Genomic DNA, 72,089 nt, shown 5'->3' on the forward strand with positions numbered 1-72,089 from the left:
AAGAAGATCCCGTGTGCTGCAGTTAAGACCCGGCGCAGCCAAAATAAATTACATAAATATTTTTTAAAAAGATAGCTTCTAGGGCTTCCCTGGTGGTGCAGTGGTTGAGAGTCCGCCTGCCGATGCAGGGGACACGGGTTCGTGCCCTGGTCCGGGAAGATCCCACATGCTGCAGAGCGGCTGGGCCCGTGAGCCATGGCCGCTGATCCTGTGCGTCCGGAGCCTGTGCTCCGCAACGGGAGAGGCCACAACAGTGAGAGGCCCGTGTATCGCAAAAAAAAAAAAAAAAAAAAAAAAGATAGCTTCTACCTTCCACAGCACTCTCAAGCCATAGGAAACTCAAACATCCTTTCCATGCCAGACGATGACAAGGTGGGCTACTACCCACTCATTTTGCTCTGTCATTATAGGTGCTCCATCTGCTGTCCTACCTTCAAAGTTCCCCAGGTAAGAAGTAGGTCCCAGTCTCCATACATCAAGGAGCACCTTGATCTCTCTCTCCCAGGGAAGGCATAAGGGCTTCCATGTTTCAACAAGTCTCTAGTGGAGGAGAGAGCTGCCAGTTTCCTCATATTCTAGGGACCCGCAATATCACCTTGTAGCTTCCCTGCACCCTCCCAGTTGGTTTGAAAGAGGTGTTACCTTCTTTTACCTGAAGTGAGTGGGAAAATGCCACAGTCCTCCCCAGTTAAGCCAACTGCTCTCTACCTTTGTGTATTCCTTGCTTCCCTCCATGGGAATGAGGTAAGGAGTAAAAGGGTGATGATCCCAGGACAAGTCCGGTCACAGGTTACTAAGTTCACAAAGTTATCTCCTGGCTTATATTACCTTTGTGCCAGGCATGGAATTGGGGCAACATCCCAAAATCAGCAAGGAAAGTATCTGAAATGCTCTATAAAGGAAAAGTAAAAGGGAAGGAGGGCATTTCTTTTCTGAGGTCATTAATACAATATGAAAGATAGGCCAAAAACTCATATGGTAAATAGGAATGAAAATGTCTGTGAACCCTACTTTTATCTACAGCAGATGTCAGCCTACCAAGAACAAATATTTGGGAAAATACTAAAGCAGTAAGTTATTTTATCTTGATATTAAAAATGCAGATGCAGTGAATAATTGATTAAAATTGTGTTTGATAGACTGAGCATTCTTTACTATATTATGAACATTCAGTTATATGCACTGTTAGTTCTGGAATTTTAGAAAAGGGTCAACTCTTTAAATAGTTACTTTTCTCTTCATTAAGTTAAATTAATGTACAATTCTTGGATTTCATCCTTGGCCCTCAAGGCAAAAGTTCTTCATTATTAAAGCATTTTAATTTAGAGTTTATATATTCACCACTTAAACTTTGCTATTCTCTACTTAATTGTGAAATTTCAAAACATTCATTGATAAGAGTTTTTGTTAGGTTGACCAGATATCATAATGATTTATAAGCAGCTTCTGATTTATACAAGCTTAACATGTGATATATATATATGGGGGAGAGACAGAAAGAGAGAGAGAGAGGTGCTTGTGGCCGGGAGAGAATTGTGAAGCCAAGTGCCATGTGACCAGAGAACTCTTCTTTCATCTGGAAATTCCATTCTCCTGTCTCTTCAACCTCTTACTGCCCAGAAACGCTCCTAACTATATCTTTATTCTGTTTTCACCTAGGAACTGTATCAATGAGATTCACAACGGGTTCAAGATACCATCGTTTTTCTGTCAAGAGGCATTCAGAGAGGTAAATTTCCACTGCTGTAATTTATTCTTCTGCAGTAGCGACACTCTCCTGCCCTTACAGAGTATCTCTATCCCTGATCCCACCCACTCATCACTCCTTTTTAATTTCTGTTACAAAAATGTGGTCACAAGTATTCCTGCAGCTCAATATGAATCATATTTGAATTTTTCCATGGAAACATTGGTTTAGTTCAGTGCTGTTGGGACACCCAGAGACTAATGAGTCATTGGAGGGTTGGCCTGTGGATCCCACCACCTGCAATTGTTTCTATAGGAAATCGTGTCTGGAGTTTCAAACAATGGACGTGAAATGCTAAGTTAGAGATACCCTGCGTTCTTTACAAATAACAGAAAGATCAAAGAGGGAAAAGCTCCTTATCAAGTTCAACCTTTTCAAATGAACAACATTGACATCTTGTGTCACATAGAAGTTATCTTCAGAATTCCCTCTTTTATATAAAGCAGCAAACTTCCCCTTGAAATTAGTTCTTGGTCCAATGAAGAATAAGATCTTCCTTCATGTCTTCTCCATGATCTAATAAGTTAATCTGCTCTACACTCATCTGTTCTTAACATCTTTACTTTTTCCATCTCCCCTAACATTTTCTGTTATATTTCTGCCTCAAATTCTAAAGTTCTGGTAACAGGCTAGTTGATAGTAGAACCACCTTCCTATTGTCTTTATCCCCCAGCTTGACCAAATTTAGTTATGCTTAACCCTGCTACAGGCTAATGTTACCTGGATAGTCTTACTTTTCCACCATTCACCAGCAGGCTTCAGATGGAAGCCATGCTTAAAACTGCCCTAAGGTCTAGGAATCCGAGAGCAAAGAGCTTAGTGTCAGCATCCGTGGTTTCATGACAATTTGGGGAGGAATGGTAGAGGTTCTTGAAGTTTTCACCAGAGTGAGTAGAAATTTCTTGAGGTTGGAAACTCTTGAACAGAAGACATTTTTTTTTTTACAAGTTTTGTTTATCAAAGTGATGCATGCATATGGTCCAAGATGATACCACTTCTATAAGATTTGTTAAGTCTCAAAATATCCCTACTCCTCATTTCCCCGTCCATAAAATGCTCACTTTCAGCTCTTTTAGTGACTCTTGTTTTTTACCCCAAGAACATGCTTGCACAGCTATTGCTAGATTTTTTTTGTTCAGTTTTAGGCATTAACTATGGAAGACAGGAATTTAGCTTTTTTTTCTCCTTCTAGCCCCCAAAAAGCAGCACACTCTCCATGCCCCAGTAGTCTTAAAACAAAATTTTGATATTCAGTGGTTATATTATCATACCTATGTATGTAATTCAGGACTATGCCATGTAATAAGCTATGACTGAAATTCCTTCCCTGCTCAAAATTTTACCTACCCTGAAGTAGGGTAGGTAAAACAATTATTTGGAGTTTTTCCCATTTGTTTAACTTTCTATGTACTTACCCCTAAGTCAACCTCAAATCCTTCCTTACCTGTCTAAACACCCTCCCATTGCATTTATTTACATTAGCTATTCTATCAGCTTCATTTTCTTAAAGAATTGTCTTCCTAAAATTCCAACCTGTTCTAACCTCTGCCAGTTACCCTTGTTGCCTGATGAAGAGTTTTTACCTGGAGATTCCGTTTACTATCCAATGAATGGACCTTGCTTCTCTCCTGAGTTGAATCTCCTGTTTCTTAGATACAATGTCTCTCTTTTTCTTGGTCCACGCCTTTGTTTTAATGGAATACATCCTTCAGCAGCCTCCCAAGAAATGGAGTAAATGTTTTAAGAAGGTCCTTATACTTCACTGGCAATTAATCTGTCCTTACACTTCACTGGCAATTTGGCTGAGTATAGGTTTCTCGGTTGGAAGTGATTTTCCCTTAGAATGTAGAAGTTACTGCTCCATTGTTCTTTGTCAGCATTGTTTTTCTGAAATCTGCAGCCATTCTAATTCCTGTTCCTTTTTATAAGATTGGTTCCCTGCCCGCACCCGCCAAAGGCTTGTGGGATCTTCTCTTTATCCCCAGTGTTCTGAAATATTGTGATGGACCTTGGTGGAGATCAATTTTTAACAGCTTTGCAGATTCCTCCCTCTGACTCCTTGATCCTATATGCCTGCTTCCTCTCCCCACAGACATAATCCTGTAGGTTTATTCCTTGGAGAGGGTAATATAGGGGGTCTCTGGACTGGGGGACATCTTTTACCTAGTATAAGCCTATTCACCTTTTAATCTCAGCTCAAGGGTCTTCCCCTTTGAGAGCATCCCTGGTTCAACCAGCCTGAGTCAGTCACTCCCTTTTTTGTGCCACTGTTGTGTCTCATATTTACCTCTATTATGGACCTTATAACACTATATTGCATTGTCTGTTTCATTTACAAAAAATCAAAGTCAAGGATAATGTTTTATTTCACTATGAAATATTCTTCTGATCCACAAAAGGAAGTAAATTGATTTCTTATATATGCTAAGTCCTTTATATACTCCCATTGAATCCTTAAAATCCAGTGAGAAATGCATTATAATTTCTACTTTACAGTTGAGGAAACCAAACCTTAGAGAGGTTAAATTACTTCTACAGGACACGCAGATAAGCAGCGGAGCTGGGATTCAACCCCAGGCCCACTTGTTTCCTAAGTTAGCAGCCTTTCTTCTTTGCTCTTAAATGAATCAGTGTGTCCATCCTCCTTGCAGGTTCCTCCCCGTACCTCCTGTAGTGGTTTCTAGGGCTGCTGTAACAAATTACAACAAGTTTGGCAGCTGAAAACAAGAAATTCATTCTCTCATAGTTCTGGATGCTAGAAGTCTGAAATCAAAGTGTCCCGCCATAGGCTCTAGGGACAATCTGTTCCTTGCTTCGTCCAGCTTCTGGTGGCTGGCTGTCAGCATTGCTCATGGCTGTACCGCTCTAATCTCTGCTCTACTTTCACATGGCCTTCTCCTCTCCATCAGTATCTCCCATATGTGTCTCGTATAAGGACACTTGTTGTTGGGTTTAGGACCCCTCCAGATAATCCAGGATGATCTCATCTCGAAATCCTTAATTACATCTGCAAAGACCCTTTTTCCAAATAAGGTCACATTTACAGGTTCTATTATTGGGGGGACCACCATTCAATCCACCATACCTCCATCCTCTCTTACCCCTTTGAAAAGAAACAGCATTGTTTGGAAGAAAGGCCTTGGCTTTGAAACAGATGGACTTGGATTCTAATTCTAGCTCTGCCTCCTACTGGCTGTGTGATGTTTGGTCAGTAACTGAAAACCATGAGCCTTTCCCTCTTCTTTAAAATGGAAATATTTGTTTCACAGACTGATTTGAAGATTAAATGAAGTAAATCACCTAACACACAGTGGATAGGAGTAACTGTTGATTCTCTCGCTACCTTTATACATAACCCCTCTCAAAGGCCAAATCACAAACTCAGTGATACATACTAGATTTTATTAAAAAAGCACTGAAAATAAGTTCAGTTTTTAAACACAGCCATCGTTTGAACTCTGCACTTTTTGCTCTTAGCTAGTTTCCGTTTTCAATTTCCTTGGATCTGGTTCTGATCTTAATATAGGTAAAAGTTGCATGGCTGCATAGTCAAGATATGAGTTTTAAAAGATTTTTGCATTTTTCTCAAAACTGACAAATATTTAAGGGATGTGTATTACGTGCCAGTTTATAAGTCTCAAAAATGTGTTATTTTATGAGACATACCTCATCCTTTTAATCCAAAATAGCATTGTCTAACCAACTCTATTCACCACATTTAATACTAGACTACTTTTGGCTATTTCCAAAACCAGAATTTATCCTCAAGGAATGAATATTTGATACTCCTGAGTACATTTTTTTTTAATGTGATAAGTAGCATAGTTGGGTGGAAAGAATAACAAAACATAAATCAGAAGAACTTGCTTCAAAATCCAGTGTGTTGGGCTTCCCTGGTGGTGCAGTGGTTAAGAACGCCTGCCAATGCCGGGGACACGGGTTCGAGCCCTCATCCGGGAAGATCCCACATGCCACAGAGCAACTAAGCCCGCGCGCCTAGAGCCCATGCTCTGCAACAAGAGAAGCCACCATGATGAGAAGCCCCTGCACTGCAACTAGAGAAAGCCACGCACAGCAACGAAGATACAACACAGCCAAAAAAAATTAAAAATAAAATAAATTTATATTTTAAAAAATTCATTGTGTTATTACCAACTATGTGACCTAAGGGAAGTCATATAATCTGGCTGAAACCATTTTTTCTTCTACAAAGAATGATGCAGATACCTGCCTTGTTAACTTTTAGAGCTGTTGTTAATACATGCTCCACGTAAAAAATATACAAACCCTGGACTGGGCTAGAAATACGAAGTTGAATGTGAGGAACATAGACCCTGACCCTCCCTAGTGGACAGAATCAAACTAAAATTATATCTGCGAAAGCATCTAAAAATTTTTTTAAAGTTATATGTGTTACTGGACCCCTCATGTTCCCAGTAATGATGGTCACCCTACAATCATGGGATAATACAGAACCCAGTCTTAAGCCTCTTTATTTATGATTAATCATGGGCGTAGGTAATACAACAGCACCTGCCCAGATTAAAGGGGTAAAAGCTCCTAAGAGTTAATAAGGGCTAAATCTCACAGTCCATTGCAACAGCTTTCAGAATTCTCTTCCAGTCCTGCAATTCGCTCTCCTATTACGTGCCCTGTACGACCCTTAAAAATTCTTATCATAGATTGTAAGGGACCATCTAGAGCATCAGACTGAAGATGTCACCCTCCTACCAGACCCCAGAGTTATCTGGTGGTCTGGAGGGCCCCTGCAGCATGCAGTGCTGGCCCAAGAGCATGTGAAACCCTCCTCCGGGTCAGACTACAGCCTTGTGTATACTTATTAGCCGAGTGTCCTCTGTATCCTCCTTCTTTAATACTATAAATAGATTACACAGTCTTACGGAGCAATTAAAGGAAAGGTAAGTGTAACTATAACCTTTCCATTAGCACAAAGGCAAACTACAACACATGTTAAGAAAGGCAGGACACTAAAAGAAAGTGGGATACACCCAAATAAGACAACTGGAGTACTGAAAAGAGAGAAATGCAGACCAAACAATGAGACAGCTTTGAGATTATGCCCTGCTAACCTTAAATATATTTGCTCCATTTTAAGATCTCTTCAATCCCATGAAAATATAAAGCACAGTCAATGTATCATGAGCAAGACTCACTCAGCACGCAGCTAATTCCATTTCCCAGCATTCCTTGTGGTCAGGAACAGCCCCGTGATGGGTTTCTGGTCAATGGAAGGTACGTGCGTCACTTCCAGGCCTGGTCCACGGGCATCCCGCTGGCTGGCTGGAGGGAAGATACCCTTGGATGCCTCGTGGGGAAGATGGTAGAGTCTCCATCAGTCTGTCCGAGTTACCCAATGGAAGAGGGACACTCGACTCATTTGTCTACCCTTCCAGTACCATCGTGGGAACAGGAAAAAAGACTTCTACTACATGTGAGACTTCATAACATTTTGGAAATTAAGACACTCTAAATAATAGATTCCAACAGAAATTCCTTTAAAAAAAAAACAGAGCATGTGTTTTGAAAATATTGTGAATCACACTACCGTCAGTGAAGTTCTTGGGAGGACACAGAGTCGTAGTTACCAGTGTGGGCTTTGCAATCAGATGGGCCTCAGTTTGAGTCCACGTTTACCACTAGGTAGATTCATGGCATTGATTGGGTTACACTAAGTCTCAGTACTTTTTTAATGTACAATATTTGGGATATTAATTGGGTCTATTTCATAGTATTGCTGTTTATCACAGTGCCTGGCACATAATAAGTGTTCAAGAAAAGTTGTCTTGGGGCTTCCCTGGTGGCGCAGTGGTTGAGAGTCCGCCTGCCGATGCAGGGGACACGGGTTCGTGACCCAGTCCGGGAAGATCCCACATGCCGCGGAGCGGCTGGGCCCGTGAGCCATGGCCGCTGGGCCTGTGCGTCCGGAGCCTGTGCTCCACAACGGGAGAGGCCACAACAGTGAGAGGCCCACGTATCGCAAAAAAAAAAACAAAAAGAAAAGTTGTCTTATTATTGAGTGTATATCGTTCCAGGTAGTTTTAAAAATTAAACCATTAATAGTCATTAGGGCTGTTATGGAGTCATTCAGGTTCTCCTTCCAGACAAAGGGTAGGTTATACTTCCCTTCCCGCCTCTCGGAGTTATATGTATTCATATGGTAAATTCTGACCAGTGAAATATGAGTGGAATTGACATATATCACTTCTAGGTGGAAGGTTTTTTCATAAATTTATTTATTTATTTGGCTGCGTTGGGTCTTCATTGCTGCGTGCGGGCTTTCTCTAGTTGCAGCGAGTGGGGGCCACTCCTCGCCACGGTGCGCAGGCTTCTCATTGCAGTGGCTTCTCTTGCTGCGGAGCACAGGCTCTAGGCACGCGGGCTTCAGCAGTTGTGGCACACGGCCTCACTAGTTGTGGCTCGCAGGCTCTAGAGCGCAGGCTCAGTAGTTGTGGCGCACGGGCTTACTTGCTCTGCAGCATGTGGGATCTTCCTGGACCAGGGCTCCAACCCATGTCCCCTGCATTGGCGGGTGGATTCTTAACCACTGCGCCACCAGGGAAGTCCCAGGTGGAAGTTTTAAGAGTCAGCATTTAAAATGCTACCTCTGTTTTCTGCCGCACCACTGGCAATTACCCAGCTAGTGGCTGCTCTGTCAGCTTGGGTCCTAGAGCCAGCCCGTAATGTAGCATGGCCAAGAAATAAATCCTTGTTATTTTAAGCAACTAGAGTTGCTGGAGTTTTTTTATTACTAGCCCCTTCTGACCTATATAGGAACAAATGTTCATATGGGTAAGTTAGTTTTAAAAATAGTTTCATTGTTTTATAGCAACCTCTAATAATAATACCTGCCAATTGCAGAGTGCTCACAGTATTCCAGGAACTGCTATATGCTTTACATGTGTTTACTCATCCATTTCCACAATAACCCAGTGAGCCCTCTACACTGTTCTTACCACCCCCCCTTAGTAGGGGCAGAGTAAGTTCCTTGCCCAAGGTGACATATCCGGTATAGACTAGAAACCAGTTTCAAGCCAGCCCATCTGACTCTCGATGCTCTGCAGTTCACCTTGCGTCCCATTACCTCCTGCAGGGAATGCTGTGGTGACCTCCCAGGTCCCTGCTTCAGGACCGAGGCTCTGGTTTCATCAGTTGTCAGAAGCACTGACCGCTGGTGGGCTGGCTCTGAACACCCTGGAAACCTCCCTCAGGCAGAGAGCTGCCTCCCCCAAGTGGGCCCCTCCCTGAAGGACCGGCAGAAACTGCTGCCTCGGCATTGAAGTACAACTTCTCCCTTTGCCTTTTTCTGCTTCCCTCACTTCCACTGTTCCCCAAAGCATTCCCAAATACATTTCCTTCACACAAATCTCATCATCTCAGAGTATGTTTCCCAGGAAACCAGAACAACAATACCTCCCTATCTAGCCCTACATGTGTCCTGAAACATACACAGACTACATTTTAACTCCATGCACAACTAATTGCCAAATGACTGTCACAGACCATGTGAGTTCAGGGAAAATAAAGACAGTCAGGCTGTCTGGAGAGAACTGGAATGATGAAACTTCTCACAAGTTAACGGAGACATAAGACTTTCCTACTTTCTCCATTGAATTCAGTACACTGCCTTTCTCAGAAATGTCACCTGTAGTTATTAGATCCAGAAAAATGTCAAAAAAAACCCCCACATATTTGTATATAACAAATGATAGTTGGTCTGTATTATGACATTTATTCGTACCTGCAAGCAGACATGGGAAATTGTCTCAAGGTTACGTAACTCATGAGCTGGTGCTCTTCGTCTCTTTCATGAAGACAGATGTCTCAGGAGACTAGAAGCCATGGATCTCTGTTGTACCAGATATTACGTATCGCTGTTTTACTTATACATAAGAATACTATGGAAAACTGATGTCTTAAATTGATTTTGATTTCTAAGAAATGATCAGTAGAACCTAAAATTTACTCCATACCCCATCACATCAGCTCTCTCTTGCACATCTTATCTTACTTGACATCTAATTCCAATAAAATTTAAAGACAGCCAAAGTATTACTTCTGGTGTATTTCTTTTACCATAATTGAGTATTTCTCACAATTTAAGCTCTATCCCATTATAAACTGTCTACATTTACATGTTGTAAAACTTGAAATACACATGAAGTTCACAGGTGTAGTAACAAACAGGCCAAATTATAAAACCAAGAGTCTGAATGAATCTATGTAATTTAAGGTAAATATTATTACCTATTTTACCTTGGTATAAGCATATCTTGTGCACTGTACATTCTGCTTATATATCTTCACTACATATTAATATAGGTCAACAGCTAATGTTATATAGAGTTCAGGAGAAGTTAGATTATTATATTTCCTTCTTTATGGACTGATTATCTTAGTCTGCTCAGGCTGCTATAACAAATACCATAGACTGGGTGGCTTAAACAATAGAAATTTATTTCTCACAATTCTGGAGGCTGGAAGTCCAAGATCAGGGTGCCAGCATGGTTGGATTCCTGGTTTGCAGACAGCCATCTTCTCCTTGGACCCTTACATGGTGGACAGAGAGAGAAAAAGAAAAAAGCAAACTCTTTAGTGTCCCATCTAAAAAAGTGTTAATCCCATCATGAGGGCTCTACCCGCATGACCTAACTTCTTCCCAGAGGCTCCATCTCCAAATACCATTACGTTGGTATTAGGGCTTCAACCCAGGAATTTAGGGGGGGAAACAAATATTCAATTCCTATTTTTCACCTAACCAAAGAACTATGATTTCAGCAATAAAAACTTACAATTGAGTAGCTTCTATTGCCCACATTGTTTAAATCAATGTGGAGTTTGCATTTACAAAACAGGTAACAAAGCACTGTGCTACCATCATTTCGAAATGTAAATAAGAATTATATTCCTTATTGGCTGCTTTAGTTTTACTGAATGTACCTTAAATTATGTTAATGCTTCAAGGGGAAAAAAATTTTGCATTCTTATTACTACTCATTGAACAATTGCTTCATTTTCACAGAATTACGGATAGGAATACAAAATATGCACCCTGTAAATTAGGGCACTACTTGAGAGTAGCCTCTTGGAGTAACCAAGGAAAGAACAGCCAGGAAGGGTGGAAATGTTAAATTATAGGATATTTTCAGAGAAATACAATCTTTGAAAAAATTACAAGTGCCTGAGAAAATTCAAACTAATCAAAGAACTACCCTCATACTAGTGGTTCTCATGAGATTTGGTTTAATGCCTAGAAAAGAATTATCTAAAATTAGCATATCAATTATTTGGAGGTAAACAGTTGCTTTTTCTCCATTTTGAGGGTGTTCAAAACAATCTGTTTACTGAAATAATTTATAAATCTCCTCCCAGCAATTTTATTTTATAAATTAACTTGGACATATGAAAGCAAAGTTTGCTATATACTCCCCTCCCAAGTGCCTTCCATTTAGCTAAGCCACAGTCCCGTACATTTGTGGTATCAACTGCTAGCCTTCCACCTCATCTTGGTTATCTGAAAAACATACAGTACGCTTTTTCATTCAGTGAATGCTTCTTTCATCAAAATAAATTTTGGCATTAAAATACCTAAACATCAATATCAAAATATTTAATTTAAAGCAAGGTCTGAAAAGGCCATCTGTCTAAATATAATGAGATATTTTCCTGACTATACATCTTATGAATAATTCTTTGATCCAATCTTGGCATTGATGGGATAGAGTCATTCAAATGCGGTGTAGACTCCTAAGAGGGAGAACATCTTAAAACTTGTCCTTGACTCTCAACCAGGCACATCCACCAGCAACAATCCCTGAGACAGAACTAGTGAAAGAAAGAATAACCATCATGACTATAGAAAGTATTTTTGGTTAAGAGGATATATTAAACAGAAACATGATTTCTATTTTCAAAAGAGTTACAAAATAGTTTCTTCTCCAAATAGTTATTAATAGTATTAAACTTCATTAAATTTCTTTGCAAATGATTACAAATTCTCAATAAAAAATGGGCAAATCTTAAAGATTTTATTGAAGTACATAGTTTAGAAAACAAGCCAATTATCAGCTGGGTATATATTACTTCATATGAATAAATGACTGAATAATTTTCTTTTTGGTCGTGCTGCGCAGCATGAGAGATCTTAGCTCCCCGACCAGGGATCAAACCCATGCCCCCTGCAGTGGAAGCACGGAGTCCTAACCACTGCACCGCCAGGCAAGTCCCTACATAATTATTAAAGAGAATGATATGGCATACTGGTTCTGAACGTGGGCTCTGGAGCCAGAGTATCTGAGATCAAATCTTGACTTCAGCACTTCCTAGCTGTGTGACGTTGCCATTAGGTAAACGAGCCATTAACCTAACTTCCTGTGCCTCAGTTGCCTCACCTAATAAATGGGGAAGATCGTAATTATACCTACCTCGTAGAATTATTATGAGGATTAAATGTATTAATACATATAAAGCAGTTAGAACAATGCTTAGCACATGGTAATTTCCCAAAAAGCATTGCTACCCAGTGTTGCCAGTTAGTTTTTCCAGGCAGAAATTGACTTATAAATTCCCCCAATTTTTTTTTTTTTTTTTTTGCTGTACGCGGGCCTCTCACTGTTGTGGCCTCTCCCGTTGCAGAGCACAGGCTCCGGACGCACAGGCTCAGCAGCCATGGCTCACGGGCCCAGCCGCTCCGCGGCATGTGGGATCTTCCCGGACCGGGACACGAACCCGTGTCCCCTGCATCGGCAGGTGGACTCTCAACCACTGCGCGACCAGGGAAGCCAAATTCCCCCAATTTTGTGTCCTAATTTAGATACTCATGTAATCCATCATGTGTACGTATAATGTTTTTTAAGCTTCCTGCCATTGAAAAATGTGTATATAACATCTGGACCTCAAAAAAAATGAGGTGACTTTGTTAAACGCTTGGAATTGTAAAGAATTGTGACCTACTTACTTCTGGTCTGTCATACCTGAAGTTTAGAACATAAGAAACACCACACTGAGCTGCACCCCCTGCTTTGGCTGCTCATCTTTCTCTCTTTGACAGTGGTACCCAGAAGAAGTCTCCAGGGTTATATTGGCTGCCCTCCAATATAACCAAACGAAAGCATTCAGGAATGTACACCAACAACCTTGTATACCTTCCCTGGGACCCATCAAGAATCTGTCATTCCTGGGACTTCCCTGGTGGCACAGTGGTTAAGAATCCTCCTGCCAATGCAGGGGACACGGGTTTGATCTGTGGTCCAGAAAGATCCCGCATGCCACGGAGCAACTGAGCCTGTGCGCCACAACTACTGAGCCTGCGTGCCACAACTACTGAAAGCCCGTGTGCCTAGAGCCCGTGCTCCACAACAAGACAAGCCACCGCAGTGAGAAGGCTGCGCACCGCCACCAAGAGTAGCCCCCGCTCGCCGCAACTAGAGAAAGCCCGCGCGCAGCAACGAAGACCCAACGCAGCCAAAACTAAAATAAATAAATTAATTAAATTAAAAAAAAAAAAGAATCCCCGTCATTCCTTAATTTATGCCAATCCTTCTTAAATCATGTGCCATTTTTAATCTATTCCACTCTAGGAGGATGGCAAGCTAAATACATGTCTACTTTCTTTTTTATATTCATCCTGAAAACTACACTTTTAATCCTCACTAAAAGATTTTGTTCTAGAATTCCACACATAAGTAAATAAATGTTAGAGTGATAAGAAGTGTCATATACCCAGCATATGAGTTGAAAGCCATTCTGGATATTTTGAACTTAATTTCTAGAGAACTTTATTAATATGATAAAACCTGTAGGGTGTTTTGTTTTTGTTTTCATTTTTCTGAAAACCCAGTTATGCTCATGATTCTCCTTATTCAGATCAATGAATTGTTCACCTGGCCAATGAAGATGCGAAGACAATTGCAGTTCATTATAAGAAAAGCAATGGATCTTTCCTGAGCATAGTTTCTTATTTGCTATCAATTGTCTATTTGTACATCAGTACACGATGATTAGTTTTATGTTTCTGCTCTTGAGAGATGTTATATAATTAAGCATATAAAATGACTTCTTATTTTTACTTCCTTAAGGTGTATGATAATTAGATCCATAAACTTTAATTTTAAAGACTTAGTTTCATTTAACATGGGTTCAAGTATTCCTGTAAGTAAATCATGTTGGGAGTCATTAAGTGTTCAATACCTAGAGCTGTACTTTATACAGCGATGGAGGAGAGTTGGTAATACATGTCCCTTAAATTTAAAGGTGTGCTTTTCTTTTATATTTGCAATATTCCTTATTATATAAAATAAAATAAGCAACCCATCCTACACATTTTTTTCTTTAAACACACAAATCAAATAAATAGAGCTTTAATAAATACTATTTATGAAGAGCATTGTCAGGCCCTAAAATTTTTTTTTCAAAATCTTGTCCTGAAGTTAACATGACAAAAGTTATGACCCTGAAATTATACCCCTAGGAATTTACCCAAGATAAATAAAAATATATTTCCACACAAACACTTGCATGTGAATATTCATGGCAGCATTATTTTTATTAAGCAGAAAGTGGAAACAATCCAGTCCATCAACTAGTGAACTGTCAAACAAAATGGGATCTATCCACACAAAAACATGTTACTCAGCAATAAAGAGGAATGAAGTGCTGATATATGCTACAACGTGGATAAGCCTCAAAAATATTATGCTAAGTGAAAAAAGCCATGAGCAAAAGACCATATATTACCTGATTCTATTTACAAGAAATGCACAGAAAAGGGAAATCTATGAGACAGGAAGTAGATCAGTGAGTGGCTGTCTGGAGCAGAAGGTGAGAATGACAAGGGTTGAGTGCAAATGGGCACAAGGGATCTTTACAGGGCGTTGGAAATAATCTGAAAGGGAATTATAATGATGGTTGTTTAAGTCTATACATTTACTAAAAAAATCATTAAATTATGCAGTTTAAACAAGTAAATTTATGCTATATAAATTACACCTCAAGAAAGCTGTTTAAAGAAATCAAGATAACATGGAACATCTGAAAATCTAAAAGGGTCTGGCTGACTTTTGTTTCCAACAACATATGCACAGGTAGGCTTCAAAACTGCCCCCAAGGGCAGTGCATAGGTTACTTTCAGTTACACACTTGATTGAGCAGGAAAAAATGCACATGGACTTCAAGTCCGTGATGTCCCAGTACTGCTGTGTTCTCTAATACTGTGATAAGAATCACTTATAGAAGTGCAATCTCAGGAAATAGCTCTACCAGTTCTCACCTCTGAATTTATCAAACTGCCCAAATACCAACATACCAATCTCTCAAGTTAGTATAATAAACCAAGTTAGTCTGACACAGGTACAAACCAACCTTCCTTCCTTTGTTCTTTTAATCTTTCCTTCCTTCCTTTCTTACTTCCTATCATTCTTCCTTTCTTCTTTACTTCTGTGAATATTTATTGAACACTCTATAGATTTCAGACACTTTCTATACCATGCTCCTCAAAAATTTTCCAGGCTCTACCCACTGTTCAGTTCCAAAGTCACTCTTACATTTTTAGGTATTTGTTGTGGCAACAAATATATAATGTATATATACATTATTATATACATATATACATATATATATGTATATAATGTATATTCCTGGTACCAAAGTCACTCTTACATTTTTAGGTATTTGTTGTGGCAACAAATATATAATGTATATATACATTATTATATACATATATACATATATATATGTATATAATGTATATTCCTGGTACCAAAATCAGTATTCATCATTTACTTATCTATTACCATAAACTTAGTACCTTAAAAAACCACTTTTATTATCTCACAGTTTCCGTGGGTCAGGACTCTGAGCACAGCTTAGCTGGGTAGTCTGCAAGGCTACAGCCAGGAGTCAGCCTGGTAGCCTCATCTGGAGTTTGCATGGAGAAGGATCCACTTCCCCGCTCACATGACTGTTAGTGGTATTCAGTACCTTGCGGGTTGCCAGACTGGGGGCCGACGGTTCTTGCCATGTGGACTTCTTACAACATAGCAGCTTGCTCCTTCAAAGTGAACAGGACGGAGAGTGAGTCTCCTCACGAGAGAGGCATCACAATTTTGTGTTGCAAACGCACATGCACATTATCACATACATTCCATCACCTTTGCCATATTCTATTGGTTAGAAACAAGTCATGGGTTGTGCCCACACTCAAAGGGGAGGAGAGTTGGTACACCTGGTGAATATCAAGAGTTGGAAATCATGGGATGACCCTAGAATGTGTCCTCCATATATGAGAACAAGGCTATCCTATGAACAGATGAAACTTTAACCAGAATCTACTCTCTGTTTTTTCTCAACCCTCAATCCTAGGGTAGTTTAGCATGTTACTTAAAGTTTCTCAAATCAGGTTCCATTTTTGTGAGGTAACTCTTCCTCCCATTTTCACCTCACAGATGCCTCAAGGAGGGTGATAAGAGGAGTAGAAAATGCAATAAATTTTGGAGATTCAGAATGACCAAAAAATCACAGACTATAATTCAGGGATTTGAGCCCAATAAAAATGGGGAAGAAATTCACCAGGATGAAGCAGGTATAAAAAAAAAACTGGGTTAATGACATGTATAGGCAAAAAGTGCCCTATTGGTTTTCCTTATTGTTAAAATGAATTCAACTGAAGAGAAAATTCTTAAGATTGGCAATAAGGATAAATATATTTAATTATCTTAGAAATTTGTTTTTTAAAAAAGGCTTAGAATTAGTAAAATTATAAACAATAAAATAGATGCTATGATAATGATGCCTATATACTTATACGTTCAGGATTTTATTATTCATATCTTTTTATACTGCCCGAGGAAAAATGTTTTAATTAAACAATTTCCTACAACAATTGGGATAATGCAGCAACATCAAGTATGATTTAAATCTACATACCACTGCATTAAATAGAGATGACTTTAGCATGATATTTTGCTGTTAACTATTAAGTTAAATTGCTTCTTAGTGTCCTTTCTAATGTCAAAAATATTAAATACCATGGGATAAATTTGCTTGAGTTTGGTTTTAAAACTTATTTGCCAAACTTAAATAGTAACGGTGTCCCATGCACCATTCTAATTGCTCTACATGTATCAGCTCATTTAATTCTCACAAGAACGAGAAAAGGGACATGCTATTTAATTGCCATTTTTCAGATGAGGTTACCACACACTGAGAGATTAAGGAACTTGATCAGTTTCACACAGCTGGTAAGTGATGGAGCTTGGATCCAAACCCAGGCATTCATCTCAAAGTCCATGCTCTTATCCGTGACACAGCTGTCTCTTAATGGAGGTATGTAAGGATATATTAATATTTGACTTACATTAAGAAGATTAAAAGTCTAAATATTCAAATAGTTTTGTATATCACATCAGTTTTTAATGAATGGGTGGACAAGGGAACAACTGCAGTAATTTACTTAAATAAGCCAGAAAAACAATATAAAGTATTATGTACTGAAGTTGCAGACATTGAGAAAAGGTTGCTTAAATTGAGAATCATAAATGACAGTCCCAGAGGAGACTTTATGAAGGAAAAATAATAGCTAAGATGACTTTGTTCTTGGGAAGAGGAGAGACTCCTTCCACACAAAGGAAAGGTAATTATCTAGTTAAAAAATTTTAATACCAGGACTTGACTTAAGGAGGCTCAAAGAAATAGACAACTGAAGCATTACATTTAAAAAATGGACATTTTAAATTACCTCTCTTAAAATGGGGTTGTATTGGGACTCCCCTGGTGGCATAGTGGTTAAGAATCCGCCTGCCAATGCAGGGGACACGGGTTCAATCCCTGATCCAGGAAGGTCCCACACGCCGCAGAGCAACTAAGCCCATGCGCCACAACTACTGAGCCTGCGCTCTAGAGCCCATGAGCCACAACTACTGAAGCCTGCGTGCTCTAGGGCCCGTGCTCCAGAGCCCGTGCTCCACAGCAAGAGAAGCCACCGCAATGGGAAGCCCGTGCACCATAACGAAGAGTAGCCCGGCTCGCCACAACTAGAGAAAGCCTGCACACACCAATGAAGACCCAATGCAGCCAAAAATAAATAAAATAAATAAATAAATTTATTAAAAAAAACAAAAAATGGGTTAGTATTATTTGAATTTAACTAAGAGTAAAATAAAAATTTTCTTTAATCTTGTTATGTTCTCCCCATTTCCATCAGTAACTTCAGAAAAAAATTACATGGAAGCAATGCCAATGACAGCTTCTATAACCTATAAAAATATCACAGGTCACTTTACCTCGTGCTGTTGTGGATATGCTCCATATTCTGCTACAACACGTTACTCGCCTTGTGCCTCAATTTCTCAGTCTTCTTATATCCATGAGATTGTTTCAAAAACCTACAACATGTTCAGTGTGAACTTTAAACACCTGAGAGAAAGCCACTTGCTATGTGTAAGGAATTCAACCCATCTGCACACATAACCCCCCACATATAAAAAAGGAAAAGAAGAAAGAGAGAAAGAAAACCAAGGAAAGGAAACCAAGAAAGCAACCCAGCAGCAGTTTCTTTCTCTGTAAGGACACAAATTGTCAACTTGACAATGTAGTCAGTTATCACTTCAGAGATATTGAGAGTAACTTCAGGAATATTTTTGTGAGGCAACTTATAACTGCCCCAAATGGCAAAACAAGAAAGCCCAACAAGGATGAAAGTCATTTAAATCAAATGTCCCTGGTTGGGAGGAGGGACAAATTGCGAGTTTGGGACTGACATACACACACTACTATACTTAAAATGGATAACCAACGGGGACCTACTGCAGAGCACAGGGAACTCTGCTCAATATTCTGTAACAAGCTAAATGGGAAAAGATACATGTATATGTATAACTGAGTCACTTTGCCCGGACACCTGAAACTAACACAACATTGTTAATCAACTTTACTCCAATATAAAATAAAAATTAAAAATAAATAAGTGTCCCTAAATTTTCTAGCCTCCTTCACAGAATCTGCTTTAGGTTCCTTTAGGTTCAATCCCTATTTCAGGGGATTGAAAATGGTGAAATCCCCATTTCACCCACTACGGTTAAGTCCAGTGTCCTACTGTTGCTGACGATTCTCAGGGCAGAGCAGAATGGAAGCTGGAGGAGAAGCAAAATCTCTCCCACCTCCCCCTTTAAACTACAGCTGCTGCATACTTGGGATGCTACTCACCGTCTAACCTTCTGTGGTTGCTACCTCCCCTTTCCTCACTATTTTACCCCACCTGAGACATCACCCCTTCCCTCATTACCCATGTTAGAACCAATCCAAGGAAATTACATGTAAAATTTTACCTGAAGACTTACTGATAAAAAATAATAATTATAACATAGAACAGGGAACAACTTCAAATTTTACGTCAGACTTTACTGTTCCAAACAATTCACCTCCAGTCCCGACCACAGAAATCTCTTCATAACAAATCCATCCTCACTTAGACTTTGCTTCCATTCTGCTAAGACCCTCCTCTCATGAGAACTTTATTCTCTTTTTTTCCAGTTCCAGTGACAACCAACCAAAGAGCACACATTTTTAAAATGTGGTTGTCTCTAAGTCGTCAAAGGTCAAATTCTTAGTCAGGCCTCCAACCCCCATCAATTTTTGCAAATAGAGTATTTGGAGAGTACAAAGTAGTGGGCTCACGCTCACATGAAAATGCATTTCCTTTCCTCTTCAAAACAAATGCAGGCTATGCGGATTTTTTTCTTTATGTTAGGATGTAGGTGTTTGTGAATCTTGGAGCAACTCTCCAGACATGCACATGTGCGCACATGCACACACATACATACGCACACAATACCCTACAGTGGGAAAAACCTTCCTTCTGGAGAAATAAGCACAGGATTTGGCAAAAGGTAGATCTGGGTTCAAATCCTGACTTTGTCACTTAATAGCTTATATGGCCTTGTTCAAACTCCTAATATCACTGAATCTCAGGTCGAATAACAGCTCCCTCACACTGTTGTTCTGAAGATTATAGTAGACAGTGTATGACAGGTGACTCATCTAAGAAATTTGAGCAATAAATATTAGTCGTCCCTCCTTTCTGCCTGGAGGAAAATGGGGAGCCCACAGATGTCTGTGATTCCTTCCCTAATCTTTCTTCCGTGACTACAGTGACATATAACCTGATGATATCTAAGGAAGCAGCTTTAGCTTTTAGGAGAAAAAGTATTAAACGTGTGGCACATTTGTATTATTTTCAAGGTGATCTTCCTTTCTTCTATATTTCTTTTTTCAAAAAGTTTCTTTCATCAATCTTGTTGCAAAATAGTATCAGAAATTTCTTAGTAATCCTAAACCTTGCTTTTGAAACTGTTTTGCCTCATTTCACAGGCTAGATATCAATTTTCAAAAATCCTGAAATTCATAAATGTTTGCAAATATGAATCCAAAATTTTTTGTAATGTATGATCATCAGACCAGGACCTGTTTGTGTTATTCATTTTTGCCAAACTACTAACTCTCACATTCCAAATATGAGTTACAGCGTTCTTCTGCAACACCTACAGAAAGGGTACTGACACCTCGTGGCCTCTGTTGGCTTGGTTCTGCTCTGTGCTTTGCCAAGAGAAGCTGCTCTAGAGGCTGCTTTCATGGACATTTTAAAGCGTTCACACTTTGTCTTAGCCAAAAATTATGATCTAAATGTGCCAACTGGAATGGTCCAAAGATTCCAGAAAATTCAGTAAATAAAATACAAACCCAAAAGGGTTCACAGATGTTTACTATCCAATATGAAATAATTATAGCTGATACTAATACTTTTAGTTAAACAAAGAATTCTATTTAAAACTTCAATAGAGCACTGGTTATATAAATTATAATACATGCAAATAAAATAATATTTTGCAGCAATTTAAAAAAGAGAAATGTAAAAGCTAACAAAGAAATACCTTCAAGATATGCTTATGAAAAAAGAAAGGTCAAAACAGTGGGTATAATACTCTTCTGTAAATTTTCCAAAAGTTAGATAGATATATAAATGCAAAGGGATAATTTTATATTGTTTGAAATTTAACCTTGTGCCAATATTTTTAAAGAAAATAAAAATTTGTCAGAACTGAACCATTAGAGTTACAAATATTGTAACACCGTAAATCGAATGGGATTTCTCATACTGACAACTAAGAGTAATGAGGAATCGGATACTTTGTGAAAATTATTGATTCAGTAATTCTCAAAAAGAGTTTTTATAGTTAACATAAGGAAGAATTGCCAAAAAAAGAAAGAAACATCAAGAGTTTAGATTTAAATTATATAATTCTCATAATTATCACCAATCAAACTACACAGGAACAAACTAAAATTTTTCTTATTTAAATATTTAATATTTTCCAGAAAGAAAAGCTTCAATATTTTCATTGATTTTACAATGTAAACAAAATTTTCTTGACACTTCAAAACAAAAGTTTAAAGTGTTCTACCTTCTCTTCTGCTAAGGAGAAAGAACCCTTCCCATATCACTAGAAATCATGAACAACGACCAATAAAAAACTTCCAGATCTCTACAAAAGAGCTGCTGATAATGAACATGGAACAATTATAAATCAAGATAACTTGATAGGTGATTATAGAAAGCTTTAAGATTTCCATGTTTATTGTAATCATCCCCTTTCGATCATACCCTTTATTTATTTATTTACTCATGTTCAACAAAAAGTAAACTAGAGTACCTGACCTCTGGTGAGACAGAAAATAAACATCTATCTAAACTAAACCCAGGGACTGAGAAATGAAGTCAAAAAATTAAAAAGGGTGCAATACATACAAATATCAAATCATTGTGTTCTACACTTGAAACTAATATGTTGCATGTCAATTGTATCTCTATGAAAAATACCAAAAAATGGAAAAGAGTAAGGGAATTGCTTCTACTTCTAGTAAGAGGGGACCAGATTTACCCTTCAATCTCCAACTTGAAATAACAACAACAACAACAAAAGACAAAATACACAGAACAATGGTTTTCCAGCTACTAGACATCAGGCAATGACAGACAGTGATCTTAGAGAGATAAGAAGCAAACCAGTTAATCCATCTGATTGTCCCAGATATACTGCCTTGTAGGAACTTCCAGGCCACAGAACAGAGAGGAGGAACACAAGCAGAGCCTGGTTGACAACCTGTGTAGAGATGGAGCTGAGGATCTAAGGATATGAAGATGGCTCGAGTTTGCAGGAAAGAGTACTGGAGAACAAAATGCTGAACAGAGGGAGAGAGCCAGGAGGTCTGCAGAGGGTGCTCCCTGAGTACTGATCAGCATACCTGGAAGGAAACTGCTGAGTCCAGAGAAAAGAGCCAACCAAATGGATTAGAGAAAATAGGGCCCACATGCATGACAGTGCCGGCACTAGTGCTTGCGCCCACCAGCCACACTTGAAAACCTCTTAATTCATGGAGCACTGGGGAGAGTTCACAGAAGGATTCTGCCTCATTGGTGAGAAATAAATAGCCCTAGATTAAATGCTATGCTGGTCCTGCATTACAAATCTTCAAAGCAAGTTACAAAAAGATCAGACTCTTTCCAAGTAATTTAACTCCATGCCACAACAAAGGTCAACAATACTGACGAATATAAAAATGTTCAGTACCCAACAATATAAAATTACAATGTCTAACATCCAATCAAAGACTACTAGTTATGCAAAGAATCAGGAAAATATGAATCATGATGATAAGAAAATCTCTCAAAGTCAACCCAGAACTGTCCCAGATGTTAGAATTAGCAGACAAGAATATTAAAATTGGTACTGTAACTATATTTCACACATATCGTATCAAAAGTAGAGACAAAGAGGATATAAAAATAACCCAAATCAAACTTCTAAATGAAAAATAGTGTCTAAGATGAAATAAACACTAGATGGGATTCATAGCATATTAGACATTGCAGAAGAAAAACTTAGTGAACTTAAATATATCACAGTAGAAACTATCCAAAATGGAAAATACAGAGAAGAAAATAATTTTTTAAAAAAGTTGCAAGACAACTTAAGTGGCCTAATATGCATATGACTGAATTGTCTAAAGGTGTGAAGAGAATGCACAGGACACAAAAAATAATGACTGAAAATTTTTTCAAGTTAATGAAAATCATAATCCTACAAATTCAAGAGCCTCAATGAACTATAAGTGCAAGAAACATGAAGAAAATACAAAAGCACATTGTAATCAAATTCCTCAAAACCAGTGATAAAGAAAAAATCTTAAAGCAGCAGGAAGAACACATTATATTACTAGGAACAATAATAATGCTGATAGCAGATCTCCTTTAGCAAACAATGCAAGTGAGCATACAATGGAGTAACCAGTAAAGTAATGAAAGACAAAAATCAGATTGTCAGCTTAGAAATCTATGCCCAGAAAAAACACATTTTAATAACGATGACAAAATAAAGACATTTACAGACATACAAAAGCAGAAAGAATGCATCACCAGAAGATCCACAGAGTAAGATGTGTTAAAGGAAGTCCTTCAGGAAGAAGGAAGATAATGCCTGATGGAAATGAGAGTCTACACAAAGGAAGGAATACTGGAAATGGTAACATATAGTGTGTGAGACAGTCTTCTTATTCTTTACCTCTCTTTAAAAGATAAATATATTTAAACCAAAATAATAACAATGTATTATGGTATTTATAACCCATGTATAATAAAATGCATGACATTAATAATATAAAGAATGGAAGACATGGAAGTAATACTATTACACAATACATTAAATGGTATAATATCACTTAGACTGTGATAATTTAAAAATGCATAAAATATACACTAAAGTAGCCATTAAAAAAATAAAACATAAGAGTTATAGCCAATAAGCTAAGAATACAAAATGACATCATAAGAACTGTTCAATAAATCCAAGAAAAAGGCAGAAGATGTACAAAAGGGGAATAAAGAACAGACAGAACCAGAAAACAAATGTAAAAAGACTAATACCTAACAATATCAATAATCACATTAAATGTAAGGTCTCTAAACATCCCAATTAAAAGGTAGAGGCTGTCAAATTGGATTAAAAATGATGACCCAGCTATATTCTACCCACAAGAAACATACTTTAAATATACAGACACAAGCAGATTAAAAGTAAAAGGATGGTAATAAAAAAATACTGGAGTGTCTATATGAAAATAAGACAAAGTATATTTTAGAGAAAAGAATATTACTGAGGATAAAGAGGTCATTTCATGACGTTAAAGAGTTCAATATTGCAGGAAGTCATAATAATCCTAAAAGTTTTTGCACGTCATAACAGCTTATAAATACATGAGGAAAAACTGATAGAAATGTAAAGAGAAATAAATTCACAATTATAGTTGGATACCATTCTCTTTTAAATTGATAGAAAAACAGCCAAACAAAAAAGACTTCAACAACATTATCAATCAACTTGACCTAACTGAAATTGACAAAACACTCCACTCAACAGAGGTGGAATATACATTTTTCTCAAGTGCACATGGAATATTTTAACAAAATAAACAAGTCTGGGTGATAAAACAAATCCCAGTAAATTTGAAAAGATTCAAATTATACAATGTTCTCTGACAAAAATAGAATTAAATTAAAAATAAATAATGGAAAGATGTTTGGGAAATTCTCAAATATCTGGAGAATAAATAACATACTTCTAAATAACCCATGACTTAAAGAAGAATTTTTTCATTAGAAAATGTTTTAACTGAATAAAAATCAAACACAACATATCAAAATTTGTGGGATGCCACTAAAGCAATAATTAGGGGGGAAATTATAGCTTTATAGCTCTAAGTACCTATATTAGAAAAGAAGAAAGGGCCCAAATCAATCTCAGTTCCCACCTTCAGAAACTGGAAAAAGAGAAGGAATTTAAATGAAAAACAAATAGAGGAGAAAAAATAATACAAATAAGAGCAGAAATCAGTGAAATAAAAAGCATAAAAGTAATAAAGAAAATCGATAAAACTGAAAGACAATCCTTGAAGAAAATCAATAAAATTGATAAAACAAGAAGAAAATATTAAGTGCCAATATCAGAGATGAGAAATGTGATCTTACTAGAGATTCTCCATGTAGTAAAAGAAGACTAAGGGAATATTATGGGTAACTATATGCCAAGAAATCTGACATTGTGATGAAATGGACAAATTCCATGAAAGGCACCAAATACAAAACTCACTCAAGAAAAATAAATAACCGGAATAGCCCTAAATTGATGTGAAGACTCAATTACGTGAAGATATCCTCCCCAAACTGATCTATACATTCACTGTACTCTGAAGAAACAATTCAAGTTTTTTCTAAGAAATTGACAAACTGTCTCTAAAACGCATATAGAAATACAAAGAACCTAGAATATCCAAAACAACTTTGAAACTGAAGAACAAAGTTGACATATTAACCCTACCTGATTTTGATTTCAAAACATATTAAAATGCTACAATCAGGGCTGGTTTCACATAGTTGCACAAGGCCCCACTTTTAGGAAAGCTCTGTGCTTGGTGTAATGCTCTGCTGTCACTGCCTTGAAGTTTTAAATTTTGAACAAAAGGACCCATATTTTCATTTTATACTCAACCCCACAAATTGTGTAGCTAGTCCTGGCTACAGGAATCAAGACTGTGGTATTGGTGTAACATAGAGAAGTAGATCATTAGATCAGTATAGAGTTCAGAAATAAATCCACAAACACAACTGATTTTTGACAAAGGTGCAAAAGCAATGTAGCAGGGAAAGGATAGTCTTTTTACCAAAGGATGCTATAAAAACTGAATATTCATGTGCAAAAAAATACTTTGATCTAACTTCACACCATATACAAAATTAACACAAATAATCATAGGCCTAATGTAAAACCTAAAACTATAAAACTTCTAGAAGAAAACTTTGGAGAAAATCTGCATGACCTTAAGTCAGGCAAAGATTTCTTAGCAACAACACAAAAAGTATGATCCATAAAAGAAAAAGAATTGATAAAGAAGACCATCTAAACTAAAAACTTCTGCTCATTGAAAACAAAATGAATAAGACAAGCCACAGACTGGAAGAAAATATTTACAAAACATAAATCTCATAAAGGATTTGTATCTTTATATATAAAGAACTCCCCAAGCTCAATGATAAGAAAACACAAGCCAATTAAAAACTGACAAAATATTTGAATGAAAGCTTTTCAAAAGAAGAGTTTTGGAGGTTTAGTAAAATCATAAAGATACTCAGTATCATTACTCATTAAATGTAAATTAAAACCACTACAAATGACTAAAATTAAAAAGACCAACTATACCAAGTGTTAGTGAAGTGTGGAAGATTTGGAACTTTCATAACCTATTGGTGGTAATGTAAGGTGGTAAAACCAGTTTGGAAGATACTGCAGCAGTTTCTAAAAAAGTTACATATTCCATACATAATATATATATGTCATATATATATAATATATATATATATTTTTTTCATTCTAGCCATTCCATTCCCAGTATTTACCCAAGTGAAAAGGAAAAGCATATGTCCGTACAAAGACTTGCACAAGAATCTTTGTTGCAGCTTTACTCACAACATCCCCAAACTGAAAGGAACCCAAATGTTCATCAAGTTGTGAATATAAACCAAACTGAGATATAACCATATAATAGAATATCACTCTGTAATAAGAAGGAATAAACTACTAATACATGTGACATGGAGGAATCTCAAAAGAATTATGAGAAGTAAAAAATGTTAGCCACAAAAGACTAATATAAAATTCTAGAAAAGGCAAAAGTAGAGTCATAGAAGACAGATCAGTGATTGCCAGGGTCCACGATGTGATGTGATTGGAATATATGTATATGTATAACTGATTCACTTTGTTATAAAGCAGAAACTAACACACCATTGTAAAGCAATTATACTCCAATAAAGATGTTAAAAAAAAAAAAAGGGGGCATGAAGGAACTTTTTTGGGGGGTGATAAAAATGTTCTACAGAGAATATAGCCAATATAATAACCATAAATGGAGTATAACCTTTAAAAAATTGTGTGAACCACTATGTTGTACATCTGAAACTCATATAATATTATAAATCAACTGTACATCAATTTTTAAAAAAGCAGATGGGAGAGAAAAAAAGGCCAAAAAAATGTTCTACATTATGATTTTGGTGGTGGTTATATGATTATATATATTTCATCAAATTGTACATTTCAAATTGGCTGGTTTCATTTTAAGTTAATTATATCTCAATGAGGCTGATAATTCTTAAAAATTGCTCATTAGAAGCTTCCCCAAAGAGATGATGCTATACATTCACTAGAAAAATACAAATACATTTCTCTTTAACTGTGTACCTGAAAAGGTGTTTTCACAGACTTACCTGATATATGGTTGGAAGAGTAAACACACCAGGCAAGACGTAACACACCAGCTCCAGAATTTCACTTGGCAGTCTCACCTGGTTTTCTGATTGCAATTTTAAACTGTGTTACACACAGAAAAACAGTATCAGTACTCTTTAACTACTATCCTTCCACAAAGAGTTCCTGGTTTTAGGCATGTAGAAAATATCTCTGCAAATCTTTATTAATGACAAGGCTGCTGTCCTCGCTTGAAAGAGTCCTTTAGATCCAGGGGATGGTCTGTTACCTTAGAATCTGGCCATTTAGGACCTTCTCAGAGAAAGAAGTTCTGTTAATGAACGTTGTGTAACTATAATTTCAAACCTGTAAATCTAGGAAGTGGGGGGAATCATGTTCCTTAATGTTATCTTATAGCACCTCCTGGTGTTTAGATAACTGAAGGCTTAAATCTTGGATGGCCAGTCTATTTTTCCCTAAAACCAGAGAAATTAGAATGATTCTTAATGGTGAACACTGAGACTATAAATAGATTTATTCCTTTATACATTATTTACAAAGAAATGAATTGAGGGATTCTTAGTTTGGAACTGCCACTTGTTTTTCAAAATAAATAAAAATAATGGCTACTTATGGGATAGTCCAAACTTAAAAAAAAATAGGAGATTCATTGGAATTTTTTTTTTTTAAGAGTTTCTTTTTAGCCAGCCATCCATCCCTAACCCCATGTAGAATGCTCTTCATTTGAAGAAGTTCTGCAGCAGCTGGACCCTTTGTCTTAGGTTCTGAGCAGTTTTTAGGCACGGAGAAGGGTCAGGACAAGTCTCATCAGTAGGTAGGTTAGAACTTGTTGAGGCTGAAGAAAAATGCTTTGCAAGGAAAAGAGCATAGCAAATTCAGCCAAGCTTACTTAATGATGAGAAGCTAAACTCAATGTCTCTTCCCTCATGCCTGCACAATGACCATTCCATTTTCCCTGGACTTCTGTTAAGGTAATCAGCCAAAGTAGGAGATGGAAAAAACCACACTCAGCACATTTTCCTGCAACTTAGTGATTCTGAAATAATTTGGAGGAATGGGGAGGTTGGAGAAATGAAAGCTAAAATGTCCCAAGATTAACTGTGGATATCATTTAAGCATACTACCCTCACTCCAATTCCATAGGTAATCAAGAGAGTCACCTAGAGTTCATGTCCCCCATATGGATATTGAACAAGCCAGATCAAAGGGGGAAGGGAAGCATTTATCATTAAGGTAAACAAAAAGACACAACAATGTAGCTAATTTCTCACTAACATCATCCATCTGTAACTATTGGGTAGCAAGTCTTGGTATAAATGCAATGATAAGCTTGAAATTTGAAAATTAATAAATTGGTTGGTTAATTGATCCTTTACTTAAGTCTTTTATTCTTCAGTTTCTGCTGTTTGTATATTAAAATACTTTTTTACTCTACTGGAGAAAATCAGCAGGTGCTTTTTAATTATTCAAACTCCTCTGGAAACCAAATTACTTAATGTAATTACATCTGGGATAAAAAAATTATTAATAAAAGCCATTAACAGTTCTTAGGGAACTTGACATATATACTTACCATTTTGGAAAGAGACAGAATTGACTTTTCTTTTTTATTTATTTTAATTTTGTTTCTCATAAGAATTACATGGCAACAATCAGGAAAAGATGGTAATATTTATCTTAGTGATAAAATGCACTGTGTTAAACTGTGTAAATTTTATCCATGAAAATCCATGTTGTTTTGCTGTATTTTCACCCACTTGCATAGATAACGAGGGTTCCCCGTGTCATCTCTGGTACAATGAATAATGTTTTTACTGGAGTAAAAGAACATCTTAGACCTGAAACAAAACAAATGCAGATACCAAACATAGACAACCAAGCAGGGCATGAACGAATGTACAACTACACTATGAAAGAAAGAAAAGTCAACGACAAACAAAATAATTTGCATGTTTTTAAACAACTTTATTTTCTTTTAAAAAGCCAGAATCTTATGAAACTACTTTTCCAATTATCCCCTGATTCTGAATAAATGGGGAGGTGTTTTGGATGGAAAATTTAAGTGCAGCTGTTTTGATATGAAAACCTCCACAATTTCATCCTTGAGCCAACCAATAACGTACCCATCAACCTTTAACAACTTCAGAAAAACCCTCGAGGTAGCATTTCTGCCCACCTCAATATGTAAAGGCTGCACTTGGCTGGGATTTGACTCTGGGGAAATTATTCTGAAAGGAGCAAGTTAGGAAGGTATAAGCACACAGACTTGTAACACAACAGAAACATTTGCTTTTCTGGTGCAATGAAAGAACAACTGCACATTTCTCACGGCCCTCAATTATGATCTATACGTACCAACAACACATACAAATTCTGCTTTTTATATTAGTGTTCCCACAACTGGCAACAAAACCTTGTGTCGAGCAGCTAAAACAAGGCAGAAAGTCAAGCTCTCATGCTCCCAACAGCTCACACAGTGGTGACTATGAAGATACACTGTCCTTCCAAACACATGCCTGTTTGAAAACAATTCGTTTTTAGTCTAAAGCTTCTAGGGCTTATCATAAATTGAGCCATTCTTTTAAAAGTTAACCCCTTTTCTTCTCATTGAGAATTGTTGTTTCTAATTAAACAATTCAGCTGATTTGCTATCCTCTTTATGTCTCATTTAAGATTGAAATTTGCTCATCTCCATCACTGCTTTTACAAAGCACTGGTATTTTATTCTCTGCCAGTTTCTCCCCATAATTATATTTATTTCTCTGTCTGTTTTGATGTTGGCCAATTAGAGGCTCTTTCGGCTCCCTCTAAGTTATCTTTATGAAATGATATACACGATTCTCATCATACTTCACTTAGGGTATGAGAGAATGTTCTGGTTACATTGCTTAAAAGTCTCAGGCACAGACATCAGACACTGGTCCTCAAGCTAATGCCAGCACGTGACAAAACTGACACTGCTCTTTTGCAAAATGAAAAAAAACAAACGAAAACCAAAACCAAGATAGGAAAACACAGGTTTTTATAATGCTGTTCCATTTGAGGGACTGCCCTTGATTCTGAAAGCATGTCTTTCCATTTTTTCTTATGGTTAAAATTCTCTTTCTTTTTTGAAATGAAGGCGATTGCAAATGGTAATTGCTTTTAAGGTCCTACTTGGCACAATAAAAATGCTACATAAATTTCCAGATTCTGTGAACTTCTGCCGGTATATGAAATTTAAAAATCTGAACTAATCTAAGACAAGCAGTCCCTTGACTCACTGGAACGGCAGTATTAAGTAAAAACTAAGAAATGGTGTGAGGTGTTTGCTACGGCCAAGTAGGGAATGTTTCCCATTAGCCTTTAGATAGGAATGGCTTGAATTGACAGCACTCAGTTCAATATTATATGCTAGTTTTCCTATCTTAAAACTTAGTCAAGTAACTCAAAATAATCACCCATTATTTTTGTCTCCAAAATCTTGCGTTTACTATAACTTTGCTCATCAAATTTTGATAATAAATAACAAATATTGCAAAGATAAATTTCATCTTGAGTACACCCAAACCAATCTGTGGAGTTAGGAGAAATGAGTTCACTGGGCCTGGCCAAGCTTGGTTCAGGCAGAGAGGCCTCAATTTCCTCAGGGAATCACTGGTCCTCATCACAGTCCTCCACTTATTACTGGGTGACATTGGCATCTCACTACTGTCCTACACCTTGGATTCCACTTCCTTTAGATGGAGGCTACAAGAATAATCCTGACCCACCTAAGAGGCTGCAAACTGAGCTTTACCTTATAAAATTGAAGCAATTGTTTTGGTAGTATTTTAATTCTAAGTTTTAGGTCAACATGTGTCATTTAAAGCCTAAAAAGGTAAACAGCTACTCTGGGGATGACTTTCCCAGGTGGAAGCCAGCTTAGTATTTTGATGATTATTGATAGCAGGATCAGGAGGGAATATAGAAACTATTGAACGGCGACAAATAATATTGGTTTCTTCATAATCTACCCTTTAATAAAGCTGATATAATTGATGTACTTCTATATAAACCCACACTGTATCTGCGAAGCCAAAAACACAACAGGAAAAACTTACGTCATCAGTATTTTATTACATCTGTGGATATTTCTCTTTGTTTGCTTTTGCCTCATGAGATAGCGTTTTGCCTTTTAGATCCAAGTGTTACACATTCACTAGCTGGACTTCCTACGTTTTGCAATTCTCTGAGTAATCTCCATTAATCTAGAGTCCTCAAGGGGCTCTAAGACCATTAGACCCTTTAAATGGAGAGTTGTTCTTTTATGAGCTTCACAGAGACTACACATTGAATTTCTATCCACAGAATGGAGAAAGATGTTGATTTAAAACAGGTGTAAACGTAGGTTATTTGGGTTTCTTTGATATGCTGGTGTGATGAGTAGTTTATCCCTAAAGAGCAGCATCTAGATTTTTTTTTTCTTTCTCAAACTGCCTACTTAGGAGCCACAGCCTCATTCTGTATTACTAGGAAAGGGTAGATGCATTAGAAAACATACAGCCATGGATATCGTAAGGTAGATATACCTAACATGATCTGTAACGAAATGTCCATTTTTTCAAGTACTTGAATGCAAACTAGTTAAAATAGAACTGTTTTTAAGTTTTGAGTTTTTATATTCCGTACAATTACTCTAAAGATTAAAATAAGAATGCCAAAATATTCTAAAACAAGTTTCAAGAATAACTAAAGTCAGGGGCCTCCCTGGTGGCGCAGTGCTTGAGAGTCTGCCTGCTGATGCAGGGGATGCGGGTTTGTGCCCCAGTCCGGGAAGATCCTACATGCCGTGGAGTGGCTGAGCCATGGCTGCTGAGCCTGCACGTCCAGAGACTGTGCTCCGCAACGGGAAAGGCCACAACAGTGAGAGGCCCGTGTACCGCAAAAAAAAAAAAAAAAGAATAACTAAAGTCTTAATCAGTAGGGAAGCCAAGAGGTGTCTCACAGAGGTTTTTGATACTCTCTCTCTCCCTCCCCAAATCCAAGTAAAAATCATATCTTGCTATGCAAATGCAACTTCCAAACATGTACCAGTAGGATTGCTGGATTATATGATAGTTTTATTTTTAATTTTTTGAGAAGCCTCCATATTGTTTTACAACGTGGCTGCAACAATTTACATTCCCATCAAGAGTGTACAAGGGTTCCCTTTTCGCCACATCCTATCGACACTGTTGTCCTTTGTTTTCTTGATAATCACCTTCCTAACAGCTGTGAGGTGATATCTCATTGTGGTTTTGATTTACATTTCCCTGATGATTAGTGATGTTGATCAATAAATGGTATTTGGAAAACTAGATATCAACATGCAGAAGAATGAAATAGGATCTTAATCTTATACCATGCACAATAATCAACTCAAAAAGGATTAAGATGTAAAACCTTAACCTGTAAATCTCCTAGAAAAAACAAAGAGAAAAAACTTCTTAACATTGGGCTTGTCAAAGATTTCTTGATACGACACCAAAAGCAAAAACAACAGAAGCAAAAATAGAAAAATAAGATCAATCAAAGTAAAAAGCTTCTGAACAGAAAAAAAAAGCAATCAACAAAGTGAAAACACAACCTAGAGAATGGGAGAAAGTGTTTATAATACATATATTTGATAAAGGGTTAATATTCAAAATACATACATAAGGAACTCCTACAACTCAATAGCAAAAACGAAAAATGAAAAACAAAAGCCACAAATAATCCAATTAAAAAAGACCTGAACAGACATTTCTCCAAAGAAGACATACAAATGGCATACAACAGGTGTATGAAAACACTCTTGTGAAGCGAAAATACAAATTGAAATGACAGAATTTCTAAAAAGTAAGGATAATAGAGAGATATATTGAAATTAATGTTTAGAGGAAAATTCACAAAACTCCATTTTTGCAAGTCAAACAAATGAAAGGATGAAAATGAGTAAGTTAAATACCAGCTTAAAACCCTATATAAAGAATAAGAAAGCACAAAGAAGGAAAAAAATAAAAAGTAGAAATTAATGAGGCAGGAAATAGAAAAATAGTATACTTAACAAAGAAAATTACTGTTGGTTTACTTTAAAGAAATTAATGAAATATGGGAGAAATCACAAATACGAAAAATAAGAAATAATAAGGGGAAACAACCATTGAAACAAAAGAATTAAAAACATCCTAAGACATTATTATGCAGACCTCTATTCAGATATCTTTGAAGACCTACATGAAATGTATAATTTCCTGGGGTAATACAGGCTAACAGTGTTTGACTCCATTATCAATAAATAATATTTTTCACAGAAGATAAAAATAAAGAAACTATGCCACTTAAAAAAAAAAACCACTTTGCCCAGATAATTTCAGAAGAAAATTCTGTCAAACTTTCAGAGTCAGTATTTCAAATGCTTTATGAATTGTTCTAAAACATTGAAGATAAAGGGATAATTTTTAATGAAGATAATTTTTAATGAAGTATTACACTGATAACTAAATCTGAATTTTTTAAGTAAAAAACAACACCTATAGAGTTATATACTTATACTGATATAAAAATACTACATAAAATGCTAGTAAACAGAATCTTATATAACAATAAGAAATAAATACAACATAACCAATAGCATTTATTCTAGAAATGCAAGGTTGGTTCAATATAAAATAATCCATTAATATCATACTCCATATTAATAAATTGAAGGAAAAATCATATGACTATTTCCGTAGATATTGAAAATTCCCTTGACAAAACTCAACAACTATTCCTGGTGCAAACACTCAAGAAAATAGGAACTGATAATTACTTTCTTAGCATAATAAAATATATATATAACATATAATATATGTTATATATAATTATATAATTATTTTATAATAAGTATATAACCATAATACTTATCATATGATAATTATATTATTACATATGTTATATATTTTATATACAGATAACAGGTATTATAATTTATATATATATAATGTGTATATATACTTTATATATATGTCCTAAAATATATATATATATATATATATATATATATATATATATATATATATGAAAACATCAGAATCATTTCCAGTAAAATCACAAACAAGGCAAGGAGTCCACTAACCTCATGACTATTCAGCTTTGTACTACAGGTATTAGCCAGTGCAATTAGAGAAGAGAAATCAATTAGAGGTATAAGAATTGTTTAAAGAAGGAGTAAAAATACCTCTACTTGCAGATATTATAACCTCAGAGAATGAATGATAAAAGAAACTTAACCAACAAAAGAATTCAGTAAAGTAGCAAGATATAAAAATAACATGAAGAAATCAATGGCCTTCATTTAAATAAGCAAATAAGCTAACAGTTGTAATGATAGAGAAAATTTTATCTAAATACCAACAAAGACGAATAAATATGCAGGAATAAACTTAAGTCATGGGCCAAACTTGTATGAAGGACACTTTAAAACATTATAAAAACTTCCAGGTTCAGCCCTGAAATAAAAAGAACTTGGGGGCTTCCCTGGTGGCGCAGTGGTTAAGAAACCGCCTGCCAATTCAGGGGACACAGGTTTGAGCCCTGGTCCGGGAAGATCCCACATGCCATGGAGCAACTAAGCCCATGCGCCACAACTACTGAGCCTAAGCTCTAGAGCCCGCAAGCCGCAGCTACTGAGCCCACATGCCACAACTACTGAAGCCCACGCGCCTGGAGCCCGTGCTCCACAACAAGAGAAGCCACTGCAATGAGAAGCCCACACACAGCAACAAAGAACCAACGCAGCCAAAATTAAATAAATTTAAAAATAATAATAACTTGGAAGGTATCACTCCTATATGAACAATAAGAAAAAGTTGAACAATCTGAGAATCAATGACTTTTCTCAGACCCATAGGAAAACTGAGGTTGCAGGTAAATGAACACCTGAAAATCTGGAGAGAAGGCATGTTCAGAGTCACAGCTGAGATCTCCTCATGGCTTTGGCAGGGAGAGGGTCAAGGGTGATAACTGCAAATAATCCCAGCACCTTCTCCACAGTAAAGGCCTATATCAGAAAAGGCAATTTTGAGTCTTATCTCAGATGGGGGAAGGTCATTCCTCAAATTCTAGACCCCCCCCCCCCAGGCTTTCTGTCTCATCTAAGAGAGAAAAAAAAGTAGTTAACAGGGGTCAGGGCTTCAAAAAATAGATTGGGAACATTGCAGACAAGGAAGGAAATAAGGAGCAGGGAGAAAAAAATTAAAAGCTACACCACTAGAAAAACAATTGTGAAGGTCACAGCCAAGAGACACAGACCCACTAAAAGACTGAGATTTAATCTTAAGATTATAGACTGTTCCCCCTCCCCCACCTTTTACCACGACCCTACCAGAGCCCCAGTATAATGATAATAGGCTACAGATGAAAGAATTGCAAGCCACAGACTTTCACTACAGAGGAATACATAGGAAGCCCAAAGTCAAGAAGGGAGACAAAAACGAGGACAATGGAGGGATCTGAAGTCTCTGGCACCATAGCTACAGCAAACATTAAACCCAGATTTACATAACTTTTCTTACTGAAAGCCCATTTATTAGTCTCTAGTACCCAACACAAGTTCAGCTCCCCACAAAATCTTATGAGGAATGCCAAAAATCAAGAAAAACAAAGGTCTAAAGAGACAAAGCAGTCATCAGAATCAGACTCAGAAGGAATTATCAGACAGGAATTTAAAATAGCTATTATTACTATGTTAAGGGCTCTAATGGAAAAAATAGACAACATACAAGAAACAAATATATAATGTAAAGAGATGGAAACTTTAAGAAAAAACACAAAAGGAGATGCTGGAAGTCAAAAAGGTAGTAAAGAATGCCTTTGGTGAGCTCATCAGTAGGCTTAACATAGCCAAGGAAAGAATGAGAATCTGTGAGCTTGAGGATATGTCAATAGAAACTTCCCAAACTGAAATACAAAGAGAAAAAAAGAATGGGAAAAAAAAAAAAAAACAGTACAGAATATCCAAGAACTCCAGGACAATTTCAAAAGGTGTAATATATGCATAATTCAAATACCAATAGGACAAGAAAGAGAGAATGGAAAAGAAGAAAGGTTTTATGTAATAGAGAATTTTACTAAATTAATCACAGAAAGCAAAGCACAGATCCAGGAGGGGCAGAGAACACTAACTAGGATAAATACCAAAATAAAACAAGAAAAACTCCCACACCTAGGCATATCATATTCAAACTGCAGACAGCCAAAGACAAAAAGAAACTTTAAAAGAACTCAGAGGAAAAAAACACCTTCCCTATAGGGGAACACAAATAAGAATTACAACAGACTTCTCATCAGAAACCATGCAAGCAAGAAAAGAGTGGAATGAAATGCATGGATTTGAAAAAAATCCATGCAGATGAATTCCAAATAATTTATACAGACATTCTCAAGGAGGAAAGGCATAACTTTCCACTCCTCAAATACTGGCTTTCCATGGTAACTCTTTCCAAAGAGTGTAGTATGAAAAGGAAGAGGAGGAATTTAACAGTGGAGAAACCTGACTACCACTATCTCAGCTGGGTGATCAAAGTCAACATCAATAGTGATGTCATGTGATAGCATATACCCTTGGTATATGTGATCTTCTCCCAAAACCCATAATCCCAATTTAATCATGAGAAAAACATCACACAAACCCAACAGAGGCACATTCTACAAAACACCTGACCAATACTCCTCAAAACTGTCAAAGTTATCAAACACAAGGAAAGTCAAGAATCTGCCACAGCCAAGGGAGGCCTAAGGAGACATAACTACGTGTAACGTATTTTCCTGAATGGGATCCAAGAACAGAAGAAAATGACGTTAGGTAAAAACTAAGGGAATCTAAGTAAATTACGGAGTTTAGTTAATAATAGTGTATAAATATTGGTTAATTATTTATAACAAATATATCATACTAATGTAAGATGTTAGTAATAGGGAAAACTGAGTATATCAGAGCCCAGTGCCATGGGGTGGAGTAGGTAACCCCTCCTAGGGTGGAAAGGCACAGTGAAAAGTTTAGTGACAAAAGACATGAATACAAAGCTGAGGGATTATAATCTCTTTTCAATATGATTTGTGCCTTAATTTACAGGTTTCCCTCCCATCTATTTTATTTTGTCCTTAAAATTTACTTATGAATGCTATTTTTCCTATAAAGACTCTCAGAGTATGGATTTTGCAGACTGAATCCTCATGGAGTAGTTTAACATATCACCTAGCTGCTGGATTACCTGTAAATTCGATGCTGGATCCAGAAGCTAGATCGGATGTAGCTTCCTGCTTTTGATTTGCAGACTCTAGGAAGTGGTGTATTCTTTCAGCAGAAGACACAGTGTTCAATTGTCTCTCTTCGGGAAATGTTAGCAGCCACTGCCGCTCAATGCCTAGATCTGAAGGAGTTGCACGAAGGTGGCATTCATTGTTTTAGTTGAACTTTAAAACTTTCTAAAATCAACTGTATGGAGTTATACTTTACACACAATAAAAATCACCAGTTTTAAATTGCAGGGGGAAAAAAAAAACCTATCTACTAAAATAAAAATGCATGATTATAACAGTTCCCTGGATTTCTGCTATTTTATATGCATATGAAAGCATTGTATATACTCTCATTCTTTCTCCTTTATCTACAAAGAACAAAATAATGACCATAAGTTTTCAAGAAATCAACAAAACTGGGGTAAAAATGTATCTCTTTTCCTGTTCATTGACATCGCTGGGAATCCTTACCTACATGAGAGTGACCTTAACCTTCAGACTGAAATGTATATTTCTTGATCTATTTGACATGTACAGCTTATCATGGTTTGCAAAACCTTTTTTACATTTGTTTTCTCATTTGGTACAAACAGCTACATCGTAAGAAGGTACAGTAGATATTATCAATGCCATGAGCTGTATTTGATCTACAAAAGGAACCTGGAGAAGGAAGAAGATAGGAAATAGCCATGGAAATAAAATATACATGCATGTGTATGACAGGGAAGAGATGAAGAAGACATTCTGGCACAGTTGATAATCTCAGCTAGAAGTTATCAATATCAGTTTTGGGGGAAAAAAAGGTCCTTTTTTAGGCCTTGAAAAGAATCACATAGCCAGGGCCAATAAAAATACGTGGAAACCTCACAAACAACAAATTTTCTCCAAGAAAATTAGATGGAAAACTAGGAAAAGAAAATGATCTAAATTCATTTTCCCAGATCTTTTACATCTTTTCATAGATTTATCTGCATTGGCAGAGAATAGAAAGAACACAGTCTCTTGAGGAAGAAAGACCTGGCTTTAAGTCCCAATTACACCATGTACCTATGTGACCATGGGTGATTCACCAGCCTCTGTGCTCTAATTATCTCATTTGAATAATGAGGAAATAATGTCTATTTCCTAAGACTGTAGAAGAGATGAAATGATACATAGAATACTCTGGGACAAATATGATTTCTAATGAAAGCTCAGCACCTATAATACTGCGTGGGGTCATGAGGGTCTAATCGTTAAGGTCCTTGGGAACATTTTCTCTCAATAGTTCAGAAACTGCTCCTGTGCAGAGAAAAAACTTACAGTTTTATTCAACTTCAATAACTTCTTCAGCAAAGGCACATTGGCAAATGGGTTATGCAACCCATATATTGTTATGAAAATTGACACTGGATACAATTCAGAAAAACTTATGCAAATTAAAATAGAAAAAAATATTCATCATTTAAAAAAGAGGTTCCTCTTTTCTGTCAATGTTTTCCTTAGTTTTTGCTCCAAATGGGACTTCAATGATCATTTTGATACAAAGTTCATAATGCCTTTGATTATAGAACATTATTCATGCAAGTTACACAACAGGGATTCTTATGCGTTCTATTGTTATATAATTATATATCTTCTATAAATAAATAGCAATAGCAGTAAGTCATAATTTTTACTTCGAGGACTCAAAACCCCTCCTCTCAAAAATATAAAGCAGAAAAGAAAACTGCAGAATGATATAGAAAGGATGATGCCATTTACATACATTTTTTAAATGTTTTGAAAATACTATTTAGTGTTTTACCTTCATAGAATAAAATATAGATGACAAACATCAACCTCCTCTGACGTAGGAAGAGGCTTCCAATGTATTTGTAATAACGGTTTCTTAACAAATATCTGAAGCATAGATGTTAAAATATTCAGATTTGATAAATCTAGGTATTAGGAACAGAGGTGTTGATTGTATTGCTACTTTTCTATATTCTGTAATGTTTTAAATTACTGTAATTAAAATGATGTATGTACATGAAATAAAAACCTTTAAAGAATAATAAAGGGTGTAATATGAAAATTTAGAGCTTTCCAATCTAGCTCTACTATTCCAGGCCCACTTACTGAAAGTATCACTTTTGATCAAGTATGTTTTAGTTCTTTTATTGTTACCTCAATAAATCTCAAACATATATCACTAGTCCTAATTTTATTAATTTTAAGCAAAATCTGTTAACATCTTTCTATAAAAGACAAAAGAATTAGCTCCCTGATACTACCCTTTCTCACCCCCCCTCCTCCCCTCAAATTTGTGGGTCAACATTCAGTTACGCTGTGAAACTTTTGCAAGATATTTATCAATTTCACGGCCCAGTATCCCTATACCTCACCCTAGTTCTTGGCATTTTAAATCATTTTTGTACTTTTTTTTTTCAATAAAACTGCTTTGAGAGGGAAGGAACATAAGTGAACTGGAGGCTAACAGTCATCTTTTTATTATTATGATGTTTAAATTGTGGTAAAATGCACATAAATTTACCATCTTAACTCTTTTAAGGGTATAGTTCAGCAGTATTAAATACATTCACACTGTCGTGCAACCGTCACTACCATCCATCTCCAGAACTCTTTTCATCTTGTAAAACTGAAACTCTGTAACCAAAAACAGTGACTTCCATTTTCTCTCCCACCCCCATCCCCTGGTAACCCCCATTCTACTTCCTGTCTCTATGAATTTGACTACTCTAGGGACCTCATATAAGTGGAATCACATAGTATTTGTCTTTTTGTGACTGGCTTATCTTATTACCATAATGACCTCAAAGTTCATCCATGGTGTAGCATGTGTCAGAATTTCCTTCATTTCTAAAGCTGAAAAAACATTCCATTGTACGTAAGTACCAAATTTCGTTTATCCATTCATCTGTCAGTGGACACTTGGGTTGCTTCCACCTTTTGGCTACTGTGAATAATGCAGCTATGAACGTAGGGGTACACATATGTCTTCAAGACCCTCATTTCAATTCTTTTGGACGTATGCTCAGAAATGAAATTGCTGAATCATACAGAAACTGTACTTTTAATTTCTATAGCAGCTTCACTATTTTCTACTCCTGTCAACTGTGCACGAGCATCCCGATTTCTGAACATCCTCACCAACACTAGTTATTTTCTTTTTGTTGACAGTAGCCATCTTAATGGATGCAAGGTGGTGTCTCATTGTCGTCTTGATTTGCATTTCCCTAATAATGTTATCTTGAGCCTCTTTTTGTGTGCTTATTGGCCATTTGTATATATTCTTTGGAGAAACGTCTATTCAAGTCCTTTAGCCATTTCTTAATCAGGTTGATTTTTTTCTTGTTGACTTGTAGGACTTCTTTATATATTCTAGATATTAACCCCTTATCAAATGTATGATTTGCAAATACTCTATCCCATTCTATGGGTTGCCTTTTCACTCTATTGTTTCTTTTGATGCACAGAAATGTTTACATTTGACATAATCCAATTTATCTGTTTTTTTCTTTTGTTATCTATGTTATTGGTGTCATATCCAAGAAATCATTGCCAAATACGTCATGAAGTTCTTCCCCTATTTTCTTCTAAAAGTTTTATAGTTTTAGCTCTTACTTTTAGGTCTTTGATCAATTTTGAGTTATGAATTTTAAAGATGTTTTAAAATTTATGTATTTTATTTATCTATTTCTGGCTGTGTTGGGTCTTCGTGGCTGCACGCAGGCTTTCTCTAGTTACAGCGAGGGAAACTACTCTTCATTGCAGTGCGTGGGCCTCTCATTGCGGTGGCTCCTCTTGTTGCAGAGCACAGGCTCTAGGCGCACAGGCTTCAGTAGTTGTGGCACACAGGCTCAGTAGTCGTGGCTCGCAGGCTCTAGAGCATACGCTCAGTAGTTGCGGCGCATGGGCTTAGCTGCTCTGCACCATGTGGGATCTTCCCGGGCCAGGGTTCAAACCCGTGTCCCCTTCATCGGCAGGCGGATTCTCAACCACTGCACCACCAGGGAAGCCCCAGAGTAATGAATTTTATATATGGTTTAAGGTAAGAGTCTACTTTCACTCTTTTGTGTGTGCATATCCAGTTTTACACAACAACTTTTGCTGAAAAGACTGTCCTTTTCCCACTAAATGGTCTTGGCAACATTGTTGAAATATTTGATTTCCATATATGGAAGAAATTATTTCTGAGTTTTGTATTCTATTTCATTGGTCTATATGTCTATTTTTAGTCCAGTTCCACACTACTTTGGTTCCTGTAGCTTTGTAATAAGTTTTGAAATCAAGAGGTGTGAGACCTCATACTTTGTTCTTTTTCAAGATTATTTTGACCATTCAGGGTCCCATATATTCCACGTGAATTTTAGGAAGGGTTTTTCTATTTCTGCAAAAACACCACTGGGGTTTTCATATGGAGTGCATTGAATCTATAGATTGCTTTGGGTAGTATCAACAGCATAAGAGTCTTTCAATCCATGGACACAGATGCCCTTCTATTTATTTGTGTCTTTTTTTCAGCAAAACTTATAGTTTTGGGTGTATAAGTCTTTCACCTCCTTGAATAATTAGTATTTTATTCTTTGTGATGCTATTTTAAATAAAACTGTTTTCTTAATTTCCTTTTCAGATTGTTCATTGTTAATGTATAGAAACCCAACTGATCTTTGTGTATTGATTTTGTATCCTGCCATTTTGCTCAATTTGTTTTAGTTCTAACAAGGTTTTTTTGTGTGGAACTTTTAGGGTTTTCTACATATAAGATCATATTGTCTGCCAACAGAGATAATTTTACTTTTTGTTTCCAATTTAGATGTCTTCTATTTCTTTCTTTTCTTCCTGATGCTCTGGCCAGGACTTCTAGTACGATGTTGAAAAGCAACGGTGACAGTGTGCATCCTTGTTTTTTCCTAATCTTACAGGAAAATACTTCAGTCTTTCACCACTGAGTATGATTTTAATTATTATGTAGAGATACTTTTCTTCTTTTCCTAGTTTTTTGAGAGTTTTTATCATAAGAAGTGTGTTGAATTTCTTCAAATGTTTTTTCTGCATCAATTGTGATGATTATGTGGATTTTTCCTTCATTCTATTAATGTGGTGTATTACATTAATCGATTTTTGTTTGTTAAACATATGTTTCACATATCCTTGCATTCCAGAAATAAATCTCACTAGGTCATGGTGTATAATCTTTTTAATGTGCTGTTTGCTTGTATTTTGTTAAGAATTTTTGCATCAATATTCATCAGGGTTATTGGTCTGTAGTTTTCTTTTGTTGTAAATCTTTGTCTGGTTTTGGTATCAGGGTAATGCTGACCTTATAGAATGAGTTTGGAAGTGTTCCTTCCTCTTCAGTTTTCTGGAAGAATTTGAGGGGGATTTTTAAAAATTTAGAAAGAATTTAGAGAAATTGTTCTTTAAGTGTTCGGTAGGATTACCAATGAAGCCATACGGTTCTGGAAGGTTTTTGATTACTAATTCAATCTCCTTACTCTATAGATCTGTTCAAGTTTTCTATTTCTTCATGATTCAATCATGGTAGATTGTATGTTTCTAGGAATTTATCCATTTCAGCTTTTGTACTTTGCATCTCTCCCCAGTTTATGTTATTGATGTCACAAATTATACATTTACATATCATGCAAATATTAACTTTTTTTTTTTTGCCCACACCGCACAGCATGTGGGATCTTCGTTCCCTGACCAGAGATTGAATCCATGACCCCTGCAGTGGAAGCATGGAGTTTTAACCACTGGACTGCCAGAGAAGTCCCAATATTAACTTATTTTTATAATTATTTTTATGTTTTTGTCTTTTAAATCCTATAAAGCAATAAATGTGGAGTTTGAACCAAAATGACAATAATAAGTTTTATATTTGTCCATGTATTCGCCTTTACTGGAGAACTTTATATTTCATATGGTTTTGAGTTACTCTCTAGAATCCTTTCATTTCAACTGGAAGGATTCCCTTTAGCATTTCTAGTAGGACAAGTCTGGTGGTAATTAACTCTTTCAGCTTTTCTTCATCTGGGAATGTCTTAATTTCTCCCTCATTTTTGAAGGACAGTTTTGCCAGTTATAGAACTCTTGGTTGATGGGCTTTTTCTTTCAGCATTTTAAATATATATTCTGTGGCCTTTTTGTCTGCAGAGTTTCTGCTGAGAAATATGTTGATAATCCTATTGAGGATCCCTTGAATGTGATGAGATGCTTTCTCTTACTGCTTTCAAGATTCTCTGTTTTTGACTTTCCACAGTTTAATTATATTATGTCTCAGTGTGGGTTTAGTCTACTTGGAGTTCATTGAGCTTATAGTATTGTATACCCATGTCTTTCCTCAAACTGGGGAATTTTTCAGCCACAAGTATTTCTTCAAATAAGCTTTCTGCCCCTTACTCCTTTCTTTCCCTGTTCTCCTCCTGGGATGCCTATAGTGCATATGTTGGTCCAAATAATGGTGTCTCAGAAGTCCTTAGGCTCTGCTGACTTTTCCTCATTCTTTTCTCTTTTTCGTCCTCAGATTCGATAATTTCAAATGACATGTCTTCAAGCTCACTGATTCTTTCTTCTGCCTGTTCAAGTACAAAACCTCTAGTAAATTTTTCAATTTAATTATTGTATTTGTCAGCTCAAGAGTTTCTGTTTGGCTATTTTTTATAATTTGTACCTTTCATTTTGTTCTTATAACATTTTCCTAATTTCTTTTAGATCTGTGTTCTCCTTTCATCTTACTGAACATATTTAAGGCAGTTGTTTTAATATCTTTGTCGAATAAGCCTGAAGCCTGTGTTTCTTTAGGGTCAGTTTTTGGAGACTTGCCACTCTGAATGAGCCATGTTTCACTATTTCTTTGTATGCCTTATGACCTTTTGTTGAAAATTGGGCATTTTAAAAGACAGCCATCCCACCCAGTCTTTGGAGACTGTCTCTTTATGGGGAAAGACCTTCACTAAAAAGCCTGGTGTGAAGATTTAAGATTTTCTCAGTCCTTTTCTGTGCATTAATCTTCTCTGGGCCAGTGTGTATGCTTTCATCCTATTACCATATATTCATGACTGCTTTTAAATGTTTTAATTTCCCTAAGAGTCTCATCCCTATTCTTTCTCAGGACCTTAGGTATTCTATTGTATTCCCTTGCCTGTAATCTTTTGCCCCAAGTCATCTATGAGTCTTAAGCCCTCTTGAAGCTCTCTCACATCATGGTGGCTGCCAATTGTTTTAGCAACCTCCAACCTGTTAGCCAAACTATGCCATCACTCCCCTCAGTGCTCCAAGTCAGGTGAGACAGAAACCAGTCCCTTGGGCAGCCCCCATAAAGCCAGAATGTTGCAAACAAGTTATACTTTATTTCCAGCCTAAAAAAGGAACCAGGAATTGGTTGGTTTCCTTCCCTGCCACACCAAGTAGAGTGTGGGGCAAAGGTCAGCAAGCATGCCCCAAATTTTCCTATCATTTTGAGCATGGCTTTTCCCTGGCTGGGAATTGATTAAGTTGCTGCAGATCCTTAATTGGTTTCTAGAGTTTCCACAAAGCTACTTTGGTCAGTGTGTTGTTGTTTACTTGATGCTTTTGTGGGCAAAGAATGGAGCTTCCTAGTTTGCCATCTTCCTTGGTCATCTTTTTTAAAAACATAATTTGGTTACATCTCTCCCATAAATTGGATTAAATTATTTGATGTCCCTCTATTAAAATAAAATCCAAAGTCCTTGGCCTTCAAGTGTTGCACAATTTGTCCCAAGTCTTTGCTTTCCTTTCCAACTTTAATTTGCTCCATTCTTCCCATTTCTCACAAACTCTAACCACAATAATCTTCTTTTAGCTCCAGGAATGCTCAAGCCCTTCCTGCCTTGAGATCTTTTCATATGTTCTCACTTTTATCTAGAACGTGTTTCCTTCCCACTCTGTATTGCTAATGCCTTTTTTTCCCTCAAGTGTTATCTTCTGGGACCTCTCCTCAAGAAAGTTGTTCCTTACCTTTCAGATTAGGTTAATCTCATTGTTATATGCATTACAACACCAGCAATTTTTCCTTCATATTGCTCTTTCAACTGTAAAGGTATAGTTTTTTGGTTATATTTATTCAATATCAATCTCCCCTACAAGCTGGTAAACTCTTCAGCATAGTGAAAATGTTGCTGTTTATTGCTATATACACAGTACCTATAACAGTTCCTAGGACACAGTAGGCACCCCAAAATATTTTTTGTTTATTTGTTTCTTTGATGAATAAATGAAGCTTTTCATTTGTATGTTTGCCTTGTTTCACTTTCTCTCCTCTTTAACCCTATAGCAATACTGCTGCATATGGATTTCTTTTCTGGTTTTAATATTTACACACTTCAATAGACAGTCTCAATGTCATTGCATTTTACCGCCAGGCTCACCTAGGGCAACATTACAAAGTGCAAAACATTCCTCTTTCAGTGTCCTTTGCCCACCTTAAATCATTTTTTTTCCCTTCAGGTAGCCGGTGCTCTCATCCTGTGAAGAAGTAATTGCTTCTAAAAGAGACCTTGAGTTCTTACTAAATTCTGGACTTACTTCATCAAGAGGCTCTCTTAGCAGCAGACAGTGCATAAACATACAGTGGAATTGCCCACACCTTTGACAGGCATAGAAGAAAGCTAGTTGTGGAGGGAGCTTCTCCACAACTCTTAAGTAACGATGCAGAGTTTCTCTTATTCTGTCTCATTCCTTTTCTCATTCCTTCATTCACTGCGATATTTTGAGTACCTACTCCATGAACAGTGTATACAGGAGCTAGTAGTCCAAAGATTAATATGATTCGATCCCCATCTTTAAATTCAGTCTAGCAAAAGAGATGGATACTTGAATTATAATACATTACCAATTATTAATTCATTCAACAGATTTATTGAGAACTTACTCCATGTCAGGCTGTTGGGGAAACAAAGATGAAAATAAATATGATTACTCTCAAACAGATTACAGTATAAAGGCAAACATATTTGCAAGCAATTATTGTTAAAACACATGGCCCAGGTCTCATAGATGGAAGTAATTGCCTCATATAATTCTTTCAGCAACTCAGCCCATAAAGGCAATTTCCATCCTCAAGAATATTTTGCTATTGGTACCTTTAACAAATGGCAAGGAGACAGGCCATTTTTTTTCCAGAAGGAAACACAGTAAAATATAAAGGGAAAATTATGATGAAGGAAGACAAATGGACCTATAAAATACAGGGAAGGAAATGTCAAGAGGATAAAAGGTTAGAGTAAAAACACACTTAAACTTTTAATAAGGTCGAATGGGAACCAATTAAAAACAATAATACTTTCTCAATTGAGTTCCACAGAGAAAGGGCTGATGGGACCTTGCCAGGTCACTTGGTTCAATTCCCTGCCTCTAGGCCATATTTAATTTCAACTATCCTGGGTAGTAACTGTGATGTTCCCACCTGTATCCCCTGGCTTCTATGCAATAGCTTTATTTTCACCCATTAAACAAATTCATTTTTTTCACCATGGCAGAAGGCATCAACTGAACCGGCATTCATTTGTAATTCATTGTTTCTTCTAGCACTTGTCACAGGCAGTATCTGATACAGAATTCAGTAACACATTTGCAGTGAGATATGGAGTATCCAAAACGTATCCCTTCAATCTTCATCATAAAATTGTTGGGAAGGATAGAGTGTGAGGCCTGACACATAGGGAATTATCTTAGCCAATTTTTTGGTACCATGGTGAAGTGACACTTATCAAGTGTTGGAATTTGTTTGTGCTAAGGATCCAAATTATAAAATGTGTAATATTCAAGGTCCCCATAGATTATCAGGGTTGATAATCTATGAATCTACATATTCTGACATTTTATTTGACCTTACAAGGGAAACCCAAAGTATCATAGTGGGTATGGTGATGCTCTGTCCAGATCCCACCTCAGGGCCAACGGATCCATTCCTCAACTTTTCAACAGCAAGGGTCTTTTGTGCTTGCATTATATTCACTCCTTGTTACGTTTCTTGAATGTTCAATTTATTAAATCATTGCCAATAAGATGTATAAATTAAGTTTCCTTAAATATTTCAACCTTTATTATAAACTTAACTAAATCTCCTTAAACTATTTAAAATAGACTTTAAAATTTAGACTGGCTGATTCTTTTGAAACGTCAAACACCTTAATCAGTAAACAAAAAATACAGAAATACTATGTTTTCAAAATGTATTACTATACTTAGACCTAACATTGTTCTAAATATTAACAACATGTGCTTGATTTCTTTCTTTATTATTTCTAGACAACCTTACATATTGCTAATTTTATGGACATACTAACTTTGATACCATCCCAGGTTACAGTATTCTTATTAAATCAACAGGATAAAGAACACAGTCTCAGAAATCTAAGGTTATAGAATCTGGGTTACCAACCAACTGATCCTTAGTTGGGAAATGAGACCTGATTGTTTCTCTCAAGATGACTTTAAAAGATTATGCAGTCTTTTATGGCTGTAATTGCTTATTAAACTAATAAGAATTTTTATAATCAGGATTTCATCTGGATTTTAGCTCTTCGTAACTGGTGGTTACTCCCCAAATGATGTACCCTTAAGATCCACTTGGATGATGTCCAATGACACATGTCCCATTACAGCAATATTAAAATGTACATATGTGCAACGATAGCCCAGTAGCAATGAGCACACCTAGCACCCAAATCTTGGTTTCAAGATACCATTACCCAATAAAAGAACTAGGGCTACTTGGAGATATGGCTGATTCCAGGGGTGGGGGAAAGAAAGTACAAGATGAGCCTGGAATATCTTATTGTACCAGAGAGTAAGAAACTGCTCAAAAAATGATGGGGGAAATGCCAACCAATAAATGTGGATGGAATAAAAGAGAAATTAGAAAAAATTTCAACCCTATATAATATATTTAGAATGTGTTGCAATATCCTACTTAGAAGTTTTTTACTACACTGATTAGATACATTACTGGATGGACCTTACTTCTGACAATATGTCAGCATTGTCGTCCCTTCTTTCTGGCATGTCCTTCCTCCACTTCTCAGTCTCAGCTGAATTAGAACCTCCTCTATGAGCCTATCCCATCCCACTGAACACCCTGGATCTCCTCCTCTGCTCTCACTAAGCTTCAAATGATGTTCAGATGTTGCCATTTTTCTTCTTGCCTCATGGTTACCTGTTTGTACATGGTGTTTCGGAACTACCCTCCCATCAAACATTCCCTCCCATTTCCCCATGCACAATTTTGAAAGGGGAGCATGTTATTTATTTTCCTTCATATTACAACTCCTTCCTCTCCATTGTCTCACTTCACTACTGCCTCAGAATCACATAGTCTTTAAGATCACAGGTTTGGGTGTAAGTCTCATCCCAGTTCAAATGCTGGTTCTACCACCAGCTAGGTGTATGGCTTCGGATATTTACTTCTCTTCACCTCGGTTTTCTCATCAGAATAATGGTAAACTGTTCTTGACAGAGCTGTAGTGAGCATCGTGTAAGTTAATGAATGCCAAACTCTTAGCACTGACTAGCAAAAGCTGCTCAATGAATATCACCTGCTATCATCCTCATCATCATTCTCCTCCTCCTCCTCCTCCTCATCATCAGTGCTACAGTAGCATCATTAGTAGCTGTCAAGAGCCACAAAATCAGAACAACTGATGAAATCTGAATGTCTCGGTGCTGAAATTGAAGAGTGTTTAATGAGGTTTTAACCATAGTTAACTTTCTGACCAAAACTTCAGAGACTCTCACAGAGGAAAAGTTAAGCCATTTTAGCCCTGAATTCAACAAAAGCAACCATTAATTCTTAACCTAATTAATGACCTTAACAAATATGTGTTCCAAAAGCAGGGAAATCTATTAACCAGATAGAGTCTGACTCATATATTCATGGGTCCATCCACTAGCCAACATTTATTGAGCATCTACCATGTGTCAAGTACTCTTCTACGTGTTAGTGACGTTGCAATAAACAGAGGAGACCAATTCCCCACTTCCTTGAAACTCACGTTCCAAATGGAGGTGGAAGATCCAGTCATTCCACCCCAACATAAATGTTGTACATTATAAATCACATAGTGATGAGTACAAAGACAAAAAGGGTAAGGAGACATAGAATAATGAGGAAGGTGCTACTTAAATGGGGAAGTCAGAGAAGACCTCTCAGATGAGTGTTCACTTTTGAAATTCCTGATTAAATTCATCTTCCCATATTTTGAATAATATAAGACATTAAGTCTAACAATATTTATCAAACTCATATCCTTAATTATATCAAGTCTTGCCCAAGATCACTGTGTCCAAATATGTAGATAGAAGAACATAATTACTGGTTATGGATTAATTCCAATCCATAGTATGTCTACAGCTCTTGAACATGGATGCCAACTGCAGTTAGTTCCATAACGTGAAGGGAAACAGGGAAGCCAGCCTGGGGTAACTAGTTTACGCTAGCCTGAGCTGCATCTAGGCAATTTATGGGAAGCAGTTTATTCCAGACTCATTCATCAGTCTACAAATACCATCTTCATGTCATCCCAGAGAACTTAACCTGTGAAACCACTGATGGTGTTATATTAAGTAAATTCATGCTATGGACCAGAGATCAAAAGAGTGGTTCTAGTCACATGTTTGCTTCTAATGTGTCCCTTGACCTCAATCAAGTCAGTAAACCATCTGATCATTATTTTCCTCATCACTATTACTGAGAAGGAAAAGAAAGTGCTGTGGTCCTTAGTCCTAGACTAAGAACCAGAATTTAAGTTCCTGAGTGGCTGTTTCATTGGTTTTGTGACCTTGAGAATATCACTCCAAGCCTCTGGTCCCATCTCTAAAAGGAGAGTTAGACTAAATGATCTTTAGTGTCCTTTACGGCTCTAACAGCCTGTGCATCTAAATATAAAAATCCCACAATCATTAGTTCTGTAACATAGCATTTAAGATGGCATTTTCAATTTTATCAATAACTTTGTTGCCAAGGAAAAAAAACTTTTAAGTCCCTATGAAAAACACTTACACGGTCTTTGCCAAAAATAATTTTTTTAATTCCTATTACTTCATTCTTTCTCATCCATTTGTTCCTTCCTTATTGATCCTTTTTATCATTTTTTTGGCATGTACCTTTTTCTCCCATCCCTAGGAGACTTTGAGCAAATGATAGGGGAGCAAAATAAGTATTCAGTGTTGGCATACAATCATTATAACGCTTAGTTTCAAATACTTCGAATGTTCTCCTCTCGTTTCCCTTTCTTTACAGCCTCTGTTGCATCCTATGGGCTTTCTATCTTGTTTTTCTTATTCAGTACTCATAAAGTGTTTATGCTAAAACAGAAATGTTTTCAGGTTTCACCCAATGCTTTTCTCTCCCTAATACTGTTTCTCTAGCACTTTCCTGCTCCATGACATTCAAATTGTACCCCTTTCTGGTCACGACCGTAAAGGTTGCTTAAAACTACCCCTTTCTCCTTCCTCTCCCTGCTCTCATCTAACTGGCTCCACACATTCTCACGAAGCAGAAAAGAGATGTCAACACATTGCAACAGGAGCAATTAGAAACAGCGTTGTCTGGCTGGCGCCCTTCTGGACCTCTGGAGAGGAACTAAAAATAGAAATGAGCTGAATCTGTTCAGGGCTTAGCACTGCCAGAGGAGCTTCCTCAGTTAGTTCTCCAAGGCTATATTTTCTGAGTCATCTTTCACAGCTCAGAGGCCAGAACTCATAACTCATATGCCGTGCTCTCCATCAAGACACAGTTACTGTCAGAAAGTGGTGCCTCTCTAAAGGGAGATCTTTACTCATGTCCTGACTGACAGCCCACAGAGTCCATCAAAGGAAGGGCAAATTGCTCACTTGTCTCAAAGCTGCAATGAAAACCTACTAAATCATATAATAAAAGTATATCTCCTCTTCTCATTCTGACCTCTCTAAACCAATAACGTATTTCAGAATGAGCCATATTAAAAATAAATATCCACTGGCATAGTCCGCAGATTCAAGGCTATGTGAAACAGAGACGTCATTGGTGGGGAGGTGGAGGGGAGAGTGAAACAGTGGGCGTCCCCCTATGTTAACATCTCCCAGATGCTCCTTGTGGCTTACTACCTTCTGAAAGTTTGTCTATTCTTTATCGTTCAGTGAATGTCAGAGATAGTTTTTGGTTTGTTTTCTCAAATCCTGCTATTAAATTGCACTGAAGCAGTAAGAGCATAAAGCCCAACTCCTTTAAACTAAAATATTATGATTTTGAGCATTCTTCTTTCTAAAAACCAAAGTTGCCCTAGTTACCCTAGTCTCCATGCCTGGTTCTTAGATAGTTTTCAGATAAAAGCATTGGTCTCTTCTTATCTCATAAGGTCAATAAATGAATCCAGAATGGTTTTCTTCCTTCCTTCCTCCCTTCTTTCCTTCTTTGCTTCCTCTCTCCCTCCATCTTTCTTTCTCTTTCTCTCTCTTTCTGTTTTAAAGAGTGGCTTGTAATTGCAAAGGCTGTAATGATGTCACCAAAGATTGACACTGATCAGAGACTTTTAGTGAAGCAAGGGTGGCACTGAGCTTATTGACGGTCATCACAACTTACTCCTCCTACTGAGTTGTGTGACACAGTTCAGAATACTAATGTCAAGTTGAGAGGCAGCATTCATGCCACTGTAGGTGCTAGCAAAGAAGTAAGAATCTAGCTATGAAATTTCTTGAGGAGAAAGAAATGTTTGCTGGTCTGCTTCAAAGCCTTCTTGTTCTTTAAATGCTGCTCGCACAGCCTGCTTACCTTGCCCAGTAAGAGACGGAAGGTTGGAGATGCTGTGTCTCATAATCAAGGCTCTTGGAACAGCTCACAACGGGGACATCAGCGCCACCAAGGGACATTGGGAGCAGTCACTAATAAAAATCAGTATAAAAATGCTTTGCACACGGAGGATGCTGGGTTAATCGCCCTCACCTAAAGTTTAAAATATATTGGCTGTCATGCTGATTTAAGTGACAGGAGAGGTGTTGCATTACAACCATCTCTTTGCAATTCACACTCAACTTCTTCCCCATATTTTGGCCATGGTATACAATGTTAGGTGCCAGAAAAGTTTACATTTGTTATTTATTGAAAAGTTTGGTGTCTCAGTCATAGTGAAAATATAATGGCTGCAAGAACAAAGATGACGGATAGACCACTACGTTCCTTAACTCTACCAGCCGTAACATGTTCTCAGTTCTGCAAGGGGAAACGAAGCAGTCCCTTCAACTACTGAGAAGAAACTACTTTCATGGGGGCACCATCACAGGCGCACCAAAAGATGCTAATGCCCACTCCACCCCACCATCCACCCTAACTGTGGAAATTCACTTGCTATTAACCATGTGAGAACTGTGTTTAACAGGAAATTGACAACAGCACATCATTTCCTGGAAAATTGAGAGCTATAATATTTCCAAGCACCGTGTGCCCACTAGACATCGCCACAGGGGTCCATTTCTTACATTATTGAGGCTTCACGCCTTACCCAACAATGACACAGCACTTTTTAGTTCACAGACAAGAGTTTTCTTTTAAAAATTTGTCAACTACCTAGCATTCTATAACATCCATAATTGTAATTCATGGCATTTGTATATTTGTATAATGCTTTAGACTTTTCAAATTGCCTGTAGATATATTCTTACTTAAATTCATTCAATATTTTTTAAGATCTTACAATGAGCCAGGAACATAACCCTCACACATAAACACACAACAGTAAAAACAAACTGGGTATTATTATCTCCAGCCTGCAAATGAAGAAAAGTAAGGCTGGGATGTAAAGTAATATCCCAAGGTCACAAGATGACAGATTAGAGAAAACGTTGGTAAGCAACAACAGAGAGAAAGATTTGTCAGGACAGTCAAGGTCAGTTACTAGATAACTCTCAATTATCAACATAATGAATGTATAAAAAGAAAAGGAAAACTCAGAAGCCTGAATGCAGTTAACTGCTTCAAACTTAGTATTTGAAATTGAGCCTCTAAATTTAAATTCTTTCCATTTTTTCCCCCTCTTCTTTTTCTGCTGGAACTATGAACAAATAAAGAAACTACCAAATCTGATAACCATCGACAGGGATTCTTTACCTTTTTAGTGTCACTGAACCCTTTGGCTAGCTGGTAAAATCTATGGACCACTTCTCAGACTAATGTTTTGAATGTACAAAAGAAAATATAGAGGATTACAAAATGATTAAATTAAAATACAATTATAAAAACATCAAAAGAAAGAAATTGCAATTTAATGATATACATGCTTCTGTATTAACGCATTAAATAATGAACTCTAGCTGCCAATAACTGACTTAAAAGTAGTAATAAAGAATAAATGGCATTTCCAGAGATCTGCAACAACTGTAATGTGATATGAAAATGTCTGTAAGCTCTACTGGTGATAAGGTCACAGACACTCTTAATACTACTGTGGTTTGTGCCTATGTGTATAATTGAAGGAACTGTTAAATTTTAATGATTACTAATTTAAAAGATGGAATTTTTACAGACCATTTGAATTCTATCCAAGGGCTTCTGTGGGCCTATGGACCCTATATTTAAAATAAAACAAACAAATGGATATAACAAAACAGAAACAGACTCACAGATACAGAGAACTAGTGGTTACCAGTGGAGAGAGGGGTTGGGGGAGGGGCATGATATGGGTAGGGGATGAAGAGGTATAAACTAGTAGGTATAAAAATAAACAAGTTACAAGGATGTAATGTACAGCGCAGGGAATATAGCCAATATTTTATAATAAATTTATATGGAGGATAATCTATAAAAATGTCGAATCACTATGTTGTACATCTGAAACTAATATACTGTTGTAAGTCAACTATACTTCGATTTTTAAAATAAATTAAAAAAAAAAAAACTCCTCCGTAGGAGAAAGGAAAGGGTAAGCACATTTGGAATGTACGTGAATTATTCAGAGTAACCTGAATTAGCATGAGGTTTCATCAGCCTAGGTAAGAACACTGTTTTGGGCTTTTCTTACAGATCCTAAAACAATGTTTGATAAATAGTAGTCAGGTGTGCAGGAGCGTTTGTTAACTGACTCCTGGATGGTCAGACCTCTTGGCTAAGTCCCAGGGCAGGATCTTCCCTTCTGAGTTACTTCCATCCTTCTTGCTGGAGACAGGTGGACCCTCCTTGACAAAATGAACATGTGGCCTTAGTGAGCCAAAGGAAGAAGAATTGAACGGTCCCTTATCTCCACTGGCAGGTGGGAAAATTACAATAGCAAAATGGGATAAAACAAATTAAAAACATATCAGAGAGAATGTTTCACTTAATATAGTTCTACTTGACAAACTGTTTCTCCTCCTAGAGGAACACCTTATTTTATGTGACACTAAATGGCAAGAATAAATCAAAAACATTGTTTAGTTGGGGTAAGGAGAGAAATAAACTTGGATGAATTTAAACTGTAAGTCAAAATGGTACAGATACCCTGATGAATGACCCCGATTTACTCTCAATGGTTTCATTATGCAAATTATGTTATTTGTTTTCTAGCTTTACTCAGAACAAACAGTGATGCCACAATAAAAGCAAATCATTTTCTTATCAAGTGTCTCATCAATGTGACTTAAAATATTACAAAATTACTCTGTCCTGGCCTTCTTTATATTATCCATCGATCATTTAATTTCAAATGTCAATGTGATGCAGTAGTATCATCACCAAAGTTTTTTCTTAATAAATACTCTGTGCGTAGAGAGGTATCATGGAGGATTAGAGCTTATAGTAAGAAGAGCAAAATGAATGTGATTGTTCTAGTCTTTCTATCATTTAAATAAGTTATACCTTCTTTTGTACCAGTAAGTTTTTAATTCTTATTTTGCCTCCATAGCAACAGTAAAAAGCCAAGTATTCCTGAGTTAATGAAACAGCAAAAGGAAGTGTATTAAAATAAATTGTTCTCTGGAGCCAGATTTCCTTGTGTGGTAACTTGCTTCTTCAGTTCAGAAGTCCCTATTTCCCATCCATCCCTTTCCTTCTTGGATTGCCCACCATTTCTCCTCAGTTTTGTTCCCTCTCTCCTCTGCTTAAACTCCTCTCAACTTCGGTACCATGATACTTTTCCTTCCATGTCTCCCTTGCTTCTACTCATAGTTTATTCTGAGAGTAATCACACAGAAAGCAGGATGAAATAGTAATGAATTTAAATAATGAAAAGTGGATTTTGTCATAAATTGGGAATCACGGTTTACTATAATCCTCATATAGACAAGTAAGCATCAAAAGGATATGACAGATATATGAAAGAAACATTTCAAATTCAGCAAAGTCTATCATTAACTTTTTTCCTCTAAGGATTGGGAAAAGCCTTGGGATTTAGCAGTAGGATAGCTCATATTTCAACTATTTAGTAGTGGTTTTACAAGTAAAATCTTCCCTCCCACTGATCTCCACACCCTGACCCACCAAAATGATATCTTCTTGAACCAGAAAAACATGTTTTCTTAGAAATCTGAGCAATATTACTGCCAGCACAGAAGATAAAAGTGGAATTGAAGAATAAGGTTTCAGTTATGAACACAAAAACGCATTCATACCATCTTGGTCTGTTTACTATTGTGTTCAAATCAATGAATATTTAGAAAGCACTTGCTATGTGCAATGTTTTTGCGGAATCTGAAATTATTGGCAATGTTGGTACCTAGGGCACAGATTGAACATTAGAAGAAAAAGAGTGAAGGTCTGCATCCTGTGGACCATGGAGAGATTTTTGAGCTAGAAAATGACATGACCCAGGTTCACTTTAGTTAGATTATTTAAAAGGATAAATTGGAAGAAAAGAGATATTAAAGAACAGGAGAAAACCTAACAGAGTTATTTCTTTTTGTTTGATATTAATGCTGACTTTGTAGTTTTCCAGGTCCTTGTGAACAAGGACCATGCCATTTATAATATCTCTATCTACACCTACATCTAGTCTATTTCTGTATATTTATAATTATCAATGAATCACTGAATATTACTTGTTAGGCGAACTAGTTTAAGCCTAATTTTACATACTAAGAACTTAAGGTCAAAAAATTTTCTTTTTTTCAAGGTCATGTAGCCAGTGGTAGAATTGGGATTAAATTCCAAGTTCACTGATTTCATATCAAGCGATTTTTCCAATATTTTAGAGTCCAAGGAACCAGGCATATTGCTAGGCTCAGAGTAAATGCTTATAAATTTCTGTTATTTGACTAATTCTGATAACATTTGCTAAGAGCATGTGTTTTGATTTTTTTTTTCAATGTTAGACCTAGGAGTCACATCTTAAAAATACATCTTACAATTCAAAAGACTTTCTAATAAGAGAAAACCAAATGACTCAGAATAGTGAAATAAAACCTAATGGACCAATTTAAAAATAATTATCCAAAAAAAGTCTTAATATATACTTTACCACCTAACCAAAAGGCTTATAAAATCTTAAGGAAATACATTTACTTTTTAATCACTAAATTATTTTGGAGGATTCATGGAGAATGAAAGACTTCTGATTCCCAAAGAGAAATTTTTATTTAATATATTAAGATTTAGAGGTGATTTGGATTAAACTGTTTAGTATAGACTTCTAGTTAAACAGGGAGGACTGAACCCTGTTTACAGGACAGATTTATCTCTTCTCCACCCACCCTGAAACTCCACTGAATAGGAAAAAAAATGATTAAGTCTCTCATACTTCAGGAGCTATTCAGGAACTGGGGCCATACCACAGTACTTCACTGTGAAATTTCAGAATATCAAGAAGAAAGAGAATCTCCCAAAAGCTTCAGAGAAAACAATATCATATATGAAAATTACTAATCCAAGCATCATTAGATTTCTCATAGCAACACTGGAAATAATAGACAATGGAAAGTTACCTTAGAATTTCAGTGAGAAAGGGATTTTTTATTGAAAATTCAATGTCATGCAAAATTGCTAATTGAATGTGACAACAAAATACATAGTTTCAGCATTCAAGTTCCTCCCAAATATTACTTCCCTTGACTCCTTTCTCAGGAAATTACTGGGGAATGTTCTCCACCAATGTGAGGTATAATCTAAGACACAGTAATCAAGAAATCCAGTAATCCTAAAAAGAATCAAGGAGAAAGGTAGAGAGAACTCTCAGAATGAATGAAAAGACATAGCCAGGAAAACAGGCTTAGATTGTAACCAGTTAAGATTAGAGTAGGATAGAGGGTTCCAGCAGGAATTCTACAAGAAAAAAAAAAAAAAATGAACCTGATCACATTAGGAAGATGTTTAAAGTTCTTGTGCAAAGCACGTGGTTGATTTAGTAGCAGGTAGAAATTTAAAACACATTAAAAATAAGAACGTTTGAACTCCAGGAAAACCAAAAACATTTGGCAGTAAAAAGAAAATGTACTATAGTACACTACAGGGCTCAGCTATAACCAAAGCCATGATAATAAAAATCCTAAACATTAATTTAAATAGAAATTAGGATATAAATGTATTAGGATGGAGAGGAGACAGGAGTGATATAAGAAAGCAAAACTCTCATGAAGTCGACAGATAATAAAGTGTAGTCAAGAATTCGCAGTATAAGCATTTTACTTAGAAATGTAGAAGCAACACTAGAAGAAACAACTAAAACAGTGAAAGTGGTTGCCTCTAGGACGTGAACAACTGGGTTTGGGAGGGGTGAGGTCAGGGAATGTTTTTTGTTGGGAAAGGCAGTCTCCTGTGGTCAGTCTTTCGATGCCCACTCAGAATGGGCCTCGGGCCTAGGACACTTCCTTACCCAGAGGTAAAGAGTCCACACAGCCTGCACCAGGCTCATCCCCTTGTGTGGGAATATCTTTCCTCCCTGCAGGCTCGATGAGTACTTTGTTTCTGCTTAAAGTGTGTGCGTCATATGGTACATCGCCAACCTCACTGTTACATCTGTCCCCCTCAGAGAGGGGACAAGGTCTGTCTACTGTGGTCCTTTTGCTATGAGAGGGGTGCATGAGGTGAAATGCCCTGCACTGGCCTCCAGGAGAGACCTGCTGGCCACGGGAAATGGAATGCCTACTACCGAAGGTGATTTTGCTCTGTCTCTTCTCTATGTGAGTAAAGCATTGTTCCATCCAGTGCTTGACTGGGTTACGTTTTCCTTGTTAACTCTGATACCATGATGCAGTGGGCAGAAGTGGTCAGAGTCTTCCTCTGGGATTGATAACCACTGCACAGTATTATAAGCATTGTAGCACTATATGATTTTCTAAATTATGTTCAATTACTATTTTAACAAACATAAAACTTTACTGTCAGCATTGTCTCAAGTAATAGTACTGCAGATGCTAATGGTGTAAGCTCCATTGATACTGGGATTATAATCAGCACACACATTAGTTTCTACAATGCAAATGATGTCGAATTTACCTACCATTTTTAACGAACAATATATTTGGTTTCCCGTAGGAAAAAATAGTATCTCTGATTATGCAATTTCCAAAGACTGAAGCTTTTTGTGGGTACATTTCCTAAATCCATACATAAAGGGATGCGGCAAAACTGACTAAGCTATGTGGTAACACGTAGTTAGAAAAAGAACACTTTTAAGTAAGCACTCTAGGCCATATGTTTGCAGATGGCAGGCAAAACAAGACATATCCACCCAGAAGAACATGGGTTCAGGGACTTTGAGTAGGAATTTGGTGATTAATTGAATATAGAAAAAGAGGTGTCAAGGAGGACGTGCATTTGTTTCACTCGAGCAGCAACTGAGGTGCGTGGTGGTGGTGCTCCTTGAGAGAAGGAACACGGGAGAAAGAGTGAATCTGGAGAGCTGGGGGCTTCCCTGGCTGCCCAGTGGTTAGGACTCTGTGCTTCCACTGCAGGGGGCACGGGTTTGATCCCTGGTCGGGGAACTAAGATCCTGTAAGCCGAGCGGCGTGGCCAAATAAAAAAAAAAAAAAAAACCCACATAAATTTATAAAAATAAATAAATTTGGAGAGTTGTAAGAGTCTGTTTGAGATGTCTGGTAGTAAAATGGAAGTGTAGGTCAGAGCTCAGGAAAAAGATCTAGATACACACCAGAGTTTCAGAAGCCTTCAACAGAAAGCTGATAGGTGAACTCATGAGCACCATCTGGTAAGGTAGGCAAGGTCCATGAAGGAGAGTGTGTAGAGCTGCAAGAAAGGAGGGACGAAGAATTTTGAGGAATACCAACATTTCATGATGGGAGAAAGAGGAACCTGGAAAAAAGCTGGCTGGGAGAATCCAAAAAGGAGACAGGAATACAAAGAGCGTGTGGCTGGTCTGAGAGCAGCCAAAAGCAGAGAAACTTCTCATTCAGGAATAAGAGGGTAGGTAACTGAGCTCAGCGCTGGTGAGATGAAGGATGGGGGCATGGAGCCAGAAATGCGAAGGTCACTAACGATCTCCATGGGAGAGATTTTGGTGGTCCTGTAGGAAAGGAGACTCTTTTGCACTGGGTTGGTGAGAGAATGGAGATGAGAAAATGGTAACAATGAATATAGATGACTCTCCAAACGAGAAGAGGCAGAAGAACTTTGGGTCATTGCTGGAACAAAAAGCATTAACATTAAACCAACAAAACATTAAACGCTTATTTGCTTGACTAGGCACCTGAATGTCGACCTCTCCCTCCCCTGACCTGCTTTTTAGAAAAACTGGTCCTGTTTTCAGAAATCCTAGCAGCTGTCTTGATCCAAACTGAAAAGACCACCCAAAACCAGTACTGGTCAGAAACTGAATTTCTAGAATTGTTACTGCTAGCAACTCCTGTTGGCATGGGTCTCAATGACACGCTGCATCCTCCCTGACACTGACCTACACCAAGTGTGAGTTCACCCCACTGTGTTGGACTCTGATTTTTGATGACTAGCTGATCAGCTTCACAACTCTGGGCAAGGATCACCCCAGACAATCCTCCTTCCTCACTGGCCAGTGCCACTGAGTGTCTACCATGCTTCAACACCTATAGCACTTGTGACAATAATACTTACCATTGTTTAGTGCTAACTATGTGCCAGGTACCATGCTAAGTGCTTAATGGGCATTATCTAATTCCATCCTCTCAACAATTGTATTAATCCTTTTATTTCCAGATGAGCAAATTGTTGCTTAAAGAAATTAAGAAACTTGCCCACATTCACATTTCATAAGTGATGGAGCTAGAATTTGAACTTAGGTTTATCTGACTCCAGGATCATTACCTATGATCATACAAATTAGAATAGACCTGATAGATACACTTATATCCCAATGAAACCAGGCCTCCTGGAGCAAAAAGATTACAGCCTATGGTTCCAGATCAGTGACACATAATAGTTCCCCCCTGTACCTGGCTGCCCAGTGGTTAGGATTCTGTGCTTCCACTGCAGGGGGCACGGGTTTGATCCCTGGGGATCATTGGGCCATATAAGCATAAAACGAACAGCCTTGCGCTAAAAGACCCTTTAATCTAGCTACGGAGATCAGACAGACAGCTTTGAAAATGCAATGAACTAAACAAAATAGCATATGATTCAGGGTGAGATGACTAGTACAGATTAGAAATGCTGTTAGGAGCTAAGAGGAAGAAGAGATTCAATCAAGCTGGGAGGATCAGAAAAGGCTTCCAAGGAAAGACCTGAGCTAGACCTTGAAAAATGGCTCGAATTTTAACAGGAAAAGAAGAGGGAGAAGGATATGAAACCCATCAGCAGATATGAAGTTGGGACTGAAATTTCATGATAGCAAGTGCAGGAAATGAGCAGGTCACTACCATCCGATCTGGGCAGAACCAGTTTTTCTCAGCCTGGAAACATCTACCACCAAACTGGGGAAGTTATCCTTCTCAAGCTCCATTAAAGACTTGTGGCCTGATGATGGTTTTATTTTCTTCAGAGTTAATAAAAAGTTTTCATTTGGTGAGATACTGCTTCGTCCTACCATTCACCAAACCCCAATTCAAGTTATTTCAGGATGTTGATTTCTATTTCCTGATGACTCATGCAGTGGCAGCTTGAAGGAATAGGCTTAAAACCTCTAATTGAGACAGCAAAGAAATTGTGAATTAAAACTTTTGTTATCTGTATTGGTGCCAAAATTTTATGGGAGAATGAAATACATATATTCATGTTTACATACGTTATGAGCCAGATGAGCTCATTAAATTTTCAGAGTTGAAGAAAACTAAAAGTTTTAAAAAATTTTAACTGATTAATTCATCAAAACTTCCAGTTTGATAAATGAGCAGAGGAATTCAGAAAATTGTCTTATGAATGAAAATCTCTCTCTAGAGGGAGGCATTATTATACGACTGGTTATTATAAATAAGAGTAATAACTATTGTATTTATTTAAGAAATGGTGATTAAATAATGAGGTGGTATCTTTGTTCCAGCTTTTGTTTTTCCAACTGAGTAAAAATGAGACACAGGAAAATATCTGACTATGCTTGAGAGTAGAGGATTCAGAAGCAATGCAGGGAATGATCATGTTTGATATTTACAAGATGCTAATGTCCTCAGTCATCCTCTAAATATCATGCTTGGCATTGCTGATTAAAGTCAATGACTATAACTAGTAACATCCAGTACTACCTTTGGTCCTGTATACACCTTGGAATGTACAGCTCTGGGTTTTTAGAGAGTGTAATTTTTTTTTTTTTTTTTTTACGGTGTGCGGGCCTCTCACCGTTGTGGCCTCTCCCGTTGCGGAGCACAGGCTCCGGACACTCAGGCTCAGCGGCCATGGCGCACAGGCCAAGCCGCTCCGCGGCATGTGGGATCTTCCCGGGCCGGGGCACGAACCCTTGTCCCCTGCATCGGCAGGCAGACTCTCAACCACTGCGCCACGAGGGAAGCCCTAGAGAGTGTAATTTTTGACTGTCTGGAAATCTCAACACATGAAGAGATCCGGCACTCCTCATTTGCATATAATGTCACAATCAGCTCTACTCCATTTTCTGTCAAGTGTCCACTGCTAATTCAGGCATCAAATATTTATGTGTTTAAATATAGTGAGCAAATATTTGTGCCTGGAAAATAATGAGCTGGATTTTAGTTAATTTGAAAAAATAATGACAAAACGAAAAGGCTATGTGAAGTAGAAGCTGTTCTAATTTCAAGGCATTGAGAAGATTACATTTTTGCTTTCATCTATTTTCATTTCAATGTCCCTCACTGTATGCTTATGATTCTATGAGTCTTCAGTAAATGACTGTTGCATTGTTTTGCAAATGAAACCAAACTGGCTGACTGTAGTCAATCGAAGCATTGCTGTATAGCCAGGTCTCCAACTGAGGCCAGATTTGTTTATCACTGGTTTGTAGGTGACCCTTGCAGGTATATGCATAAAGGTTTTAATGTTTTGACTAAAGAAGAAAATGTTTGACTTTATTGCTGTTGTTGTTTGCTTGTTTGTGGTATGACTGGTTGGAGAAGATGAGAGATGGCAAAGACGGCAAAGAGGAGAGCAAGAAGTTTTCCACTCTCCCTCTGGTGTGACCCCTGCGGAGGGAAAGGAGCCAACTTCAGGAAAGACTATGGAAACTCTGACCACGACCACTGATGCTTCAGGACATAAATGACAAAGCCCTTCACAGAGTCAGGCATCTAAAGGAGTGTCTCTCAGGAACACCAGTGGACCGTATGCACAGCAGAAACATTGACATTTTCAGGGAAAGCAGTACCAGCAGAAACAAGTGAGATCTAAATGAGGAAGCAGACATAGTACAATGGGAACAACCTTGTTCCTAGACACAACTGAGAAACAATCCTCAAATATTCCAGAACTGACTGAGGGAGATTTTAAGAGGTAGCTGAATTCCTATATAAAGAAGGGCTGGGTTGGGAGAAGTGGTGGAGAAATGAGCCCATAAGTATGCTCATGCTCTGTTCTTGCAGCAGTGGCTGGCGTTTAGATATTATATAAATATGACATGTGTTTACAATTTTAATGTTAAAATGTCAACATCCCCTCCAAAGAAAGCCAGGCAAAAAGATTTATTGCAGACAAGTTTGTTTGAAGATTAATCTAAGCATGAACTTCTCTCAGCATGAACATCAGCGAACATAAGTGATGAATATCTGATAGAGTTACTTAATTTTCCTCTACATGATTATTTTTGCAGGACATTATGATTCTTCCATATGCTAAAGAATTGGTTATTCCATTGTCACTCTGGAAAAGTTTCTAAAGGATGAGAAATGTGCTCTCTAACAAAGCTAGGAAGGAGGCAATTATTCACAACTTGTCCCAACTACTGCTGTACCCAGTATTGATGCAGTTAAAGTGACTATAAGCAATTGTCTCTTAATGCATATTTTTCATGTTGCTACTCTAGAATTTTCATTCACCTACTATAATTTACTAACATCTTACTTAATGAAAGACTAAATGTTGTTCAACCAAATTGGGAACAAGGGAAGGATGTCTGCTTCCAGCACTTCTACTCCAATCTACTGCAGCTCTAAGCCATTGCAATACGGCAACAAAGGGAAATAAAAAGGCATAGAGATTGGAAACAAAGAAGTAAAACTTTTGTATTCATGGACAATATGATCATGAACATAGAAAATTCTAAGGAATTTACTGAGAAAACCCACTATGACTAATTAGTGAGTTTGTCAGCAAAGGGTCAGAATACAAGACCAATCTACAAAATCAATAACTACTTCTATATACTAGCAATAAATATTCTAAATAAGAACTTAAGTATACCATTTAAAAGAGCATCAAAAATGCATCAAATACTTAAGGACAAATGTGTTCAAATGTGTTTAGGGCTTGTACACTGAAAACTATAAAATATTGCTAACTGAAATTAAAGAAGACCTAAATAAATAGAGAGGTATAACATATCTGGATGTGGATTCAAGATTGTTAATATATCCATTCTCCCTAAATTTATCTATAGATACAACAAAATCCCAGTTAAAGACAGTAGGGATTTTTTTTAGTAGAAGTTCATAAGAAAATGTTAAAATTTATCATTCGTGGTGGATGCTATGAAGTACCACCCATACTCCCTTTCAGAAATAAAGGAATTCTGCTCTTTAGCCACTGGTAGTGCCAACTGTAAACAGTCCTCAGAGGCCAGTCCCATTTGGGATTGGCTAAGCAAAAGAAAACTGTTTCAGCAAGGCCACAGCCCCTACCCAGGGCTGCCTGTATTCAGTAACTGATAGACATAGAGGTTTAAGGGCCTGGCCTTCTTATTCCAACTCAAGACCACTTGAAAGTGATTCCATCTTCTAAATTCCTTGCAACCTCAGTTAAAACATTCCATCGTAACTGCACTGCAGGTTACTTCTCTCTCTGACAAACCCTGTTTCTTTCTCTTCCTTTCCATAAGTGTTGAACCCTGAAGCATTCCCTAATAAACCTCCTGCACGCTCATTTCTATTTTAGAGTCTGCTTCCTGAGGAATCCCACCTGTGACAGAGTCAAGGTATAGGAGTCACATGAACCCAGGGTCCAATTCATCACAAGCAATGACTGCCTAAAATTAGAGTGGTCCAAAAATAGAACACTCTGCTCTGAAAAAAGCAGTCATATTCTTAGCATGGAAAGATCTCAAAATGATTGTAAGACAGGTTGTAGAGAACTTCTGATTTAGTAAAAGATTTAAATATATAACTAAAAAGCCTCTTCCGATTTAAAAAGCCTTCAGTTCATTATATCTCAACTAGTTTTTTGACCTGGGACAAATCATTTGTCCCCTTGAAGCTGTTTCCTTTTTGGGAAAATAACGGTGTTAGATGAACACTGAAGTCGCTGGTGGCCTCCTGTGATTTTACAATTCATAATGTATTTTTATAACAAGTTTTTAAGAAAGGGAGGGCTAGTACGATCCCAGTTTCACAGAAAATGAAGAGCAGGCATGAAAGATTTAGACTCATGGCTACTACAGCATAAAGAGAATGCAGACCACTCTCCGCTAAATTGCTGATTTTCTTTGAGAAGCTCCAAGTTCCTACTTATCATAATTGATTCTAGTTTAATTACTTCCTTAAAGTCACCAAACTTACTCATAACTTATTCTCTTTAAATATCATGCCAACACCTTATCCTCAAGCCAACTGATATATGAAACCATCAATTTGTTTGCTGAAAAGTTTTCTGGTGCTCAGCTAGAAAGTTCAGGAAGTCTTTTATTTCCATATATTGAGAAGAACCATATACTTACCAAAAGAGAAAGGAAGACACACACACACACACACACACACACACACACACACACACACACACTTTCTCATTACTTTTTAATCCAAAGTCCTTAAAGTCAATGATGCTGGTAACAGGATATTACACTAATGATAATATTAGCATTAGATAATATTAATATTTTTGAAAAGTGCTTTATAGTTTATAAATAACTTTCATGTGCATTCCTATATTTACAAGTAGAGAAGTAATGCCCAAAAAGTAGTAGTAATAATTATTATTATGGCCACTAAGGAAAGAATACAAGAATTAAATTACCCTATAGCATAAAATATTCAGATGAAGCAATGGAAATAGTGCCGGTCACATGGACTATTATCTAATATCTTTCTCTGAAGGATTTTTTAAATTGGAAGAGAAAAGAGTGACGTGTGACAGTGAGGATCTGAGGTGGGTATATATGGAGGCAAACACCCACTGAACAATCTATTAAGTTTCCTAGAATAGAATCACACACCCACCAACACTTCACAGATTATTTAAATGTTGATATGTCAGAGGATCAGCCCAGAAAAGGTTTTGTGAATTTTTCTTACTAGACCATCGAATACAATAAGAATCCCCTATTAAATTCCAGGGATGTTTTGTAAAGCACACCAACAAAGTAGCCAATATTGCAGCTTTCCAAATCATCACATGGCATCTTTGTATTTGAGCCTCAGCAGCAAAGTTCCTCTGGGATCATTAGGAAACGTCTCTCATCAATTTCAATTATTTAGGGATATATTCAGAAGACAATAAAATGCAAACAAATCACATCTCATACTTTAAAAACACTGCTTGGGGGCTTCCCTGGTGGCGCAGTGGTTGAGAGTCCGCCTGCCGATGCAGGGGACACGGGTTCGTGCCCCGGTCCGGGAAGATCCCACATGCCACGGAGCGGCTGGGCCCGTGAGCCATGCCCGCTGAGCCTGCGCATCCGGAGCCTGTGCATCCGGAGCCTGTGCTCCGCAAGGGGAGAGGCCACAACAGTGAGACGCCTGCGTACCGAGAGAAAAAAAAAAACAAACACTGCTTGGATATGTCTACCTTCTCTGAAAAAATATTTTTATTGTTTTGCATCTTCATTTGGTTGAATGACAGAAAACATTCCAATTGGCGAATGAATGAGAAAATTGTCCAACACCTATCCTCCATTTCAATATTCTCCGAGACTAAAAATACACAGATACAGCCCTAGATTTACGTTTCTAGAATGTGAAAACACAGGATGAAAATACAGAATGCCTAAGTATAACTAAAAACGATAGCCCAAAGCAGCTGCTAGCTGATTAATGTTAATTCTGGCTACCACCCTTATGCTTTGTGAGTTGTGGTTTAGAAACAGAAGCAAAGCCCCAAACAAAACAATACACGTAGGATGTTAAAGAGGCTACTGAATTTTGCTATTTTTGTTTAAGGAAAACTATCTTAGGGAGTGAAGGGTAATCCGAGCTCAGGATGGTGGGCTGAGGGCAGCGCGCTGCCTCCGCTCCTGGCACAAATCCCTTTACAAGCCAGGAAACAAAATAAATGAATTCATCTCAACAGTAGAAAACAAAGGAGACACTATAAGGACTCCAGAAAGTAGAGGACTGGATTGAAGGAGGAGACCACAGCCTAAGGTGCAACTAAGAGAGGGAAGCTGCACAGAGCAGGGGAAGCACGGCTGCCCCCATGTCTGAGGCTGGCGGACAGCAGGAGCGGGAGAGGGTCCAGAACACACACATCTGCCCTCTCGGCCCTGCTCTCCTGAACCTGCCCAAGGGCCAGGCAAGAGAAACAAGAAACTCCCCCTTCAGGTAAGGGAGAGCGGGCGGAGAGACAGGATGCTGTTCCAGGCAACTCTCGACACCCAGGAGAATAGTGAGCCTTAGACACAGAGTTCTATCTACTTATGATCTCACTCAAAAACTGGTCCTCACTCTGCTGTACAGCAAGTGACTAACACAACATTGTAAAGCAACTATACTCCAATAAAAATTAATTAAAAAAAAAAAAAACTGGTCCTGCTTCTCCCGTCAAGCAGGCTGCAAAACCAGATACAGCATTCTCTGAGTTTAAGAGAGAATTTCAGTTACAAAGATGTGCAAGACTCATCAAATATTTAGAGAAAGCCAACACCATGAAAGTGCAATAGAAAATTCAAAAAAGAGAAGAAATTTACATGCAAAGAAAATTGATAGTGTGAGCAGGCCAGGACTTCTGATCATTATAGATAATATTCCAACAAAAGATTCAAGAGAATATTTCATCCTAAAATAAAATCAACAAGAGGTTGAGGAGATTGAAATTTTGCCTACAGAAATAAAAACTAACCAGATGAATAAATACAGGATATCCAACTTACAGAAGTTACAGGAGAAGAGAAAAAGATTGACATTATTTACTGCTTGCAAATGCTGTCTGAAATGATTACTAGAGGATGCAAAGAGTGGGAGATGGGGAGAGAGGGGAAAGAAAGAAAAGGAAAAGGAAAGATTAAAAATACATGAAGAGGGCTTCCCTGGTGGCGCAGTGGTTGAGAGTCTGCCTGCCGATGCAGGGGACACGGATTCGTGCCCCGGTCCGGGAAGATCCCACATGCCGCGGAGCGGCTGGGCCCGTGAGCCATGGCCGCTGAGCCTGCGCGTCCGGAGCCTGTGCTCCGCAAGGGGAGAGGCCACAGCAGTGAGAGGCCCGCGTACAGCAAAAAAAAAAAATACATGAAGAAAAAGTGGAATTCAAAGAGTAATGATGAACAATAACAACAACAAAAGAACATTTAGAGTTGTCTCAACATGTTAACAGAACAATAAAACCACAGCAACTATCAAACTAAAATTCCAAACTATATAAAAATGACAAATGCATAGAGGTACCTGTCTAAATAATGGGGAAGATTGCAACTCTGAATAATTAAATACATGTTTGTACAAGAGAAATACAGACATAATTACTCAGAATTATCTTCCAAACAGAGTGAGGGAAAAAAAATCAATGTAAAAGGCTGGAAAGGAGGTAAAAAGAGAAATATATAGCAAGTGAGGTAATTAGAAAACAAAATAAAATTTCCAGAAAAAGTTAAATGAATTGTTAGTTATACTACATATGCCAGGGGGTTAAACGCATCTATTAAAAGAGATAGCAACTCACAGATTAGGTTAAAAAAGAAAAACAAAAAACACCTTATTTATAAACTGTCTATAGAGACATCCTTAAATGTCCTAAAACTGAAAGCACACATGAAAATCTAAAATAACAGTGTGGAAAAATACACATTAGGCAAATTACAGAAGAATATAAAACAAAGGAAAAATTAATGTGAAAATATGAAATGATTCCTTAAAAAAAGGACTCCAGTAAGAAGCCACAATAGTTATAAATCTATAAATAGTTAATAAAATAGCTTTGAAATTTGTAGAATGAAAAACTGTATAAATACAAAGAGATATGAACAATAAAAAATCTTAAAGGAAGATGCTAACAAAGCTGTCTCAAAATCTGACAAGGAGTCAAAACAAAATTAATTAGAATGAATAAAACATTACACATGAAATTCAAACTCTATACACTTTTTTTCAAACACACATTGACAAAGTTTACCATGTATTATTAAGCCTCAAAGGAAATTTCAACAAATTCTCAAAAGTGGAAATCATGGCAACCACCAAGGATAATGCAAAAAAAAAAACAAAACAGAAATTAATAACCTTAACAAAAAATGTTAGCACAGCCCTCCCACTGAAAAAATTATTAAATAACTGGAATTGTTAATCACATTCAAAATTATTCTTAGGTCAAGGGGGAAACAAAATGAAAATTACAGACTGTACAGAAGTATTGAAGAGTGTGAGAATGAGAACATGAGGCTACACCCACAGTGTTACATCAAAGCAGTATTTTAAAAAAGAGAGACCGAAAATTGTTGAACTAAGCTTTCAACTAGATTTTAAAACTCTCAGAAAATTAGGGCAGATATAATTGAGGTTAAAAAAGAGATTAATGAGATTAGAAAATAAGAAAAGTTTAGCAATAAAACCAAAAGGTGATTTTTGGAAAGATCAACCATTTAAAAAACTTTGGGATGTATAATTTCAAAAAAGAGATAAAATATAAATTAACAATGTTGTGAACAAAAGTAGAAATACAGGTAATGACTTTAAACTTTTATAAAAAATACTATATTACTTATCTAGATGAAAATAGACACTTTTAAGAAAACTAAAATTTTCAAAATTGGCTCCACAAAAAATAGAAAATATAGATTTAGAATAAATTGAAACGTCAGCTGAAGAACTATCTTAAAAACTGTACAAGATCCAGATGGATTTACAGATAAATTTCATAAACTTTCAAGAAACAGATAATTCCAATTTATACCAATTATTTCAAAACATACAATAAGTGAAAGAAGCCAATCGGAAAAGGCTACAGACTGTGTGATTCCAACTAAATGACATTCTCGAAAAGGCAAAACTATGGAGACAGTAAAAATCAGTGGTTTCAAGGGGTTAAGGCATGGGGTAGGAATAAAGAGGCAGAACACAGAAGATTTTAAGGACAATAAAAATACTTTGTGTGATACTGTAATGATGGATACATGTCATTATACATTTGTCCAAACCCATGGAATATACAACACCGAGAAGGAACCCTAAGGTACACTATGGACTTTGGGTAATTATGATGTGTCAATGTAGGTTCATCAATGATAACAAAGGTACAGTTCTGGTGGGGATGTTGATAACAGGGGAATCTATGCATATGTGGGCATGGGAGTATATAGGAAATCTCTGTACCTTCCCCTCAATTTTCCTATGAACCTTAAACTGCTCTAAAAAAGTAATGTCAATAAAATTTAATTAATTTAAAAGTACATAATATGCTTCCTAGCTCATTCCTCAAAGATCACATAACTCTAATATCAAAACCAGTAAAAGAGGGGCTTCCCTGGTGGCGCAGTGGTTGGGGGTCCACCTGCTGATGCAGGGAACGTGGGTTCGTGCCCCGGTCCGGGAGGATCCCACATGCCGCAGAGCGGCTGGGCCCATGAGCCATGGCCGCTGGGCCTGCGCATCCGGAGCCTGTGCTCTGTCTGCAACGGGAGAGGCCACAGCAGTGAGAGGCCCGCATACCACAAAAAAGGAAAAAAAAAAAAAAAAGAAAACAGTAAAAGATAGTATCAGAAAAGGCAACTATGGGTCATTTTCACTGACAAACATAAATTTGTAGCTTAGCTTACTCAATACTGAAGTATATTAAAATAATAATGTATTATAAAATATATATAATAATTTTACATAAACTATATCTCACTATGCTCTGGGAACCTGAATGACTATAGAGTCATTTAGTGGGGGTCCACTTAAGATACAGAATAGAAACCGCAACAGTCATTTTTAGAGATATTTAATATAAAGAACTGTTAACCAGCCAGATATTGAAGAACTGAAAAGACAAAAAGGAATACTAAAATATCATGGGATAGGAAGCTGTAGGAATCACCTACCACCCTTAGGGCAAAGAGAACAGACACAAGGTTAGAATTACTATAATTTAGAAGCTGAGCGACTTCTCAGAGCTGGGGCCCAGATCTCTCAGGATGGGTGCTTGCCAGCTAGTGCTGGTATTGAAGTACAGTAAAACTAGTTCTGGGAATGTTGTCAGAACTACAAACTGGACCCAACTGTTGCTACTGAAACACGCTATCATTGCTGGGATGGAAAATAAATGCTGAGATGTCACTGAAAGGAGCAGGAAGCAAACAGGAGAAACTGTGTTCCTTCTCCCTCCTTCAGCCTTCTAGTCTGCCTCTAGCATCTCCTAATTAGGAGAGCTTAACAGGTAGTTGGCTGGCACAAGAGAAATGTGGTTTACAGAGTCCTGGGCCTGGCATCACAGACAGAGGACAAAAGTGTGGGACTGAAAGTAAGGCAATAGTTTAATGCCAGTCTATGTACATCTGTACATACACTGAAGGTCCCACTGTATTTCCCATAGCCTGGATTTCCCCTTTACGTCCAAATCAAAGAGGTTTTATTTGTTTTATTGCTCTTTATCATTATACACTAAAACATTAAGGAATAAGAACAATAGCCTAATTGAGATAACTTTGATAGTTATAGTCTATATAAATATTTTTATAAAACTCAGAATTTGAACTGTAGTTTTCTTCACTTATACTGCATACCTTGATTTGATTACATTTATTTTAATTTCACCCTTCAATGGTTCAGTTATTCAAATAATTCATGCAAGCGTTTCTTAAAAAACTCATTTTTAATAAGGTCTTTTTGTGTGTTTAAACCAGGCAAGTGGTTTAGTTCAAACTGTATTTACATTAACATACTCTTGAGGGGCTTTCTGAGAACTGTGTGACTTTTTTTAACTAGTTGGTGTGTTTTTCCTTTTTCTCCTGTTTAGCTAGTTCCTTGGAATGTGGAGAAGTAACGTCCCTGGATAGAGAGGAAAGCAAAGAGTGACCGGAGATTCTGATTCACATGGAGTTAAGTCTGCTTATGCAGTGGCCTCTGAGCTTTCCTTCTGCACCTAC

Source organism: Delphinus delphis, chromosome 21 (genome assembly GCF_949987515.2).
Source record: "Delphinus delphis chromosome 21, mDelDel1.2, whole genome shotgun sequence".
In the NCBI taxonomy this organism is placed as follows: domain Eukaryota; kingdom Metazoa; phylum Chordata; class Mammalia; order Artiodactyla; family Delphinidae; genus Delphinus; species Delphinus delphis.